At 42.9% G+C, this 72,089-nt stretch overlaps 1 protein-coding gene across 1 annotated transcript; it reads right to left on the bottom strand.

Annotated features, from left to right (window-relative positions):
- Nucleotides 1-40,496: 40,496 nt before the first annotated feature.
- Nucleotides 40,497-69,002, bottom strand: MFSD11 (major facilitator superfamily domain containing 11). The gene is made up of 14 exons (XM_066617702.1): nt 68,870-69,002; nt 68,517-68,695; nt 66,264-66,319; nt 63,920-64,027; nt 62,772-62,851; nt 61,139-61,235; nt 60,076-60,134; nt 56,134-56,278; nt 53,493-53,533; nt 52,377-52,442; nt 49,269-49,394; nt 47,031-47,205; nt 45,762-45,897; nt 40,497-44,379 (listed from the first exon to the last, which is right to left on the bottom strand). Exons 2-14 carry the CDS (start codon nt 68,610-68,612, stop codon nt 44,215-44,217), a joined length of 1,350 nt encoding a protein of 449 aa, XP_066473799.1. The 5' UTR covers nt 68,613-68,695; nt 68,870-69,002; the 3' UTR covers nt 40,497-44,214.
- Between the last annotated feature and the right edge of the window lie 3,087 nt (nt 69,003-72,089).

Genomic DNA, 72,089 nt, shown 5'->3' with positions numbered 1-72,089 from the left:
TCCAGAGCAAGCTTTGGGTCATCAATCTGATTCAGAAACGACTTCACCCAGCGAACATGTTACTAATTCAAGAGATTCTGTGTTACTCGTGGAGGCAAACTTAGCCTCATCTAGCTGTGTGTCTCATGCCCCCCTGGAAATTGAGAACCTGCTCATGAATGAAGCTTGACTGATCAACCCTTCTCCTGACTTGGTCTCTCCCTTTTTGAGAATCCTTTCTTGGAATATTGCAGGATGGAGGAGCAAGAAAAATGACACCGATTTTTTAAGTTATCTTAGAACTTTTGATGTAATTATGTTGCAAGAGACATGGGTCCAGGGTCAATTGCATCTTAATGGATATAAAGCTTTTTTGCTCCCTGCTATTAAACCTAATTCTAGTGGGCGCCCATCAGCAGGTTTAGCCATACTGGTGGCAGAGCATCTTAAACCTTGCTCCCTAGTCACAACTTCAGGGTGTTGTAAGATGCAAGCTTTAATGATATCCTGTGAAGCTATTGACTTATTATGTATTAACGTCTATATCCCCCCTATACTTAACAGTTCTCAGAGATCCCAGCTCTGGAGTGACCTCTTGACTGGTATAGATGACCTCAAGAGGAATTATCCTATAGCTGAGGTTGTTTTGCTGGGCGATCTGAATTCCAGGGTTGGAAACTCTAATCAAATCTATTCTAGAGCATGGATGGTGGATGAAGAAGATTCTTTCCCCTCATTTTGTAAGTTAGATAGATGGTCAAAGGATTCTCACTACAATGCTAATGGCTTGGCCCTTGCAAGATTTTCTGTTATTTCTAATCTGCTCTGGCTTAATGGGCTAAAGGAGTACCCCAATGCTGGTGAATTTACATACATGTCCCCCCGTGGGTCAAGCGTCGTAGACTATGCTCTCGTGTCCATGTCTTTGAAACCACATGTGAAAGAGTTTGACATTGGGGATCTTACTATTAGTGATCACTTCCCTTTAACTTTGGTGCTTGATCTACACTTGGGGAGAACACCAGCACACCCAGGGGTTGAAGTAAACACAGAGAGTAGCGGCAAAATCATAGTGAACAACACCCTTTCTCTAAATTTCCATCAGTTAATTAGGGAATCAATAAGTATAGATTCATTATCATCCATCTTGAAGGAGCCTGACCCCTTTGCCCAAATCCAGTCATTTGAATGCCTAATTGACCACATCCTTAGGACCCTGGGTCCAACCCTAAGCGGAGCACTGTACATGGTGTATCCGATAAAAAGGACTGGTTTGATAAAGAATGCAGAGAACTCAAGGCATTGATCAGAGCAACTTATTTGGCCTTCAGAAAGTCTAACGCTCCATGTGAGGCGGTTAAATATTTTTTCTACAAAAAACAATTTAATGCCTTACTGGTAGATAAAAAGCAGAAGTACACCCATGCTCAATGGATTAAGTTGTTGCAAGCGATACAGCAAAAAAATAACAAACAATTTTGGGCCGTGGTATCAGGCTCTCTTAGCTCCAAAATGGATGACCCAGTTGTAATCTCTTCTTCTGTATGGTTTAAACATTTTTCAGAACTATTTTTTGATAAGTGCAAATCCCCAGATACCCAACCCGACTTCAATTCATCTGATCTACCTACCTGGCCTCCTGTGATGCCCATGGAGATCATACAGATAATAGATCAATTGAAATCAGCGAAAGCTGCCAGACCGGATCTAATACCTCCTGAACTTTTAAAATGTGACCCTGAGTGGTGGGCTCACTTGCTTGCACCCCTCTTCACAATGATCGATAGGACTGGCTTAGTTCCCAAAGATTGGGTCTCGGCAACAATCATCCCAGTTTTTAAAAAGGGTGACCCTAAGCTCCCTGCGAATTACCGGCCTATCAGCTTGCTCTCTGTAATAGGCAAAATTTATGTGAAATACCTAAATAATAAGCTTTTTACCTGGACCAACTCCAAGGATATCCTAGGTCCTGAGCTGCTGACCAACAGCAGTAATTCTGTATTCAGAATGTATTAGATGCAGAAACTTAACTGTTTCTTGCAAGTGAACAATCCTGTGCCATTGCTGTACGTTAAATTGTGCTCTTGCCCTATTACATACTCCCTTTTGCCAGTGAGTCAAGGCATGGAGTCAGTATGGGCAGAGCTTAGAATTATGTGATTGACTGAAAGCAAATGCAGTGAACAAATCCCTGTACAGAAGTGTCTTCACAATTACCTCTTATCAGCAGTTTTCACTAGAGTTTGTGGGGTAGGGAAGAGCAGGGCTGGGCTTCACTGAATAAGAGGCCAGATGGCCCAGTTTCACCTTCCATGTCTATTAAAAGTCTGCTACCCAGGGAACCCCTTGAAATTGCCCATGACCCTGATGGTGTTGATGACGGAGGAAACATCATCGGAAGCAAAGGATGCCTCCAGTCTCTAAGCTTATTAAATAGAATTTCTCTGTCTCTCCCGCTTTCACAGAAATTGGTTCTCATAAAACTGTTCAGGAGCAGCACATCAAAGAAATTATGTTAAAAATGATTAAAAACACCTTGACAGTGTCCTTTCAAGGTAATTAAAAACCTATTTGCAGGCATGCCAAATGTTTACTAATTACACAAGCACTTTGTTCTGTGGTGCTAATGAAAAAAAATGGAGGTACTTTTCAGCAACTTCCACTTTTTAAGAAATAATTACTCAGTAGACATGAATTACTAAATCGTTCCTTTCTTTAGCAGCTCTTATAGCTCGTTTCCATTTTTGGCTAGCATTACGCAGTAGACCAAACATAAAAGTCATAAAGTCTGAATTTTTTTTGTCATATAAATGAAAAATAAAATCTTGTCATGGAGAGAATGAGGTGGAAACTGAGTTAGAATGTGATAATATGGCAGACGGTTCTGTTAAAGAGGTATTCTTAAGCTTTTTATTTTTTCCACAAATTTTATTTTTTCCCAAGGAGGAAAAATGCAGAAAGTAGCGTTATACCAAGGGCACATTTTTATAAAATTATAAATTATAATAGCTTTAAAAGTGTACTAGGTAGGTGACATAGGTGGTACAGTATAGTATCAGGAGATGCAGCCACAGTCATTACCCATGCACCCTCACAGTCCAGTCCAACCAGTATCCAGTGACCAATATGTAGAAGTGTTAGAAGACAATTTTATTTTTTCACAGATTGTGAGTTTTGTTTTTACAAAAATGAGAAGTGCAGAAAGCAGTGTTTCAGTGTTACAGTTATCAATTAAAAAATCACATCTCTACCCATACCACTCAACAAAATGTAACTTTGTGCCTTCGTTCCAATTATTTCTATTCCCTCTTGACTGAGAACTTATGAAGAGGTGAATTGAGGGTTGCTATCCCTAGCAAAATCCTGAAAATAAAACGAGACAAATTAGCCAAGAATCAACACTCACTGTACATTCCAGAGAAGCCATCACTTCTGAATTGCCCTAGTTGTGCACATGAAGTGTCCGGCTCAACTAGGTCTTCATTCATCTTTGGTGTTTGCCAGTCTCCTAATCCATCAGGGCATGCCTAGCACCTGAGAAACAGATGAGAGTTCGTCTTAGGTGGTTTGTAATTTTTCCATATGTGGAACTTTTCTCATTTCTAGCCTCACCACCACCCAATGATAGGCTGAGAATGTCACGTTTCATGGCCAGCTGGGGATTTGAACATCTGGACTCTCTCATAGATGTCATCTCCTAGAAGGCGGCTCTTGATTAAAGCAAAACAGAAGGAGGAAGTTGTTCCAGAAGAACCAAAAGTCCAAAAAGTGAAAAAGAGGATTCAGTAACATATACAGGTGTGTGCCACTTAACGACGGGGATATGTTCTCTTATCCCTGTTGTTATGCGATTAGGTCATTAAATGAACATTCAGTCCAAGCTATTGCCTTTGTTGTGTAAACAGACACTCCCTGCCAGACACTAGCTGGCTGCACAGGCTACTGAAAATAGATTGCCTCTTCTTTGCATTACGAGCATCTCTGTTGTGTAAACAGACACTCTGCTGCAGCCTATGGGAGACGTGATTGCCTCATTAAGAGCATCTTTATTGTGCTTTGTCCACCATCATATATGCAGTCCGTTGTTAAGCGGACAGTTGTTAAGCGGTGCCTATATAGTAAAATTCAAATGTAGGGGCAAAGTGCTTTTTGTTCAAGTAACCACATATATCCAGGAATGGGGAAGCTGCTTGTCTAGATTGGGCACTTGCACTACCTCAATGGCACTACCAAGACAGAAACAGTGATAAACGCTGAGAATATTAGTATTACAAAACCTTAACATGTCCATATGAAAAATACTGATTAAATTTGATTCCTACCCAGCAGCAATGAAATTGGGAAGTCCACACTGAATTCTGTGGATTCCCTGATCTAATTGCTATTTGGCAGGAATCAACTCAGCCAGACTTTTCATACAGACATTTGGTGACTTTGTCCTACGGCAGCGGTTCTCAAACTCTCTGGGAGAGTTTGAGCCGCTCTAAGTTCTTGCAGGGTGGGGAGGGCAGCGATGCAATCCCCAGGATCACATTGCTAAGGGGGGTTCAGGGACTGGCATGAACTTGTAAGTCCCTGCTGCAGCCTCCTGGGGGTGTGGGCAGCCCTGAATAACTCTCCGCAGGGCTCCCTGAAGCTTAGAAAGTGAAAGTGGAGCGATTATGCCCTACCTTCGCAAAACCAGACGTGGAGCGCGATTGCTCCACTTTCACTTTCTGAAGGCTAGGGAGCCCTGCGGAGGGTCATGCAGGGCTCCCTGCACCCCCGGGAGGCTGCTGCAGAGACTGGTAAACGCCAGTCCCTGCGCCCCCTCTTAGCAATGCAATCCTGGGGATCACATCGCTGCCTTCCCCCTGCCCCTTAAGGGGGCAGAGGCCAGGGCCCTCAGACTGGGGCGTTGCGATGCCCTAGTTTGAGAAACCCTGTCCTACGGGTATTCTGAACAATTCTGTCCTTGTATATTGTATACATTGACTCTTCTAATTCTGTACTTTACATAATCCCATCATGTTTTTAATGTATACGTATTTGCCAGAGATATATGCTTGCTATTGTAGATAGATGTGTCTATTACAGTCATACTGCAATATAGGTTCAGTCTTACAACATAAGCCTAAACTTATTCACTTAGGGCTGGGGTCAGCAACCTGTGTTTTCAGAGCCGCATGCGGCTCTTTCAGTCCTCTGATGCGGCTCCCCAGTAGGGGCTGGAAGTGGGGCGCCTTCCCCTTGGCTGCCGCCCAGCCAGCCCAGCCCCGAGGGTGCCTCACTCTGGCACGATGTGCTGTGGGCGCTGGCTGCTGGTGAGTGCAGGGCCGGGGCGCCGCTCCTCCCTGCAAAGCTGCAGCTCCTTCCCTGCAAGCTCCTTCCCTCCTTCCCTGCAAGCTCCTTCCCTGCAAAGCGTCCCCCCATGCGCACAGCAGCTCCTTCCTCAGCAGGCAGGCAAGGGCAGCGGCACTCTCCTGGACCTGCTCTCCGTGCCCCACTGTGAGCAGGCGCCCGCAGGCGCCCCACTGCGAGCAGGTGCGGGGGGAGCAGCCGGGCACCTCTTCCCTGCACTCTTCCTTCCTTTGCCCTGCAGCGGGCAGGGAGCTGAACGGAAGAGGCGAGGCTGGTCGGAGAAGTGCGGGAGACGCAGCACTTCTGAGGCAATGGGCAGGAAGGAGCGGGGTGAGCTGCACTCCTGTCCACACTTCCCTGGGAGGAAGCCCCGTTGACTCTACTGGGACTGACTTCTGAGGAGACAGGCAGAGGATGTCCCCTGGTTCTGGTGTTATGTGAGAGTGTAAAGAGCATCTCCCTATCCACTCTGTCCATTCCCTGCATGATTTTGTCCCTGCATGACATGGCTCAATCATGTCCCCCCTCAGGCACCTCTTTTCTAGGCTGAAGAGGCCCAAACATAGCCTTTCCTCATAAGGAAGGTGCCCCAGCACCTACAAGGGACCTACAAGAAGGGGCTACTTTATAAAAATGGGACCTGTAAGAGGTGAGCGCATTATAAAAGTTGCATATACAAGAGGGGAGTGCATTATAAATTGGAACATACAAGGGGGAGTAATAACTATAAATCTCTTTATTGTATTGAAAAATACTAGTCATTAGATTTTGTATTTCATTGTACCTCTTTTACATTACTGTGGAAAAGACACAAAGATGACTATTTACTGTTGGTCAGGATTTTCTGCTAGGGAGGGCACCAGCCCAAGTCTTGCCTATAGCACCAAATTGACTAGGGCAGGCCCTGGGAAATAAATTAGTATTTAATTTAAATGTATTTTATTTTAGCTCTTTCGTTTTTTATATGTAATTCTAAATTTAAGATTATGGTGATCTTATAACATTAAAATATGTTACATATTGTTTTCTCTGTAGCAGTTCATTCATTTCAAAAATGCAACACACTATAGTTTTTTTATACATAGCATAAAGGTTAAAAAAAACTATATATGCAGTGTTATCTTCATTTTAGATGTCAAAAGGGTTTTGTGGCTCCCAAGGTTTTCTTTTCTCCGGAAAACGGGTCCAAATGGCTCTTTGAATGTTTAACCCTATGCCTGAGGCGTCCTCAAAGTAAGGGCATGTTTGTTTCCTTACCTCAGTGCTGCATTGCCGTTATGTCAGTGCTGGAAAGCACTGACATAAAAGGTTAGGATTGCGCCCTCAGTTTTAGAAATAAATCCCATTAAATTCAGTGAGACTTACCCCCTGCATGCACATTTAAGATTGCAACCTTGCAAGAAAAGTTTAAAATATGGCAAAATCTAGGTATTGCACCAAGGCAGAATGATCAGTGCAGTGTCATGAAAAACACTGGAGCACTTCCTGGTTAGAGGCACATGTAGAGGGGTTCTGCAGATTCTGGTCAGTGTTCCAGAGGTTTCAAAACACAATTCTGGTCCGGGGCAGGAGGTCTGGTCTAGAGGGTAGTGCCTCCATTTGCCTGAAGATAACATCCACAAGGTCGCCAGTTCAAGGCCACCGGCACCCTGCGACCTTGAAGCAGCTGACAAGCTGAGCCGAGTTATTCCATCTGCTCCGAGCGTGGGAGGATGGAGGCCAGAATGTGAGACCAGATCAGAAAGAAACATCTGAATGTTGTGGTTCTTGAATGACAGAACCTTCTTTCAATTGTAAAAATCCCTATGGGGATTTAAATAGCCTGCCTATGTAAACTGCCTTGAATAAAGTCTTGAATAAAGACCAAGAAAGGCGGTATATAAATACCTGTATTATTATTATTATTATTATTATTATTATTATTATTATTATTATTATTATTCTGCCTTAAGTTTCAGAGTTTCTGAAAGATTCTGCAAGTTTCAATTCAAAGTTGGTTTTTAGCCATATTTGACAGCAAACCGAGTCCATATGTTTCCCCCTCATGCCTAACAGTGACTTCTGTTCCAAATCACAATGCAAATTATTTTGTTTGTAAAGCAACTGCCCCCCCCCAAGGGCAGCAAGTTGCAGCAATCATAAATAAGATGAGATGCGTGCAGAGTGCATCTGCTTCTTCTATAGGCACTCAAACTGTCTCCTGGCCAAGGGAACTGCCTCTCCTACTCTTGTGTACTGGAGTGTGCAGGGCTAAATTGTACATGGACCCAGGAACCACCTGGTATTCATTTTTCATCATAGTTGTGGTCGTGTTTGAGCCAGCTTGTGGTGCCTTTCAGGAAGCAGAGACTTTGTCTCTAAGACCAGTAACTTGATGACACTCCATCTTCATCTAGGGAAGACGAAAGCCAAGGTGAGGTAGAAATTAAGTTCCTGAACATATGGCTGGCATGTTACAGACTCTGAAGACTGACTGCCTTGCGAGGATTCCATAGGCCTTTCCAAGCAGATGGGGAGGCTGACTGCATTAGCAGATAACAGATTAGGAGGCTCATCTTTGATCTCCGCTTTCTCATGGGTTAGCCAGTGTTTCCAAGGGCTCAGTGGCAAGGAGTAAAATGAGATTTATTAAAGAGATAAGCCACAAGCAGGGAAGGAAGCTAATCACAAAATATGTGCTTGCTTCAAGAACGTGTAGAAGAATAGAGGGAGATGAAAAAGCAAGCCGTTTGGAAGAAGGAAAGCAAATTAATCTCAGAGCAATCTGCTGCTTCTGTGTGGTGTTATGTTATTTGAGAAAACAGTTAACTATATGACTTTATCAACAACATCCAATCAGCATACTGGATCCTTCATTATTTAGAACTACTGAGGCGATACATTCCAAATAATTCACTAGGGATTACCTTTGAGTAAACAAACAAAGAATGGGCTATTAGGATACAGCCAGGGCCACCCATCCATGAGGCCAACTGAAGTGATAGCCTCAGGCAGCAAATTACTGGGGGGAGGGGGTACCCATCTTTGTTGGGCTACTTGTCTCTATTGCTCCTACTTCTCCTTCCACTTCCTGGTTTGGAAAAGGGGGGGGGGCTTAGAGAAAGAGAATACTGAGTTAGCTAGGACACTGGAGGGTGGGAAGGACAGAGGTGCACACATCATCTGGTAGGGGAGGGGCAGCATATGGCAAGCTGCCTCGGGCATCAGGATGTCTTGGACCAGTCTTGGATACAGCCCATAGCTTTGAAGTCCAAGTTATTTCAGTTACAGCATCTTTTACACTAAGCACTCAAGTGGCAGTGAGTTACTAGCTAAAATACCTATTAAAATTTAGCAATTTTAATGCAGCAATTAAAAGCTTTGTATAGCAGGAAAGTTTTTACTTTTTACTGCCTACTTTAAACAGGGAGTGAAGGAAGGGAGTCCCACAGGTTTTGTACCTTCACCAAAAAAAAAATGCCCTGTCCTCAATACTTACCACCCAAATCTGCATCAGAGGCAGGCCAGAGATCAAGGCTTCAGAGGCTGATCGCAAACCCAGATAGGCTCATATGGGCAAAATCTGAACAATTACTTGCACATGAGCACATAATAAGACGTCTGTGAAATAGAATTAGATTGCACAACTTTATGGAAGGAATTACTGCATCTCCCAAATACTGTCTCTTAATACTCGTAATGTTCTATGTGCTCTTTCCAGCATACAGTGGTTTGCTCACAACCGTGTCATTGTCAGTCACCACAGTGATGAAAGCTGCAACCCAGGAGGATTTGCTTTATATCTATGCTAGCTAAGCTGCTGTTCCGGAGACTCTCAAATACCTGTGCTTGATTCACAGGTAGGCTACTGTGAAAATTCTTCCCACATTACGACTTCTGCCACAAGCATACAGATGCACTCCCATGAGTGAAAGTGTAAAGTTAAGTTTTACACTGATTGTAAGCTTATTTACAAAGAAGTAAGTGCCACTGGTTCAGCTGGGCTTACTTTAAAGCCCAAAGGTAAATATGAACAGGATTATAACCCTGTAGCCTGATCTTCTGCAACTTCACAGGGCAGTCACACTGAATACATGGTACCAGTAAGGCAGGCGTATGGAGATTATCCGCAGCCCTTCTTTTCAGACCGATTCCTTTAATTGGCAGATTGGCTCAAACAACTTGGATGCCCAGTAGTGTAAGGAGCATCTTTGGAGCAGCTGTGGTGCCAATTAAAAGGAACCATGAGGTGAGACAGACAAACTCCCCCACTGTAAAAAAAAAAAGTGAAGAGCTTTATGGCCTGCCTAGGGGCTCACTCCTTGCCTGTGGCCATGGTTCCAGGCTACAGCAATCTCTGCCCTAATGTCTACCCTATGATGTGGTTCCAACATTTGGTTCTTTCTAGTTTCTTTCTTCCTCCTCCTGCAGCTCTCTACCCTTTCTCTCCACTTCCCTCCCATAACATACAAAACCCAGTTCCTTATTCCCTGGCCCCTCTAGGTCATCCCTCTCATTTCCCTAGACACTAATGTCATAAACATCTTATCTCCCCTCATCTCTCCCTTGGTCCTCCATTTTGCATCTTTCCATGCAACCTCCTTCCAAAGATTTCTCCTTTTTCTTATTAATCTGCCGAGTAACCACTACTGTTCAGGGCTTAGCTGTGTGCATTTCATATTTTCCATATCCTTCTTGCTCCTGTTGTATATTTATATACCTAATAAAGTTGCATTGTGTTGTACCTACATCCTTGAGTCTAGGGGTGACTTGTGGCTCTGTGCCACCTGAACAGACTGCTCCTGCTTGCACATGCCCATGCATACCCCTCCAATGGAAGGAGAGCAGGTGAACAGGCCAGCATATTTCCATCCCCTTTACTTACAAAGTGCACACTATCCAGCATCTTCAGTCTGCACCTCTTCTGTTTGAAATGAACAAGTTTAGGTAAACCTGGGAGCCCATGTTTCCTCAATGAGGTGGAGTGGGAAGGCTGTGCACAGCGATCTTTGCCAATATAAGGAAGGGACAAGTGGTCAGATGGGCTCCATATCACCTGTTGACAACTTGGGGCTTACTTGGAGGCTGCTGCTACCATGATCCAACTTGCTCTCAGCAAACTGGAAGAGTATCAGAGGGCCCAGTGGAGTGACAGACTGTAGAAGAAAACAGACAAGTGGGAGACTTGTCTATTTGCTGCCCCTCCAAGGATGCCCAAGGATGCTGCTCCATGTGAACATTTCTGGTGGCCACATGCATGGCCCTGCTTCAGCCATCGCAACTTGGGTCCCTGCACAAAGTAAATTTCTCCTGTGTAAACAAGTTATATATCTCAGAGCATGCCCAGTAACATGCATTAATGAACCCTCCCAGAGTTACTGTTCCTTTAATTTTCCTCCTTGCCTCTTTCTTTTAAAGCAGGGGTAAGCAACCTATGGCCCGTGGGCCAGATCCAGCCCACAATCAAAATAATCCAGCCCATAGTCCAAAAAAGATATATCCACCCAGATTGCCAGGGTCCTAAAAAAAAACTCAAGGTTGTGATTCTATCTCGGTCAGGCTGACAGTCTAAGCAGGCCAAGGACAGAAGCTTCCATTGAGCATCATTCCCTGGTTAGGAATGCATCTTTCCACATCATGCGCACCTCTTTTTCCTTAGCTCTATGGCCTAATCGGGAGGTTCATGCTTGTTTATTAAATGTGCATGTGTTCTTACAATTGACAGACTCAATGACTGACCCCTATGCAGAAGAAGGTTGCCGACACCTGTTTTAAAGCAGCTATTTCTCAGCTTGCGCAACTTTAACTAGTTGCTTTCCTTGCCCTCATGTGGCTGGCATTTCTGAATCTGCCTCTAAATGGTCAGTTCCTATTCCCTACTGGGGAAAGGTGGGACTTTTAAATAGGATTCACATTTGCAGGCAAAACAATTTGTTGTTCATTGTACCTTTTATTTTTTTATTATCATAATTGACACAACTGTGATAATAAATTAGAAAAAATAATTAAAATTTATTCTAGGTGACAGCACCACAAATATTTCTGGAGTGCTTGGAGCAAAGCCAGCCACTTCTTCTGAAGTGACTGGACTCCTGCCAAGCAACCATGCCAAGAGTGACTGTGGGGGCTGACAGGAGAACTTCAGTGCAGGTTGCTTGGAGGGAGCAACCATTCTAAGAACATAAGAACAGCCCCACTGGATCAGGCCATAGGCCCATCTAGTCCAGCTTCCTGTATCTCACAGCGGCCCACCAAATGCCCCAGGGAGCACACCAGATAACAAGGGACCTCATCCTGGTGCCCTCCCTTGCATCTGGCATTCTGACATAATCCATTTCTAAAATCAGGAGGTTGCATATACACATCATGGCTTGTACCCCGTAATGGATTTTTCCTCCAGAAACTTGTCCAATCCCCTTTTAAAGGCGTCCAGGCCAGATGCCATCACCACATCCTGTGGCAAGGAGTTCCACAGACCGACCACACACTGAGTAAATAAATATTTTCTTTTGTCTGTTCTAACTCTCCCAACACTCAATTTTAGTGGATGTCCCCTGGTTCTGGTATTATGTGAGAGTGTCAAGAGCATCTCCCTATCCACTCTGTCCATCCCCTGCATAATTTTGTATGTCTCAATCTCAGTGCAGTTGCTTGGAGGGAGGGAGGTCACTTCAGAAGAGGCAGTCGACCTCTCTCCAAACAACTGCACCAAGAATGGCTATGAGGGGGAGCAGGTTCTTCTGTGGGAGGGAGAGCCGGGAAAGAAGCAGCAAGAGGGTCATGAGCAGCAGCTGGGAGGTTTACCAGGGTGACCTGATACTTTGCAGCCCTACTCAGAAGTAATCCCACTGCAGCCAGTCATTCAATGAGGCTTGCTCCCCCAGGTAACAATGGAGCCAAGAAGCCACAAGGTTGGAAAGCAGAATCGGGCAAAAAAAATTTTCTCCCACCTACCTAGGTTTCTGCAGCCAATTATAAGCCACAAATCCCCCTGTGCTCTGCCTCCTGCTCTCCCACAGTCAATGAAAATATCCAAATGCCCGTAGTTTGTCCAATGATCCTTCCTTCCTTCCTTCCTTCCTTCCTATCAGAGATGGGGAAAAACAGCTCACTCCCTCCTACCCCCCCCCCATCTGATTCATTATCCTTTTCCTGCCTCCCGGCTGGAAATCCCTGCTGCTTGCTGGTCAGAATGGTGGCCCCACGAGGATTTCCACATTGTGAAAACTGTAAACAAGCACCCCCAGATACAGGCAGACTCAAGTTAGCATGCATGGGGACAAGTGCCAAGTCAAGGGGGCCCTGACATGAGTCTTTTTCAGAGTCTTCCACACACACGATTCACGAGTTACCATGTCACTGAGAAACACGCATGTTTGTGACTCGAGTCCAAGTCACCTGACTTGAATTCCCAACGCTGGTCACATAACAGGTTTAGAACACTTTTTTTAAAGGATGGGGGGAAAGGAGGAGTTTGACAAGCAGTAAAAAGACTCAACAGTGGATTCTTCAAAGCATTTGGAGAACAAAAACATTTTCAGGTCCCTAAAGATGAGAAGGGAAGAAAAACAGATGAACATTGGAAGAAACGTGCTGCCATGATGTCAGATTCTCCATGGCAAAGGACACAACCACCACCACCGCTACACTGCAAAACTGTAACAAACTGTTCCTTTTCCTATACAATTATAAGTGGTACAGGACTCCTGTTCTTTCTGGTCTCTTTCTGGTCTCCTCAATGCCTTTCCCTCATATGAAGAGCCTGATTATGCCTAAAACATTTGACGTGGGAAGTAAACTCCCCTGGGGTACCACCTGAGGGAAGAATATCCCCTCCCCCAGCCTACTGAGCATCACTGTCTACTTGGCTTTTAATTGGAATAGGAGGAGTGTCTGTCTCATGGCATTACTTGACAGTGTGGGTGACAGTCAGCATAGGGGATATGCCCACACTCAAAGATTATCACATTTCCATTTGCTATGTTGTTTCCCCTGAAGGGCTTAAAGAAACCAGAGCCACAACTAGTTATTTCTCTGCACGAGGCCCAGCAAATCTGTAATTTAGTATGCAGAATTCGTTGTCACATTCTTTATCCTTTGAGCAGAAGATACAGCCAGATGGCCATCAACTTGAAAAGCATAACAAAATCTGTTCTATTTTTGCTATGATTATCTATGACTGATAAACTGTGAGCTCAAACATTTTTCTTAAAAAAAAGAAAAAAAGAACCTCAAGTATCAATTCACTTATTTCCAGATACTCTTAGAGACTAAGGGCCCAATCCTAAGGGCCCAATCCTATCCAATTTTCTGGTGCTGGTGCAACTATGTCAATGGGACGTGCACTGCATCTTCTCGTGGGGCTGCAGAGGCCTCCTCAATGTAAGGGAACATTTGTTCCCTTACCCTGGGCAGCATTGCAGCTGCACTGATGCTGGAAAGTTGGATAGGATTGGGCCCTAAGGCAGGGCCTCTGAGAGGAATTTTATCAGGGGGTACAAAGTTTCTATTGAACCCTTTGAAAAGGGGGAGGGGTGAATCAGCAGGGGAAAGTAGTGACAGGCAAGCAGAAAGGGGGCAGGGAGAGGTGAATACTGAAAAGTGGGGAAGTCTTTGGAAAACGGGAGACAGTTGGAAAAGTCTTTGGAGCCCAAGTCTACCCACCCATGTGCCTTTGGCAGCTAGATGGAAAACCAAACACACTTCTAAGACTAACACTTTTAAATATAGAAAATCATGTAGAAAATTAGCATCATCCTATTTAGGATCACACTAGAATGGAAGTGTCCTTTGAGTACCAAAACGTGCTTCTGTGGCAACTGTAGCTCCACAGCTGTGTCCCTGAGCTCCTTCACACCAAGCAGATCCACAAGCCAAAGAGCTACTGTAGCAGCCAGTTTCCTTCCAGATTTGACACTGTGTTAAGGAGTGTCATGTATGCATTTCTCAGCCCAGCATATATGGCTTGCCAGTAGCTGCAGCTACATGCTCATGGTGGTGTCCCCAGCATCCAGTGCGGGCAATAAGTCTGAGTAGACAGAAAAATGTAAGATCCAGGAAATTCCTGGGGCCCCTCCTTTGGCTCCTGGGCCCCTTTTTTGACCCTGGGCCTGGGTACAAATTGCCCCCTTTACCCCCCTATCCCAGGCCCTGCCCAAAGGGCTCAATCCTATCCAATTTTACAGTGCTGGTGCAGCCACAATACAGCCTTGAGAAAAGGAAACAAATGTTCCTTAACCTAGAGGAAGCCTCCATGATTGCCCCCTCATTGCAGGATGGCCAAGTTTGTGCTAATGGATGTGCTAAGGCTTATCACTGACCTGAGAGCAGGTCAGTGGACAAAATTTTGGAGTCCAGTGGATTTGCTTCTCTAAAGTTCAAATTTCCATTTATATCTGTGGCTCCACTGTTTCTAGCATTCAAAGGACAGCTAATTGCCACTATTTGACACATTTGCTATATTCTCTGGCTTCTAGCACGTGGCTCAAAGATTGATTCAGAGAGCCCAATGAACCACATTCCTGTTTTAAACTGCTCTCTTTGGGTCAATCTGCATGGCATCTCTGCCCTTGAATTCATAGAGAATCCAAGCCCTTTTCACAGAACTACACTTCACAGAAAGAAAGAAAGAAAGAAAGAAAGAAAGAAAGAAAGAAAGAAAGAAAGAAAGAAAGAAAGAAAGAAAGAAAGAAAGAAAGAAAGAAAGAAAGAAAGAAAGAAAGAAAGAAAGAAAGAAAGAAAGAAAGAAAGAAAATCTGTTGAACCAGTGTACTGTTCATAATGTGAGTCACTGGACAAACATTTTTGATTTGGAGATTTCAATATAGACTATGGCATGAAATACAGATTTTTTTAAAATTATTGATGTATAAGTTATTTAAAGTTATTAATTTTTTTAAGTTATTGAAATAATTCAACTCTGAATTTTTGAGCAGTTAACTATTAAGAGATGAGTTCTGAACTTAGTTTCACTCCTCTGTTCCCTCTGTCTAGGTATTGGACTTTCATAATCTATGTTAGCTGATGATATTTCACTATAAATGTCCCCCACTTATTAAACAGGCGACAGACTGGAGCACTTCCAAAAACCAAAAATCATCAAAAAGTGGAACCCAGTCTATTTTTAGCATGCAAATACATTTTGGCCACCAAAAAAATGTAATGAAGACACTATATATCTTATACATAGGGTCTATATCTTATATAGGTCTGATCTAGAGGGTAGAGCTGTTGTTAAGCCCAAAGACAAACATCTGAAAGTCGCCAGTTCAAGAACACTGGAAGCTTCCATGTGCGGCGAGACTTTGAAGCCAACAAGCTGAACTGAGCTCTTGAGTAGGAGACGAGAAGCTGACTGCAGCTGTTTCTGCAGCAACATGGCCAGAATGAAGACCAGACAGAAAAGAATCCACCTGGAAAGTAGTGTGTTCTTGAAAGACAGAACATCTTTGTTTATTGTAAAAAAAAACAACCCTCGGGGGTTTAGAGAAAGCTTGCCCATGTAAACTGCCCTAAAGAAAGCCAAAGAAGCAATCCAATGGCCAGAAAGGTGGTATATAAATACCAATACTACTACTACTACTACTACTACTACTACTACTACTACTACTATTATGAGGAAACTGAACGCTTTCCACATGTGCTGCCTCCGACGCATTCTCAGTATCACCTGGCAGGGCAAAGTTCCAAACAACACAGTCCTGGAACGTGCTGGAATCCCTAGCATGTATGCACTGCTGAAACAGAGACGCCTGCGTTGGCTCGGTCAGGTCATGAGAATGGATGATGGCCGGATCCCAAAGGATCTCCTCTATGGAGAACTCGTGCAAGGAAAGCACCCTACAGATAGACCACAGCTGCGCTACAAGGACATCTGCAAGAGGGATCTGAAGGCCTTAGGAGTGGACCTCAACAAGTGGGAAACCCTGGCCTCTGAGCGGCCTGCTTGGAGGCAGGCTGTGCAGCATGGCCTTTCCCAGTTTGAAGAGACACTTGGCCAACAGTCTGAGGTTAAGAGGCAAAGAAGGAAGGCCCACAGCCAGGGAGACAGACCAGGGACACACTACACTTGCTCCCAGTGTGGAAGGGATTGTCACTCCCGAATCGGCCTTTTTAGCCACACTAGACGCTGTGCCAGAACCACCATCCAGAGTGCGATACCATAGTCTTTCGAGACTGAAGGTTGCCAACACACAAATCATCATCATCACCACCACCACCACCACTAGCAAATGCTTGTGAAAGTTAAATAACACACTTTTCAGTGGGGCATCGGAATCTGTGGGAGATTGGTTCCAAGACCTCTCCCCCCAAGAATACCAAAATACTCATATGCTGGAGTTCCAAGGTGGGGGTAGGGTCACAGTGCCGTAATTACTCACTTTAAGGTTGTGCCGGGCCCTCCAGAGGTTGTGCCAGCCCACTCCACTCGCCTCCCCATGCCTCAGAACACCTTCCAGGCGCAATTGGAAGTGACTTCTGGTTCACATCTGCGCCTTTGGGTCATGTCCAGTGTTCTGAGGCATGGGAAGACCATGGAGCGGGCCATGGGACTCCCTACTCCTCAGAACACCTCCTGGATGAGAACCAGAAATTGCTTCTGGTCTTGTCCAAGAGGTTTTCTGAGATGCAGGATGCCATCCATTGTTGCTCTAATCTGCTGATTCCAAGAACATGAATGCCAGGGGCCCATGGTTATAATTATTAAAAAATTATAAAAAATATAATTATTATTTCAATTATAACCAGAAGTCATACATGGAATGCATGCTCCTCTCTTTCCACATATTTTGTCATGTTTCCAGGACCTTCCATGTGCTTCTGCGATCATGCACTATTTGTTCATGATACTGTACATTTGTATCATGAAGGTTGCCAGAGAGGAGCAATGACTTCTGGTTATAATTGAAATGCCTCAAAGGAGCGGGACTATCATAATGTGGGGGATACTTGTTTATGGATTCAACCATAGACACATTTTGACATGGTGAGTCTGTTGTATAAAGGCTCTTCCCTGGCCACTGGTAATGAAGTTCACTAATCAAAACCAGCCGGAGAAGTTTTACCTCCATACTATGTAAGCAGGTTGGCTAATAGAAGCCAGCATCTGTGTCTGCAACAAGCAATGTAGCCAGCAGCAAAATCCTTCCAAAAAACAGGTGCCAGCCTGAAGAGAAAAACCTCTCCTGCAACCTCAGCTAATTCTCTCCTACAGGCTGCCACTCATAGTGGAGCAGAAGAGGCCAGTTTGTTCAGCAGCATCAGGATAGATTAGAGAATGAGCTGTTCTGATGCTCGCAGAGCGCAATGCATGATGGGACTTTAATTCCAATTACAGCTGGTGGCTTAGCTATGGCCAGTGCCGCCTCTATCTGTGTCAGTCTCCAGTATATGACATTCACGGTAAAGGTTTATTCCAAATAATTTTTTATTGCTTTCAGTGGATGCTGAATCCTTAGCTATAGCCGCACATTTCTAGGGGGGGTGGAGAAAGTTCCTGGTTATCGTAAGGTTAATATGTTTTAGTCCAGGAAGGCTGACACAACATGTGACCATTCCAAGCCAAAAGTAGCTCACCAGCTCTCTGCTATACTCAGCCTGGAGCAAGACAACCATGCAATATTTGCTTTTGCAGACCAGGACAGCAGAAAACACAGGCTTTTGCCAACGCCCACCAGGGATACATTCAGTTTAGACAGGCACAAGTTATACAGGCCAGTTGTATTAGGGTCCAATCCTATGTAGAGCCTGATAGGTGTGTTTTACTATAAAGTGCCATAAAGCACTTTGCAACGGCATTAGTAGCCGGTACACCAGCAGGAAGGCTAGAGCCTTTCTGACGGTGTCAGCGACTGTCAGGATGCCTGCTGGACCAGTTACATCCAGTACAGGGGCGGGGGAGGGCAGGGAGGGGTGGAACAGGGTAGAGATGGGGCAGGGTGGACAGATCAGGCCTTGGAGGAGGGCAAGATTGGCAGCACCAGCACGTGCTGTATCCTAACCCCCTTCCTGGGCCTGAACTGCCTGCATGGATCAATGTGGACTTGCACCAGTGATATCACTGGCACTGGTCCCAGTTGACACGGGTCCCACTGCAGCTGCTGAGGCTGACTCTGGAGCAGGGGGACAAATATCCCCATACCTCAGGATGACCTCCAACAACCAAAAATTCCCCTTGGGATGGAGTGTAACCCGCACCAGTGCCACTTCATCGCTACACAGAGATTTAGTTAGGATTGGGCTGTTAGTCTATTTTTTCTTGCAACAAAAAAAATTACAGTAGTCCGGTAGTATTTGAAGATTAGTCTATTATAGCATTGTTGTTAATTACACTTGTAATCTTTCCTGGGGAAGCTAAAGCAACTTCCTTAAGTCTCCCAGACAGGCTGTAACTCAGGCTGAGTCCTGAACTGACACCTGCTTCACTTTAACCACATAACAGCATCATATGTTTCAGTGTGAGGTTCAGTAGACATTGGATTGAGACCAATGGTTGTTTTTTCTCCAGCTGCTGGAAGATGTTTTTAAAAAAGAATCACTATTTAGGATGTATACATTTATTCTTTTTCTGTCTCTGGTGCAGAGTTCTGCCAGCCTTTTGTATTGCTTCTGAACCTGCAGACCTTGGACTGAAAGTTTCCTCCATCTCCTAAGTGATTTTGGAGAATTTGATACATGGAATTATTTTCTCTGAGCCAAACTTTGCCTGTTCCCAGATTGATTCATTGTTGGAGAAAGGAAAAGGAAGCCAAGGAATAAAAAGAATCTTTTGCCGCTCATCTTCCTATTGCAGTTTGTGTAGGATTCTTGTTGTAGAACTGAATCCAGAGAGAGAGAGAGAGAGAGAGAGAGAGAGAGAGAGAGAGAGAGAGAGAGAGATGCCCATCTCACCAATGGGTGATTAGAGTACATTCTGAGTAAAATTCCCATGGATAGTGTATGCTCATTCAGTCTTCCAAATGTATCTGAGGACGCAATCCTAACCCACTTTCCAGCACTGACAAAAGGGAAATGCAGCTCAAGGGAAGGGAATAAAAATTACTTACTTTGAGGGCACTCTGTGAGTGCCACCCAACTGCAGGACGCAGCACACGTCCCATTGGCACAGCAAGGCCAGTGGTGGAAAGTTGGGCCTGATTTGGGCCTGAGCCTCTCACTACAGAATGGATGTCATGAGTAGATATGTGTAGCTGCTTCCTAAGCATTTACACTCAATGTAAAGAATGTGTAAAACCGAGGTAGCCTGATGGCATGCTACCAGGTAGGTAGGATCCCAGCGTTACTGGTTGCTACTTGAAAACCATGGTCCATTCATCACCTGGTCTTATTTATGTTATTATTTATTGCCCAATCCTATGCATGTTTGTAGAGAAAGTACTCCCACTGTGTTGAATAGGGCTTACTCCCAAGTAAGCGTACACAGGATTGCACTATTCATCCACTGTTCCTTTACACATGTGTAATCTACTTGATCACAAGGAAGGACATCATTTTAACTGATCATTAAAGCACCACGTTTACAGAGTTAATTTGGGGCATAGCTGAAAATACCATTCTATCTCCTTGTGTCTCAAGGTCTTGTGAATGTTGTCCCCTTTCAATATATCCATATAATTATCATTAAAAAGACAATCAAATGGCTTATGGAAGACAGGCTAAAATTTACATTTGACTCAAAAAAGAAAATGGCCAGAGAGAAAACAGCCAATTAAAAAAATGCACTGAATTACACCAGAAAGTTCCCTTTCCCTAGCTTCCCTAACATGCATTTAAGGAATACATCAGTTGATAACCTCCTCAATTTAGAAGGCAGGCTGCTTGTCAGAGCTGACCTGCACTGGGTTTAATTGAAAGTCTCCTGTTGGCAGTGGGAGTGAGATACTGAAAAGGGCACCTTGCTAGAAGAATGTAAGTACAAAGTGACTTGTGAAATGGAGAAGGGGGGGGGGGGAATGAACAGATAGTGAGCACCAGTGAGTGAACAGCACCTTCTGCTGGTCAGTTTCAGTAAAGCTGTGTGAAACTGGAGGCAGACAGATGCATTTTTGAAAGGAGCTGATGATCTAAGGTAGCTTGTGTTTGGGAACACAACTGTGCCAATACGTAAGAGGAAAGGGGATAGGAGGAGGTACTAGAGCCACGCAGGGATGTAAACCTTTCTCTCTAGCCAGAGTCATGCATATAAAGCCTCTAAACCAAGGGGCACCTGCATTGCTATCACCATTCTTGGTGCAATGGTCACTGTACCCCACTAGACGCTTCTAGCTTACAGGTTGCTTGCGCCCTGTCTTAGGCCTCCAGCTGCTCTTTTCTGTACATAAGCACATCTTACATCAAATTCCTCCCCCCCCCCTTACCTGGATAGGAAAGGGATGTGACTTTTCCACAAACTCTGATGCCTTTCCCCATTCCAAATATTCTGAACAGGTCTCTGTATCCAGAAGCCATCGAAACAACTCCTATAAAGAAACAAGTACAAGCCATGAAAGAACGTTAACATTCTTTCTCCAAATCTGAGACCCTGACAGAGCATTGCTTTAAGGCAGGGATCTCTAAACTTTTCAGCCAGAGGGCCACATCAAATATCTGGTGACAAGGGTCAGAAAAATAAATTTAAATAAATACATTAGAAAGCCTAAGGCCTTCAGAGAGCCAAAAAATGTCACTTCTGGTTTTTCAGAAAAACAAGGAAATGATGTTTTTAGACCTTTAGAAGGCATTCTGAGGGGAGGTATGTGGCCTCCCGGGCCCTCAGAACACTCTCCAGTGTTCTGGAGCACAGCCCTGATCACATTTGGATGAGTGGGTCAGAGGTTTACAGGGAACCAGAGGTTTGCCGCGAGCTGGATAGAAGCTTGCCGCAGGCCATATCTGGCCCCCAGGCCGAGGTTTGGAGACCCCTGCTTTAAGGCAAACCCCTAACCCCCTTCACACATTCAGTAACCATGGACAGCACCCACAGTTGCAGGGGGAGGGATGTGTGCTGGTAGCTCCCACCTTTAGCACCCTGCCCCCCCCCCCCCCGTGGAATCCCAGTATTCCAAATTAACAGGAGATTCTCTCCCCGGGTACAGCGTTTGCCTCTGCAAACAAATGTGGTCCCATGGGAGGACTGGGCTACATTCCCATCCATCCCATAGCCATGGATGCTGTCCCTGTTTAGTGCCCTGGCCATTATGGCAGTAGTGCAGAGCCCACCAAAGCCGTTGCCTCAGGCGGCAACCTCGTGGGGGCACTCTGTCCTCCTATTTGCGTCCCACTGCACCTTCTTCTCCTTCCACTCCCTGGAATGGCGATAGAAGAGGGGACAGAAAGGAAGAGGAAATGTGCGGGTGGAGGGGTGTACTGAGCTAGAACATTGGAGAGTGAAGGAGCAGAGGCTGGCATTTCACATAAGAAGGGCAGCATTTGGCATGCTGCCTCAGGGGTCAGGAGGTCTTGGTCCAGCCTTGCTGTAGTGATAGTATTCATAGTAATCCTCAGATAGCAAACCTATATCAATAGGGGTACACAATTCTCTTCAGAATCAAATACATGACGTATCAATGAACCAGGTGTCATGCCAAAAACCTTAAAAAAAGAAAAGCTTCAAAGCTGCTACTAGGCTCTGAAACATGGCCTTTTAGCTGTACTTTTATAGTGATAGGAAAAACTGTCTCATGGTGGACAAATAATGAAGTTTGTTACTATGTATTTAAACGCCACTGGTGTCTCTAAAGGGTCCTCCACCTCTTTTGTCTCACATACTGGCTAGAGCCCCAAAGTGAGAAGTGATGTTATTTCAGATTAAAGAAGGAGGTGGGGGCAAACTCACAGGTTCAAATGCCTGCTGCTCTTGGAGATTAAAAGTAAATAAAAGCAAAACATTTTTAAGAACTTTTTGGTCTTACTTTTCTGTAATTCACAATCCTCAGTGCTCCTCAGGAATTTGGACTAAAATGGCACATGGAAGGGTGACCACCCACCCAGCATTCTCTGAATAATATTCCTGTGAGGGAGAAGAATCACGTTCACCCCAACCTTACTCATATCTACTCAGAAATAAGTTCCATTGAGTTAAATGATACCTACTCCCATGTAAGTGTGTATGGGATTGCAGCCTTACAGGGCTTGGGGATATTTACTTATGTGCCTCCTTTTTCAATAGACTCAAGTTAGTTTGCATAGGCAGGATGAACATAAATTCATTTTTCAATGAGATTTTTACATTATTCCGTGAGAAATCTCATGGAAACCTTCATTTCTCCAGGTGTTTCCCTTCACAGTACAGTCACCACCCTGGTTGCTGACTCTTGTCCTTTCTAAGCCTCTTGCAAGCAGCTGCAGCCATGCTATAGACCGGCTTCTCAAGGATGTTACCCTTTTTGCCAGCTGACCTCTCCACACTCATTCACATAGATACACCAGTGGCCTCCTGGTCTCCCATCCAGCAGGCAATCCTGCTTAGCTTTTTCAGGCAAGGCAACAAGTCAACATCCAGACCACATCTCCTGCCCAAGATCATACAAGTATGATCAAGAAAGCGGGAAGGCCAAAAGGATCAGGGATAGCCTGATAGGTAGTGTCTGCAGGGTCAGGGCCAGGGAGAAATCTAGATCTGGTCTCTGTTCCACATCTCAAGGTTTTGGGGAGGCTAGGAGAAGGAGCTGCTTTCTCAATCAGGCCAGACCCATTCAGAGGCTTCATGCTGCCAGCCGGTCACAGGAGCAAATGTTCCACATGTTTCTTTCTGCTATTGGGGAGGTCTTCAAGGCCTCAGCAGAAACAGTGACTAGACAGCTTGTTCAGATTGGTTCCAACCTCAGTTTTTGAGGTTCCCAATTCAAATATCAGAGTCCCTCACATGGAAAGAGAAGTTGCGCAAATATACCAGCCCACCTTGAGCAGCAAGATCACCATCTTTATATCTGTTACTGTTCAATTTTATGGAGAACAGTGTTGTCTTGATGAATTTCAACCACATTTTACTGTAGCAGAGACTCTTGCCTCAGAAGCATGTACCACATTCTGAGGGGGAAAATGTATAATCTCTTCTTCAACTTTATTTACTCTTAATCTATTGCTTCTTCATAATGCATTTATTTCTGGTTGCCTCATCACAGTTTTATTTGATTATGGTTTATCTGCATATTCCAGCTGCTTTATATTTTTGACACCCTTCAAACTTAATCCTGTAAAAAGCAATATAAACTTGTCAACTTTTGAAAAGAGGATTAATCCTTCATGGCGCAGCATTATCATTCATGCCTTTCCAAATGAGATCGGAGCAAAGAGGCCTCTTCTACCATGTCATGAGAGCTGATTGCCATCTACCACTCTGGAGGCCAAACTACACATGCCATTCAGAACAAACTCATCTTCAGAAGGTGGGCTTAATGTGAGCATGAAGCAGAAGTGGTTCTTTTATCCCCGGTGTTATGGGATTCTTTTCAGTTTGTACAGCCTGAGGATGTGGACAGACTCCTTTGGAGTGTGAGGCCATCTGCCTGCCTGCTCGACCCTTGCCCAGCTTGGCTGATAACAGCTGCCCGGGGTGGAATGGCTGAGTGGACAGGGAGGGTGGTCAACTCTTCCTTGATGGAGGGGACGCTACTACGTGCTTTGAAACGGGCGGTGGTTGGAGGCACGGTTTTGCGGTGGTTCCACTCCTACTTGGAAGATCGGTCCCAGATGGTGGTGCTGGGGGATGCCTGTTCAACACCCTGGCCCTTGAGGTGCAGGGTGCCACAGGGTTCAATTCCGTCCCCCATGCTATTTAACATCTACATGAAACCACTGAGAGAGGTCATCCGGGGATTTGGAGTGGGGTGCCATCAATATACTGATCACACCCAGCTCTATCTCTTCTTTCCTCCTGACTCCAGGGTGGCAGTTGAGGTCCTGGAGCGCTGTCTGGAGGCAGTGAGGATCTGAATGGGGGCCAACAAGCTGAAATTAAATCCGGATAAGACACAGGCTCTCCTGGTTCGGAAATCCTCGATGCAGGTGCTGGAGTATCGGCTTGCACTGAATGGGGTTGCACTCCCCCTGAAGGAGCGGGTCTGCAGCTTGGGGGTCCACCTGGACTCGCAGCTGCTCCTGGATTCCCAGGTGGCGGCTGTGGCTAGGGGGGCCTTTGCTCAGCTTTGGCTAGTGTGCCAGCTGCGGCCGTACTTGGATCGTGCAGACCTGGCCACGGTGATCCATGCCACGGTGACATCGAGGTTAGATTATTGTAACGCGCTCTATGTGGGGCTGCCCTTGAAGACAGTTCAGAAACTGCAACTAGTGCAGAATGCGGCAGCCCGTGTAGTTACTGGAGGTAGGCGGTTTGACTCTGTCAGTCCGCTTCTCCAGGGGCTACATTGGCTGCCCATTCATTTCCGGGCCCAATTCAAGGTGCTGGTTTTGACCTTTAAAGCCCTATACTGCTCTGGGCCAGGGTATCTTAGAGATCGCCTACTCCCGTACAATCTGGTTTGTCCTCTTAGGTCATCAGAGAAGGCCTTTTTACAAGTGCCGCTGCCTAGGGATGTACGTGGAGCAGCAGCAAGAAATAGGACCTTCTCAGTAGTGGCACCAATGCTATGGAATTCCCTTCCCCTTGACTTAAGAACTGCTCCCTCTCTTGAAACTTTTCGGCGAGGCCTGAAGACCCTTCTGTTTAGACAAGCCTTCTGAGTTCCTGGTCTTTTAAACATCTTTTTAACATCTGTTAATATCTTTTTTAAAAGCTGGTTACAGGCCTGATCCTTTTATGATTTGCTGCTCTATGCTCTTTTACCTGACTACTTTTTATCTGACTACTGTTTTTATGATATGTTGTTAATATGCTTTTATCTGTTTTTTATCTGTTTTATCTGTTAATATGCTTTTATCTGTTTATCTATCTGTTTTTAAATTATATTTTTTAATTTGTTTTAACCTTTGTTGTAAGTCACCTTGAGTCCCTCCGGGGAGAAAGATGGGGTAAAAATAAAGTTAATAATAATAAATAATAAATAATAATAATAATATAATTCTAAAACTGAGCCATTGGGCGTTGACGAGGCAATTCAGCCCAGAAATGTGAAACGTGGCAAGGATCTAACATTTTCTTCCATGCCATTTTCATGGCTAAACTTCCCCTGTTTTAAGCAGCACTTTGTCCCCCAAGCAGATGTTTGCAACTAACAGCCACTTTGGCAGCAAACCACTCCTAGGGGCCAGGTATATTCAGCATTAAAATGGTGCAAACTGTTAAAACCACTGTCAGTGTGTGTAGCTGAATTGGTGACCCCTTGAAACTAATTTTTAAAGTTACAATTTCTGATCCACTTCTGCATGAAATGTGTCTTCAAAACACGGTTTTAATGTCACACGTAGTTTGGCCTGGAAAGCAGGAAAGATGATTGAATTACCTGTGGTTTTTGATTTCTTATTTTATAGTACTGTCAGGAATTAGAGTTTAGTTGAACTGGCTGACTGGAAAAGGCTGAAAACATGTCCATTCTCCTCAGTTTTTAATATGAGTGGATATTGAGTTTTACTCTGATTTTATTATGGCATACTTTGTTAGTTCTAACCAGTGATCTAACTTTTTCCTGTGATATTTTATAAGCCAGCTTGTGAATCTGTGATATACACGATGGAATACAAGTCTTTTTAATTAATAGCCATAACCAATAACCACTAATATTTTAAAGAATAGCAAAATAAAAATGACACAGCACCAATTTATCTTCAAGAGAGATGGCAAGAAATTGGAGTTTGCATTTTCTCTCACCATTAAGTTACTGGGATGGGTATGCCATTTAAAATGACTTTCATCCACTTTGTATTTTGTGTTAACATTCAGGAGCAACGTATTCTGCTTGACTAAAAGCATATCATTTGTAAAAATGCTTTTAATGTGCCATGCAGATTGTGAAAATGAATCTGGATAATGATGTGAAATAGTGCCATCTGCTGTTGTCAAGTAAGATGTCATTATGGAAAATGACTTAAAACTGCCCCTGAGATGGATAGGAGTGTGTGGTATGAATACCAGCACACAGAGTCAATGCCGGTGCTGTGGTTCCATGGTAGTTACCCACTCAGCTCCAACAAATTGCATAGGGGTAAAAAAAAATGAGATGACTTCAGACCCCATACTTTATGTACTGTGTGTTAGAACAGCATACATAAGGTTTTCTCACTGTAACATGTGAACAGACTACAGGGCTTAATATTTGCTTGTACAGAATGAAAAAGAACTGAGCTGTTCATTTGAAATCCTGCATACCAAGTGCTGACAAGTCATTTTACTGCATGCTGTTTATGCAGTTCATGCTACTCCTGATAACAAATGTTGGGTCAAAATTGAGATACCATCTCTATTTGCATTACCATCCACAGAGACTGAATTGAACAATCCAGGCCTCTTATGGATTCCAGCCCATTCCTACATTGTGCTGTGCTTCCATGTAGGCACATGGGACACATTTGAATCCTGGACCACATTGTGCAGTCCACCCAGTAGTGCAGGCAGTGCATGTCCTTTAGTCTCAATCAGGTGTGGCACCAGCCCACACCTCCCCTGCAGCTAGCACAGCCCTCCCTACAGTTTCCTGCTTTCTTTTTCCACCCAGCTTCTCCCCATTCCTCTTTCCCCTTCTCCAGTTCAATGCAGCTGCTCTATATACCCACTCTTCACCTCCTTCCTGGGATGGTGGACAGACATTTCCACCAATCCCCCCAGGCTGCTACCCCCCACCCGTGCTAGGGCTCGCAAACGTGCCTTATAGCATGTTTGCAACAGTGTGTACCGGCGGTGAGCCGGCACACTGAGCTCAGGTTTGGGTTCTAAATCAACAGGTATTCATGTTAAGGGAGTAAAAAGAGATTTCATTAGTGCAGGATTAGTGCAGGATTTCATTAGTTTTATGGATTGATAGTTGAATTTAGAATTTCTCAGAAAGGACTTGGTAACTGATAGGCATGGATAAGGAATACACGGGGACAGGCTGCTGTCATGTGAGTAATAGTAACCCATAAGCTGCTAGGTCTTGTTGCAAGGTAGAAAGAAGGCAACTCAAGTAATCTCAGTACTCAGGAGTGAAAGTTTGCAGGTTTTATTTCATTGCAAGCAATGGGCATCTCAAGGGACTCATGTCACAAAGCATTGAGAGCAATTTCTCTATATTAACTTGACTTTTTAATACCATTCTGGGTCCTTTGTTTGAAAATTTAGACTTCCCATTGGCTGACGTTTGACATCATAGATGGGGCTGACACTTAATAGGCTATAGATAACATTAGAGACACCTGATAGGCTTGTTTCAGGTTACAGTTCCCATAAAAAGTAAAATTAAACCATTAAACATATTGAATTACAAAGTTTTCAAAAACCAGTAGAGTGTGCTATAACATCATCTATCCAGTGTTGACCCTTTTACACATCCATCAATTCAGTTAAAAATTGTTTTGACAAGGTTTAGACTACCCTCATTAAAAGAGATGACACAATGCTCAAAGACAGGTGTGAAGACCAGCATTTGGCAGCTCTTCAGACCCGTTTCTTGGCAGGACTTCACACCCATCTTGTTAGTGCATCTTGATACAGTCCTCTTATCTTACATTTCTTCTGTGTTAAACATTGAACACCTGTGAAGTTTCTCTGCAAAACTAAAGCTTCTCTGTCTTTTCTTAAGACTTTTCTAAAATCAAGCAACCCTTTTGGTTCCTTAAGAACTACTTCTATGGCTAATATGTCTTAATTCTATATAACTATAGTCTATTGTGACCTTTTACTTTGGGTACATACTTTGGTTTGGTATCAAGGGTGACTTGGTCTCCATATGTATACTTTTGCTCCTAAAGCATTACAGTAAAAGCTACAGGGATACAGGCATTTAATTAGTGAGTGAATGTTTTTGCCAAGACATCTCTGTCTCTGCCAAGGTCGTCTGCACGAAACTGGTATTTGCTTATCTGAGTTACACTCCAGACTCTGAGGCCCAAACATCTTTAGTCAGACTAACCTTATTGCTATTAATAAAATCAAGCAGCTCTTTACTATTCTGTGTGTTTCCATGCTTTAGTCAGACTTTTAAAATGATTCTTTCTTTGCTTATACTGGGCTATCCAGTGACTTTACAGTCTAGGGTCAAGGGTCACTGTGCCTCAGTCTTAGTATGTGAAATAAATGTCTACATGACATTTATTGTAGAAATCCTACTATTAGAATTCAATGAACTCTGAGATTGCAGAACCCATGAAGACATTTGTTTATTATTATGATAAATAATTATAAATTTATTTATATAGTTCTTTTTATGTTAAAATATTTTATTTTTATTTAAAAATAAAGCTGTGCCCTTCATTTAAAAAAAAAAACCTAGGGTTGCTCACAAAGAAGAGCAAAATAATACAGTAACATAATTGAACACAGTGTTTAAAACGCAAAGGCAATAAAGCAGAATCAAACAAACTATACCCAGTGAAAACCACCAGTCAAAAAGAACTGATTAATGTGCTGGATAGCCTGGGTGAATAAAAAGGTTATTTACCTGATGCCGAAAAAGACACCAGGTTTGGTGCCAAGTGACCCTCCCTTGGCAGGCCATTAGGGAAGGTAGAGGAGGCTCCAAAACTTTCACTTTAAAAAGTGAGGGAGATCTAAAAGAGGGCCTCTGATTGTCATAGTTGAGTTGGAGGAAGAAGATGGACCTTAATCCAGGGGCATACCTAGGGTGTGGTAAGATGGGGCATTTGCCTGGGTGTCACTTAAAGGGGATGCCAGGTGCGAACTTACCATGGCAGCAAGCAGTGGTGGCAGTGTGCCCCCTGCCTCTGGTGCTCTGGGTGTTTCCTGGGCTGTCAACATGGGGGGTTGCTCATTTCCTGAAGTTGGGCCCACCCGTCCTCCCAAGGATCTGTTTGGCTCCAAAATGGGCCTATTTCAACAGGGGAGTTAGGGCCCAATCCTGTCCAGTTTTCCAGTGCTGGTGTAGCCGTGCCTGTGGTGGGGAGGCAGTCACAGAGGCCTCTTCAAGGTATGGGACCATTTGTTTCCTTACCTCAGGGCTGCATTATGGCTACACCAGTGCTGGAAAGTTGGATAGGATTGGGCCCTCCGTGTGCAGGTGTGGGGCAATGTGATGATGCAGGATGTCATGTTGCTGGGTCTCTGCATCACCTCACCCTGGGCACCATTAGGCCCCAGGATGTGACTGCCTTAACCCCCAAGCCATTTAAATCTTTAATTAAAGATAACGATCAGCAGTTTGAATTGTGCAGAAACTGAATGGTTGTTGAAAGACTGGTGAGATACATCTCCTGTGGCCAGTACGGAGACATGCTTTCTTCAAGCAAAGGTGAAATTACTTTGCAGCTGCCCAACCCTTGCATTTTCCACTAATCAAGAGCAACTCTAGTGTTCTCCTTGGCACAGTGGATGTAAATCATTAACAGGCAGGAACGAGCTAGCAACAAGCATCAGCATGGATTTCTGTGAACAACCATAATTTCTTCCTATTGTATTGCTAGCTTGAGCTACCGGCATCCAGAGCTTTGGCAGACAAGGCCATTTACTGGTGTCTTCTAGCACCTGAATCTTTGTTCCTTGGTAACAAAGATGGTAAATTGCAACTGCCTGCTTAGATTCTGCCCCACAGATGCCATCCTATTCTCCCATCACTGTTGGTTCATTTATGCCATTCAGACTGATCAGAGCCTACTGTTGCTTTGAGATCACTGAAATCTGAATGCGATGTGCACATGAAAAAAAATATTTCAGATAGCAGCTCCTTGCAAGGTCAGTTATAAGGATACCTGTGGGAAATGAAAAAAGCATGACAGACCAGTGCTGTAAACCTGTTTAGCACTTCCCAACAGCTGATGAGCAACCCGAGCATCCCCTAATCACAGAGCTCAGAAAGAATACACAGGATTGACTAATCACAACTTGTGATTGGTCAAATTATTACATATATGCATCAGTCTCTGCTTTTACTTTAGTTACTACACTGAACTAGAGCTTTCAGAATAATCCAATACTAGGATTATTTTATCTCTACATTTACAGCCCAATCCTATGCCTATCTACTCAGATGTAAGACCCATTATATTCAATGGGGCTTACTCCCAGGATAGTGTGTTTAGTATTGCAGCCTTAATTCCTTTGTTTGTTAAAAAAAAAAAAAAGCTTTGTTTGTAAAAAAAAAAAATGAGTCATCAACCCACTTTAGTGACATACAAAAATAAAAACTCATAAAAAAAATACAGCCTTGAAATAATAAAATCAGCAAAGAGAGCAGCCATTTCTCAATTCAATGGGTTAATATAGGAGGCAATTCAGTAACAGTCTTTTCAAATAAAAAAAACCTTTTCAACTGGCAACAAAAGACATAGCAGCAGAGAGCCAGCAAGACTTGGCAGCTGTAGCTTTTTCCTGGCATGATGGAGAAGCAGCAGCAGAAAGCTTTACCTGCTGGATTTCTTCTTTTCCTAAAGCTGGTAAAAACTGCAGGGAGAGGACTAGTTTTAAAAATTTGTCAATCCTCCTACTCATGCCCTCCTCTTCACCCCCTGTTTTCTTGAGGAACAGAGCAGCACTGGCGAGCCATTTGGTTTTCTAGCTCTGCCCTACTGAACACAGAGTGTGGCCTTAACACCTTTCAATACAATGACCCATCCCACAGTCAGTGTTGTTCTCAGCATTAAGTTAGATTGACCTAAAACTAGCAACTGTAATAACCATATGATAGGGGGCGGGAGCTTTGCAAGCAGGGGATCAAAGCCTAATCATTGCTTTTTTCATTTTGGTTTTTTTTTTAACCAGGGAATGTAGGTTCTCCATACTGGAAAGGGAATGCCTACCACAAAACTTCCTTTTTAAAAAGCAAGGTTCACAAAATGGCAGGACATGAAATAGATTTTTTAAAAAATTGAAGCTAGAAAACAGAGAGCCAAAGTTGTGTCACTGAGCACCTGTAGCGAGCAGTATCCATTAGCTGTCCATATGATAGTTTTGCAACCATATTTCCACATGACCATCACTGTAGTAACACATTTCCAGCAGGGCTAGGGAAGAATTGCATTTTCCCCAATGATAAAATATTGTGATTTGAGCACTGGGGAAATGCAATATTATTCCTCACAACACATTCTAAAAGGTATATGGATCCCATGCAACTTCTGAGTGAGTGCCCACTAGATATGTGAAAAGAAACATTGACCGTAGTTCAGAGAAAGCTAGTCACATTTAAGGTTCTGCTGAGATGTAAAACCATTTAGACTTCAAAATCAATTACTGAATTGTTGACTGTAGTTAATAAAGTAAGGAAAATGAGAACACTGTAGAGCTGCCCTGGGTGCCCCAATGTTTGGGGGGGAGGGGGGATATACAGGTTGAGACTCATTATTCACAAGGGTTCTGTTCCAAGAACTCACATGGATGGCAAAAAAACACACTATAGCAAATCAATTTAAAAAACAAAGTCTCTTTCCTCAGGTGATTTAAAAACAGCCTTGCAGTCCTTTGTAATCACACAAAGACAATCAGTCCGTCTCCAGAAGCTTCACTAGGAGGCATCGATCAATGAGGGGGAAAGAATGGAGGTGATAATCACTGCCATTTAGCCTTCTTTCACAGGCTAAGGGGGAAGGAAGGAGAGAATGATGGTCAGTTGGCTGCCCCCTCTGGCATTATTAAATGACTGTTTTCCTTTAATTTAAAGTCCCTTCTCATCAGCTTTGAGATAGAAAAATCTGTGGATACTTAGGTTATACCTGTAATCACTTGTATGACTGCAACAGTAAAAAGTAGTTTTTTAAACTGTGATTTTAAAGGGGTGCATTTTCCCCTTCTCCAGGGATCAGCACATTCCTTCTCATTAGAAGCACATTCCTTCTCATTTGCAGGGGCCATTTGCAGAGGCAAATCCGTGTATAACAAGGCTGGACCTGTAGATACTGCATATTAAATAAAATAATGGGAATTTGCTGAAGCAAGAGAAAGCACAAAATCAGGAAAGAACGGGAGGAAGGGTGGGTTGCCTAGACTTCTCAGTACCACAGTTCTGTTGGGTTGGGTTGACACCTTCCCCTGCACATAGTCTTCAAAGAATTGAGGGGGATGAGTCTGCCCCATGGTGGACTCAGCAGACATAACAGGGCTCAGAGACTGGCCCCCTCTCTCTCTCTCTCTCTCTCTCTCTCTCTCTCTGCAGTAGAGGCCCACAGCTTGTCTTCAGTCTCATCCCTCAGATGCCCATCCTCATTGCTGGCCAGCTGTGTTGCTCTTGTACCCTGCTGTCTGGCTTGCACAGCCTCCCTTTCTGGTCTCTCCTCTTTTGGTGCCCAGCTATAGTGTCCCAGTTATCATAGTGATCAGGGCACCAGCAATGCATCAGGCTGGCCCTATGACAGATCATGGACAGCTTCATCCCCAGTCTCTGGAGGCATGGCCAAAGGCCACACTGCAGGGTCAACCAACAGGCCAGGGCAGGCTTCCGTTGTCAGGGGTGTCTGTCCCTAAACACCAGGGACACCAGAGTTTTCTTTCCTTGAAAGACGTACAGCATTTCTGTAATATTTGCTTTATTTACAAATGCACATATAGAGGATAAGCCGAGGCTAGCATCACTTGCTACTGCCAGACAGCAGATTCTGTAAACTGTGTTAGGTCTCCAGAAAGCGACCCTGCCCCACAAGAGGCTTCCAGAACTCAGTGATTGTCCTCTCACTGTTCTGAGCTGCAGACCTGCTGTTTCTTTGACCGACACCATCCCTCTCACCTCACCTGGAGGAGATGGGTTATGTTATTTCTCTAGGCTTTCAGAGCTTTCCCCCTCATACAGAGATGTTGTCCCACATTTTATAAATATTTGCTTGAATTAACCCATTTCTGCCCAGTCCACAGTTGTACACATTTGATCCCTGTTGTGTATGTGTAACATTGGACAGAAACATAAACTAACCAACCTGGATATGAATTTCACAAAGGAATAGTAAACTAACTGTCCTCCCTCTGATGCAGCCATGCTACTGAAGCACATGCTGCACCCTGCAAGGGGCAGTTTTGGAAGTCTCCTCTGGGTAAGGGAATATTAAGCCTTTGCTGCCCCACTGGGTCTACTTGGATCTGTGCCAGCAATTTGGTGGCACAAATCCAAATGCACCTAGAAAAGCAGATCAAGGCCTGGAAAAGGGATAGGATATCAGTGGTGCTGATGCCTCTTCCCGGTCTCAACAGACAGCCCTCCCTGCCCTGGTTTCTGTCCCATTCCTCCACCTGCCCTGCTCCCACACCAGCTTACTGGCACTGGTGTGTCATGGCACCAGACCGGCTACACAGAATGGCATATCAGCTTTCGCAATCGCTGTCAAGCGCACTGTGCAAAACAAGTTCCAGCAGCACAGCAGGGCCTTAGGACTGAGTCTGAAGAACCACATTAGAATGAACTGTGATAACCAGCATTTTTCATAGCTACAAAAAAGTCCAGTTTGATGTTTGATACAAGCTTTTAACTTTGGTTCCATTAATTTCAAGGAGACGAGGTTCAATCCTATCCAACTTTCTAGTGCTGGTGTAGCTGCAGTGTAGCTCCAAGGCAATGGAACAAATGTTCCCTTACCTTATGGAAGCCTCCATAACTATTCTCCCACCACCAGATGCAGCACGCACCCCATCAGCAAGATTACACCAGGGCTGGAAAGTTGGATAGGATTTGGCCCCTGAGCAGGACTTTCTCCTGATTGGGACAACTGCCTGGAAGGTTACTTATGGCACTTTCTTGTATTTTATTGCTCAGAAGTAAACTCCATTTTGTTCAACTTTATTCCAAAGTAAATGACTATCAGGCTATAGCCTCAAACTCTTCAAGAGCAGCAGTAATTCAGAAGTGTAGTATTTACAGAGAGAGAGAGAGAAAGAGAGAGAAAGAATGATTGGTTGTCTCACTACCTTGTGCCATTGCACAGCACTGTAGATAGCAGCAGACACATCGCAGCAACACAATAGAAGGGATGAGACAAAACCTGCCAGCTGAGGGCAGAAACTTCTCCTCACTAATGAGCTTTAAAGGTAGCAGAATCCTTTGTCAGGAAATATCTGACAAGCCTACCAAAATCCACACTGATTATAAGGGAATACTCTCATGAAATTGAAGAGTGTGATTAGAGGCCTGCCGGCTAGTAAGCATTAAATAAGAAGTTGTCTTTACTGTATTTTATTTCTAAGATATCAACAGTATGAGATAGTTGAAAAAGAAAAAAAAAAACACTCACCAATTCCAGCCTGCCCTTTTTCTCCTCAGTGGTGTGCTTCACACTGACCATTTTGCTACATGATCTAACAAGCACAAAAGGAATGTCAGGTTCATCCCCCACTCAGATGTTTCAGAATACTGATGAAGATTGGAGACTAACCAAGTCCCACAACAGCTGCCGAGGGCCTAGTCTTGTCAGGTTTTGAGTGAGAAAAACTGGCATGCACACACTGATAGAAGGATGAAAGTCATGAGGCAGGGTACCCTACTCTGTATCAGTTAAATGTGGTCAGGGGAGACTTGTGGTAGAATGCAGTTTCCTACTGTGTTCTTGTTAAAGAAAAGACGCTTGTGTGTATGGCAAAGAACATGACAAAATCCTAAGAACCCACAACAATGGTTCCTTTATTTCAACATCTGTTTGGAAGGAATGACAAAAGTAACCTACAGTCCACTTCAGAAAGAGTGCCTTGTTTCTCAACCTCTTAAAGAACATTCAGTCTATTTGTGATAAGAGTTCTTCAGCTTGCAAAGGAGACGGACTGGTATAGAGAAAGGTTGGGACCGTTCATGTGAAATTGTGAGTGATTTGCAAAACAACATTAGGGGAACAGGTATTTACATAATCCTGTAAACTGAAGGAACTAGCAGCAGCACAGCAGGTTAAAATAAATAAGGTTTTGTTTTGGCCATACAGTGCACAACCGTGGAACTCATTGCTGTAGTGATGGCTAGCATTATACCTAGGTAAATAGTTTTCCAATTCATGGGGAATTGACCTATTTCGTGTCCAGTCTTTCTAGAACTTTATACTGGATATATTACAAGTAGAAATGTTGGCAATCAAATTGGTGGGTGCAAGGCATGTGTTCTGCTTTGTGCTGGAAGTTATGAACATTTCTTCATCCATATGCTTAGTTAAGCCATTTTTGCCCAACGTTGCATATCTGTAACAGAGATCCAATATGCGCACCTGTGAGCAGGGCAAAAATGGATTAATAAGAAGTTTTCTTTTTATGTTTCCTTCAAACTATCCTTCGAACAGGAATCTTCCCTATCTATCCACTGAATTGTACAGGGTGACCCAAAAAAAACAGAACCCACAAATCTTTGAATAAAACTGTTAACTTTAATTTTTCTTTGGAAAGAACATGACTTTTATGCAAAGCGACCAAGATAACTGAAACTTTGGGGAATAATCGTACACAGATTGAAGTTTGAGTCCAGTAAGTTTCTTGAAATTTACTGGACCTTTGTAAGATTTAATAAAATTTTTATGGGTTCCGTTTTTTTTGGGTCACCCTGTATTACCGGATAACCCAAAAAGATTATCTGCCTTTCTTTCTCTACAGAGTGGCAAGACTCCTTTGCTTGACCTGTCTGACTTGGTTTACATTAAATGCCTTCCTGGTTCAGAAGATATTTCTGGTCCTTTGCTCCTCCTGCTCTCCTCCTGTTCATGGCATACTGTGTTCTATATACCTTATGTGGGCTTATCTATTAGTATTCAGTACTAGGTTAGAGGGATTATTGGCTTGAATCTCTGCTGAGTGGTGGCCTCTGATGTTCTTCATATTGCCTTGTGACTGCTCTGTTGGTAGACATAGAAAGATCTGTAGGGGTCTGTACTGGACTAAGCCAGAGGCAATGCACTCCCATTTGCCATGGATGTGCAAGAAATGTGTGTTCTGCTGCAATCAGGTGGAGGAAGAAAGTTATGAAGCAGGAAGGGACATCATTAAGCAGGTAATGGCCAGGAACAAGCACTTTGTTTTCACATAGAATGAAAGTCATTAGCTGCAAATGACAGAAGAGAAAATGTGCAAATCTTGATACCATTTCCAAAATATGGGAGTCCAATTATCATGTGGGCTGCCCATTCAGCAGTGCTGCTTCTGCCATTGTCACTCTGCATCTCAGCAACTGAGAGGTGCTCTGTGAAGTGACACCTTTGCAGAAGCAGTGCTGTTGACAGAACAGCCTAAGAACGTAAGAAAATAAGAACAGCCCCACTGGATCAGGCCATAGGCCCATCTAGTCCAGCTTCCTGTATCTCACAGCAGCCCACCAAATGCCCCAAGGAGCACGCCAGATAACAAGAGACCTGCATCCTGGTGCTCTCCCTTGCATCTGGCATTCTGACATAACCCATTTCTAAAATCAGGAGGTTGTGCATACACATCATGGCTTGTAGACCGTAATGGATTTTTCCTCCAGAAACTTGTCCAACCCCCTTTTAAAGGCGTCCAGGCCAGTCGCCATCACCACATCCTGTGGCAAAGAGTTCCACAGACCAACCACATACTGAGTAAAGAAATATTTTCTTTTGTCTGTTCTAACTCTCCCAACACTCAATTTTAGTGGATGTCCCCTGGAGAGCCTGCATGATAATTGGGCTCTCCCAATGTTTCTGCAGCATCTCTCTTTTTCCCCTCTTGGTCTGCACCTTCCCCCATAGCATTCCTTGCCTTCTGAGGCCTTCTTCTTCTTCTCTCTCTCTCTCTCTCTCTCTCTCTCTCTCTCTCTCTCTCTCTCTCCCCCTACCACAGCCTTGGCAGAAATTGCATTGCTGATAGCGTGACTCTGAGAGAGCCCAGTTATCATATGGGCCATATAAAGAGCTTCCGTGGGCTATATCTGGCCCACGGGATTTTGACACCCCTGGCCCAGACTGTCGTGAAGGGCAGCACAGGTCTTCCACTATCATATGAGGTCACTTCTAAAATATGGAACAATCTAAAATTAATTATTCAAGAAAGTAAAAAACCCATTTAAGGATCTCTTGTTGTAAGACAAATGGCCCTGCCAGTGGTTAAAGACCATCACATAGGATATGGTGGCCTAATTGAAGTTAATTTTAACAAATGACCTTCATAAATGACAATTTCCTTTTAATATGACAGCATGAGTAATTTCTTATTTCAAGCAGTAACCTCCTTTCTATTTATTTCCTCTTTCATGAGAATGCTGAAGATTAAATGTCCTTTGTGAAGAGAGAATGAATTGGCCATGCTTTCCATTTAACTTTTTTGGGTGCATGGGTGTGTGTGTGTGGTGGTGGTGTTTTAAGGAGAAAATCATTAATTTTGAATAACGAGGCAACACATCAAGAAATTTGAATGTTAGAAGCAGAAGAAAATGAACAGCACAGCAAACCTGCATTCAGACTTTGCTGGATCTACACAAAGTTTAATTTATTTACCTTCTCAGCATCTTTGGTTTCACAAGTGTTGTACAGGACACCGACCCAATTTCATCAATAGGCTTGTTAGATCACACAGTCCAAAAGGTTCTTGCTTGTGTCTTTAAACATGACCGAATATAACTGTGATACTTCACCTGGTTCTTGTTTTCTGTGAAGTGATTTTTTTTTCCTCTCACTGGTTATGTTCTATTAACTTTGTAAATTGCTAGCTGTTCCTTTCATGGAACATACGCCCCACTGTCAACATATTTTTACCTCACAGGCCTTTTGTGCCCACCTGTGCATTTCTTCCAGTTTTATTTTTTTAAACATGCAATTGTTTGTTTCACTGAATATATTCTATTAACTTCCTAAATTGCTAGCTGGTTCATTTGCGCTGTTGTCACCAGCTTTTCTTTTTCCCTCCCTCACAACCAGTCAAACACACCCACTCATAGCCTTGTTTCTTCAGCCAGGGCACTCTCCTATTGCCAAAGCAATCTTAGCTTTGGCTAAGCGCATGCCAACTGTAAATAAAATTACTTGGCAAGTCCCTCATTCACCAGTTTTGTCCATTGCTGTTTTGGCCTCTGCCTTCTCTGAATTCTTCATATCATTCTGTCCCACACTCCACTGAAGAAGGAATAAAAAGAAAAGGGTGGAGTCACACTGCTTCACTGACTATACCAGCCATTTTCAACCACTGTGCCGTGGCACTCTCGTGTGCCGCAGATGGTCTGCAGGTGTGCCGTGCAAACTTGGGGAAAGATCATTTGTTAATAGGGCCACTGAGGGATGGGAGCCTCTGTGGCCAGTGGGGTGTGCCTTGTCAATTGTCAAAAAACTGATGGTGTGCCTTGACTATTTGAGTGCCTTGCCAGCGTGCCATGAGATGAAAAAGGTTGAAAAATCACTGGACTATACCAAACAACCTTTTAATCAATTTGGGATGGGCAATGTAATAACAAAAACTTTCTCTAACAAATTGTGTCAAAGACATGGGTCATTCTGGACTTGCCAGTCAGGATATTGGAGAGGAATGGCTCACAGAGAGAAGACTGAGAGCCCAATCCTATCAAGCATGGGGGAGGAGAGTTCGGTAGGATCGGATTGTGAGTTACTGACAGCCCAATCCTATGTTTCTCTGCCATCAATGCAGCAACATCAAAAAGGTTTGTGCTGCATCTGTGGGGGGGGGGGTCATAGAGGGTCTTCTCTGGGTAAACATTCATTCCTTTACCTGAGGGTAAGTCTCCACAGTGTGGAGGGGTCTACTCAGATCTGCACCAGCAAAATTGCTGGTGCAGGTCTGAATGGATCAGGGCTATGGGATCATGTATGGGATAGGGGCTAGGATTCAGCAGCTGCTTCTGCCACGGAACTCATCCTTTTCTGTAGATGGCTTGCCCTTCCCCCACCCCATCACCACCCACTCTCCCTATTCTGCCCTCCCTTCCACTCCCCTGCCATTTACCTGTGTTGATGGGTTCACAACAAACCTCCAGTGTGCAGGAGAAGCCTCCAGTCTTCCTATCAGCACTCATGCAGAATGCGTCTCTGCATGCTGTTGGAAGGGCTTTTAAAACTGCCACTTATACACTTGCTCTGCCAGTGTTGGGCTTTAACAATACAATCTTATTCACATCTTCTCAGATGTAAGCCTTACTGAGTTTAGTGGAACTTGCTCCTTAGTGTGTATAAGATTGCAGTCTAAACATAGTCTGTTTGCACTATGCTTGCAAAGTAGCTTGCTTGAATAAATTACTGCTGTTTAAGGGTAAAACAGATGAGCAAGAACAGGAATCAAGAAAAGTTGGCAACCCTTCTCTTACCATGCATTTACTCTCTTCTCAAACACCAGTAGTCTACTCCAACAGTGGCGTACTTCATCATGAATTACTTTACTGGAGTGTTTTGTGAGTGTAGGGGCACATGCATCTAGAGTAGAATGGAACAAGTGTGCAGTAAGTGTAGGGTCGCCCTCTTTTTCCCCTGAAAAAAGGCTACCTCAAGATGCACCTCCATGCTGGGAATGTGGCAACTGTTGACTTTCTGCTTCTCATGCAGCTATTAAAAGCACAGCACCTTTGTCAAGAAAACAAGTTGTCAATCCTAGGTGGAGTAATCAAGTGAGACTTGCAGAGTCACACAGATGTTGAATTAAAAACAATTCCATCCCTTATAAGCACACATTATATTCAATGTGTGTGCTGGCCCATTGTTATTTTATTTTTTCATTTTTTACAATTAGTACTGGGGGGCACCTGAAATGGAAGAAAAATGTGACAGGGGTAAAGGACCTTTAACATTTTGCCCTCAGCATGGATCCAATCCCAATCATGCTCCCCATGTGCTATTTTAATGAGGATTGACTTTCAATGGAAGATTTTTCTCTCTGAAATATCACATAGTGGTGTTCAGTTGGGATCAGAACTGCAATGAGGACAAAGTGTTTTGGGTACCCTTCATAGTGCTATGTGTGGGGGGAGGAGAGAACAAAAATAAATGGGGCAAAACATACATTTAATGTGCTTGGACCCAAGAGATATGCTGTAATTTCAATAAGAAAAAAGCACTGTGCCACTTAACTTTAAATACTTCTCTCAACAATGTAAACTTTTATAAAACAGTCTTGCAACAAGTGCAAAAACACACATCAACAGTGATCTACTAGACAGTGATCTACTATTGCCAAAATGGATTACTGGCATGACACAAATCATAACTGTTATCCAGAGTAATCTCATATAGGAAGAGCAAAGCATCCTTCAGATAATCCATCCCAAACATCTAACCCAGTCCGAAGCAATTCCAAAACATATTTATTTGTCATAATGCACTCTTATCTGGATGGCCCTAATCACAGTAAGAAAAGAAATATGATGTTGTCCAGCCATCTTAAGTGAGAATACTTTTCATCTTACATAAATAAAGAGGTCCTAACATGATCAATGATAACACAAAACATGATCAAAAACAAAACCAGAAAGTCTTATTTGCAAGATTACTTCATGTCTAGAAATAAGGCAAACATATTACAAATGTTGTGGCAAGAACAATGAATTGCTCAAACAAATTCCCCAACAATGAATAGCCCAAGCTACTAATTGATTATAAGAAGGTGCCCTTCCCTCCTGAACATTTTTGAAAGACGTCCTGGGTTCTAGTTGTGAGCAGCTGTGTCTCTCCCTTGGAGAGATGCAATCAATGATGGGAGCAATCCTCTATATTTCCATTCCCTGCCCCTTGGCTTCCTTTCTGCCCAGTAAATCAAAAATCACTCTCATTTTGAATTAGGCAAACACTTGGGAGGCTCAGGTAGTTTCCCATGAAACAGAAGGAACCCGTCTTTTAATGATTTAACCCTCACCTTCACTCCATCAAGAGGATGAAGTTAGCTCTCTTGTCCATAAACATGGTGGTGGAGCGTGATATTCCTTACACAGACAGGGTGAATTGCCTCTGGAGTATTCCGTTTTAACTGGCCCTATAAATGAATATCATTCAGGAATCATCACTGCCTCTGTTTGTTATATATCTGTTAAGATGCTATACACTGAATTTTGAAAGAGTGATTTCTACCAAGTGATTTTATCCTCATACAATAAAGGCATTTTATGCAGAACATTCCCTTCTTATGCAAATCTAGTATAAAATGCTCAACAAGATTAAAAAACCAATAAAGATAATGCAATAAGAAAACTTTTTGAAGCCTACCAATTTAAAGAATAATACCTTTCCAAATACACATTTTTCAACATCAAAGCATAAGGCCACAATCCTATGCACACTTATTAGGAAGACCATCCCGTTGGGATCAACAGGACTTACTTCTGAGAAACATGCTTAGGATTGCACTGCACATCTCTCACTGAACATGGAGCTGTTTTGTGAGCACGATGCCTGAAATAACATTTTCCGATTTTCAAGAACTGATTACAAAGCTGTTTTAAATGTATCAATTCATTAGTTTAAAGTTTTATAAGCCATTTCTGCCCGATGTTGCATATACGCAACAGGGACCAAATGTGTACACCTATGGGCTGGGCAGAAATGAGTAATCTTTTATTCCAACTGCCTAAACACTGCAGCCATGACAAGAATACAGTCTGCTGCATAATTTAGCACATGACTGGATTTCTATGATACAGAGTCATGGCCTGAGGATATCTGTCTCCAAGTTAAAATAAGGACACCAGGGTGCAGTGACTAATGAGCCCAAGTCAGAAGCTGGTGGGCCAAGTAAAGTTTTCTTCTGAGCCATGTTTTTCCATTCACTGAGTACTACTAAGATCTTCTAATATGAATTGGCCTACCTTGGAGTAAGTTGAAAAGTACAGTCTTATAGCCCAATCCTAAAGATGTTTACTTGGAACTAAGCCCACTGAGCTGAATATAACTTACTTTCTGGTAAGACAACATGCAACTGAATCTTAAAGTTGACTCAGGAGTAAACTCCACTTAATTCAATAAGACATTCTGGAGCAACTGTACAAAGTTGTGCAGCTGTTGTCATGTATCACTTTCTATTGCTCTTTATACATACAGTAAAACTGAGATTGCTCTTAACAACATAAAATCACAAACAACAAAGAAGACACCCTTGAAAAACTCCAAAGGAGTAGCTGTGTTGTTGTATTGTAGCAACTAAGCGTCTTGTGGCACCTTAGTAATCACATGCACACATCTGATGAAGTGGATTTCAGTCCTCCAACACTTATGTGACAGTAACCACGTCCATCTATAAAGTGCCACAAAACTCTTCACCATTTAAGAACCTGATATTGTAAATTGAAAACCATCTTTCCAAGACCATGCACACAAACTGAATACTACAGCACCAGTTTAAAGAAGGAAGTTCACAAAAAGCGCAAAATTCCAATATATCTTTAAAAGGCACTGCCTTTCAGCCTGCACTCTTGAAGTCACATTTTCTAAGACAATCTCACTGAATTTAAGGTTATTTGCAGAACACATCATAGTACAGTACCCAGCACACCATCTACATAACCCCCACTGAAAATAATTTATTCAGTTCAGTTAGGCTTGCGCATGGGAGGTTTCAAATGGATTGAGCTCATGCCTCTCACTAATTTTTCAACACAATTGCTTTCTGTGAATATTCTCTCTCTTTCAACAAAGCACTTGGAAAATTCTTCCTTGGAAGAGATGGTGATCCTCCAATTATTTATTCTATAATCATCCCAAGAACATCAATGGAATTATTCTGGAACAATTAAATTTCAGGATTCCAACCCAACGTCTCACCTGAAATACACTGTGTATAATACAATGTAAGCAACTGTATACATGCAACAAATCTGATTGTTAACACTTGGTTTTCACACATGTTCCCACATAGGAAATCCCAACCATTTATAGTGGCTGTAAAGTTTTCCTACCATTGCTATTTAGTGGTGTTCTTCCCTAGATGCTGCAAATGTTAAATATACCATCTAGTGTCTTTTAGAGTCTAGGTGTGCATTTTAAAAGAATCAGCAAAGGGAGACATTTCAAAATGCTGTTGCCAATAAATTAGTAGAAGCTAAAAATATGGCTAAAACCCAGCATGGCACGTTCTTTAAACTTGCTCCCATTCATGTACGCAAGTAATTTTATGCATGTGATAAATCATAGTGAATTCACTGAGACCACCAACATATCTGAATATTTGTGTGATCATTGTGGCCTCTGGGATGCACTTCCTTGACAGCCTCATAGCAGCAAACATTATAGACTTGATCCTGAGATAAGATAAAATATTCTCAAAGCATACAGGGAAAGATATGGGGACTCCAAGGGGAACGTAATCATTCTTTGCCTCTAATTAGACTTCACATAAAATTAGCAAAATAACTTGTGCCAATGCATTTAATTCCCTTATGCTATTATCTCATAATATATATTCTCTTTTTAAAAATTGATGCCATCTCACATTCTAAAGTATTAGAGTCAGCAGAAAAAAATTGGGACTGGAAAATTAAAAATAAAAGCATTAGAACCACTCTATGGATTTCCAAATAAAGCCATAAAGTGAACTAGTCTTCCAGAAATACACTTGTGTTGAGGTGAGCTGCATCTTATAGAAAAATATGAACTCATGCACAGGAAAAATCAAGACCATCATATGCAATGCTTCTGACAGAGAAAAGTAAAAAAACCCAGAAATGTAATTAAGGATGGTAGAATATTCACAACAGATTATCATAAACCTGAATGTAGGCACTCAGCAAGTGAAAATGATAAAAAAGAATGTCTCAGTGCCCGGATTGCCACATTCTTCTTCCACACTGTAGTATGTGGTTTCCATCATCACTGGTTGATTCAAATAAAAATAACAAACCTTTGGTGTTTAGTAATTCCATGTAGCGTTATGGCTGTTCTCCATGATGCTAAGAGGTCAACAAGATTTTCTTCATTCATGCTTCTGCAATTGAAAATGCTATTGAGTCAAAATGCTATTGAAGAAATGTGTGTGTGAGAGGTCGCACGTAAATGTTGTCCCAGATGAAAATTCCTTCATCAAATGCTGCTGTACTCTGTGTTCTTGGCAACAAAGGCTGGAGCGTCCCACTCCACAGTGAAGAAAGAAATTGTCCCAAAGAACCCAACCACAACCATAATCAGAAGCTGCCACTGAAGAAGAAGATAGTTGCTGTAGAAAAAGGCTACAGCTGCACAGACAGACTGAAAAGGAAAACAGAGAGATGGTGAGTGCAACTCGAGGGACACTCCAGTTCAGCTTTAGTAGCATTTAGCTTTGAGGACATTTTAACTTTCTTCTAAATTCCAGAGCATAAAACTATCAGTTGAAAACAGTTGATATTACTTGTCTAATTAATCTACAGCTTGTAGAACCTCCCACTTTGGAATTAAATACTTAAGCACAAAGTCTCACTCTACACCAAACTGGACTTCAGTTGATCCACAGCCATTCCCCAAAACCAGTTTGCTAGAGCATCTTCACTGCTTGGTCACCACATCACACCAAACCTAACAAGCTTCTTACCTCGGAGGCTGTGTGACAATCTTCTAATCCCCAGCAAACTGGGGAAAGAAGCACCTTTAAAACAGTGGTTCTCTTATATCTAGCAGAAAAAGAGCAACTATCCCTATCCATCAGAGCACAGACTTTTTTTTTTTCAGTTACTGCTGCTGGTGCCCTAATGCCTCTTTGTAATTGTGAGCCCTTTTGGGACAGGAAAACATTTTGTAGTTTCCTTTGATATGTAAACCACTGTGAACTTTTTTAAAATTGAAAAGCAGTATATAAATATTCTTAATTCTAATTCTAACTCAGTGACTTTTGCAAAGATAAATTCTTTTACTCTTGTAAATCTCAGACATTTAATGCTATTCTTCCTTATATTTATTAAAATACTAGTCAGTCTTTCCCATATATAGCACTCCCAGCAATGCGTTTAACCCCATTCATGGCTGGCAGCTTACCAGATGTTTGTTATCCCTCTAGTAGCACTTTTTCCACCCTGCACCAGCAACAGAAACTTTTTCATGTTGGTTACCTAAACACCCTATATAAGTGTGAAGGCTTCTGTGTGGTCTTAGCCAAAACTAAACAGTAATCTTGTAACATTCTAATTTTATTACACAATCACAAGAAAGGCTTGATACACTACTATCTTTTCTGATAACTATGAATTATATACCGTGGGCCCACCTTAGCCATGGGCTCAGCATCCACAGATTTGAATATCCACAGATGCCGAGCCCGCAGCTGGAAGGCCTCAGAGGACCACCCAGGAACAACTAGAAGTGCCTTCCAATCACATCTAGAGGTGTTCCAAGGCTCACACAAACTGGAAGTGCCTTCCAGTTGCACCCAGGAGGCTCCTGAGTAGACCAGGAGGCCTCATGCAACCTCTAGTGGGCCAGGTGTGGCTCCCAGGTAAGTAACTGCGGCACCACACAGTTCGTCCGTCCCCTTTGGATTTCATTATCCACAGAACTCGATATCCATGGGGGTTTCTTGGAACAGATCCCCCATGGATACTGAGGGTCAGCTGTACAAGAAAATAAATCTAGCTTTGCTATGTAGAAACAGGAATTACCTGGATGAATTTAAAGACTGCAAAAGCAGGTGCACTGTCTTCTGAATACAGGTACCCCAAAATACTGAGGAGCTGAGTATTGAAGCAGCTATCACCGAAGCCCAGTAAGAAACTGCAAAAAATAGCCACTTCTTTGCTGAAAGGGAAAAGGCACCCATATTAGCCACAACAAAACTGCATTTTTGTCAGGCTTAAGAAAGAGATAATGGGGAAAAGTTACAGGGTTCACATAGTTACAGAACTGAACAGCCACTCCATTCTGAGAATGTGCATCTCTTATAGTTTAATCCTAGGCAAGGTAACAAAAATGTACATCCCTAATGTACTCCACTTTCAAAATGTCATTATTTCCAATGCAGTTCATGACAATGAACATTTTAAGCTAGCAAGATCGAGTCTCTCGGTCAGTCCAGTGGCCTTTCATTCGCCTAGTGAATGGGAAATTTCCAGTGTCCAAGAAGGGATCAAAGATGAAATATTTCACAGGCAGTGTGTTAGAGATATGTATAGAAAATGTGTCCCTGGAGATTTAAATAAAGTGATCTCAACTTCAAAAGAAATGTGACATTGTCTGTATTCAATAATGTTTCAACAGAAGCCCTAATCAGCTGGTCATTTCTGAACCCAGTATGAGAACTAAGTTTTAGGCTCATGCACATTCTCCCTCACCCCTCTTCCCCCAATGGCATTGATCTTCCCAGCTAAATCTAATGCCTGACTCATGGTCACAATGACCCTGAGTCTCTGATTCCTGGCATCACTAATGAAAATCACTATCATACCTCTTGAACAGCATAGGGGCCTTCTCAATATCATGTTTAAGCCTTAAAACACAGTTCAGAAAAACCTGAAAGGGTCAGCTGAAATGTTCATCTAGCTATTTTAAATATGAACATACTTTTGGAAACGTCCTGTAACTAAGACCTATTCAGAATACTGATGGAAATCCATGATGCTCCACAACTCCCAAATAGGGCATTCAACTGGAATGAGTTTCTTTTAAACGTCTGTACTGGAAACTATTCCACTATAGAATAATAGGATTTTTTTTTTCCAAAACAAGAGTGACAAAAAGGAAATTATATTAAACAGATTTTGACCTTCTTGGCAGAGAAGAGATGATCAAAAACACAAGATAAGCATGTAACACAATATGGTCAAACTCAGAGGTGGTGGGATTCAGAGGTTCTGTTCACCAGCCATATCTTTGGTTCAGTTTAGCTCCTCAAACACAACTAGTAAGAAGGAGCAGAAAAAAAGAGCTTGTACCTTGGTTCCATGTACGCAATGCTGTCTGTCCCACTCATGGAGGCAATGGGGGCATCATTTGGCAAGTTGAAGAAAATCAAATAGAAGGCTATGAAATGGACCCCAATGCCCAGCATCACCACTGGGTTCCTGCCAAATCGGTTGTTTTTACTAAGGAGACCAAAGATTCCTCCACCTGTGACAGAGGAAGTAAATGAATGGAACAAAGGCAGAAGCATTAAATGCATCATTTCAAGGAAACCAAATATTCATAATATAAAGTAGGGAATAAGTTTTCAAGTTATGACAGCAAGTTCTAAAAAGATAAGTTACACTGAAGACTTGTCTGTGCTACAACAAGGAGAAGGAAACAAGCAAAATGAAACTTTGCTTGGGCATTGAATTTTTAGCCTTACTTCTGTTAAAGGAAGGACCTGTCATTTGACGTGTCCCAGAAAACTCAAATAATTACTGAACCAGTAATTGTGTAGTAAGTAAATCCAATTGTGAATTTTGGAAAGGCAGGATAGTAAGAGCCATTATTTAATAAGGGGTTCGATTCTTTTGAGCATAAAAGACCATTTTCTCTCCCTGACAGGCAAATCAAAGATTTCTCATGTTCCCTATATCTCATAACAACTAGATGGCTGATACATGCTACAGCTATGGGGACCCATTGTTTGGCATGCGCACTTCAAGTCAAATTCAAAAGGATGAAATAGTGCTGCTATAATACCTGCTATAATACACAGTGGTTCCCAAACTGTGGGTCAAGACCCACTGATGATAGCAACCTGATTTTTGGTGGGTTGCCAATGGTGATGGAAAGATCAGTTAGCGAATAGCCTCAAGCTCTGAGGCTATTCAAAAATCAGATACTGCAGCTGCTAATTATCCTGCAAAGAGTTGAGTTCCCGCACTTTGCAAGATATCTGCTACGTGCCCTGCAAGGAGCACAGCTCCTTCGGTTTGCAAGCATGTGTAAATATAGGGAGAAATCTTTGAGGGTTTTTTCTGGTTATTATTACTTATAAATAAAATATTTCTTTCTAGATCTTTTTAAAAAACTGATAAACCTGGGTAGGTCCCAATAGAGTGTCATTTTAAAGAGGTGGGTCCTGGTGCTAAAATGTTTGGGAACGATCGCACTTGCAGCTTCTTGTGCCTCAGGGTTCCCACACTAAACCATTGCCTGTTCACTGGCCAGAGGCCGAGACATAGTTCTCACAACTGCAGATGAGTTGGATAAATGTATGCCATCACAGTGCATAGAACATTAGAATGTCAGGGGGAAGATGTCAGAATTCTCTTCTGGAAACCGAGCTTTCTATGTGTGGGGATGGTCTTATGGTGTAGCATTGAGTTCCAACATGTAGTTTGAAATGGTAAAGTTCAAATAGCACATTTGCCATTTCACCTTTGTGTGAACCAGAGTGCCAGAAACCTTGTTGCCCAAAAGCCAAAGAAGGCAATCCAAATTTTATTCTGAACAACCACTTATCTTGGCCGTCTTAAGTCCCATGTCACAGCTTGCATGCTCAATTGTGTACCCAAAACACTATCTCAATACTAGCACTGCAGGACAAGTACACCTAAAGATAGGTGCCAGCTATCTTACTAGATGTGCCAGCTCTTACTAGAGCAGTGGTTCTCAAACTTTGAGGGAGCTTTACTCCCTCAGTAAGTTCTTGCAGGGGAGGGGCTGGGGCTATGGGGGGATGCTTGTGACGTAGGCAGGGCTGCAGCAGGAGGTGTGGGGAGCCCTGCGCAGCCCTCTGCAGCACTCCCCCATGCTTGGAACATTCGGAAACAGCAGGAGCAAAGCGTCTTCTGCAAAACAGAAGTGCTTTGCGCCCGCTTTTTCCAAATGTTCCAAGCCTCGGGGAGTGCTGCGGAGGGCTGCGCAGGGTTCCCCGCACCTCCTGCAGCCCTGCCTACATAACATTAGTCACAAGCACCCCCCTCACCCCCCATACAGACACGATCTTGGGGATCGCTTCCCTGCCTCTCCCCTTCCCCTTCCCCTTTCGGGACAGGAGGAACCTTTACACAAACCGGTGGGTCACGACCCACCAGTTTGGGAACCACTGTACTAAAGGGTAAAACAAATGGTGGTTATAGTAAATGCATTACATGCCATACTAAACAGCTCCCTCTTATTTCTTTGCTATGTTATTTTAGTTGTATGCTTAAATGTATGCATGCTAGAAACCATGGGCAAAACATTATTTTCTATTTCAAATCCAATTTTGGTCTCACCTAATATTTCTCCAATACCAATGAAAATACCAGATAATCCAATAAGACTTTTTTCTTCAGTACCAAATTTATTTACAGCACCTATGCAGGTCCCATACACTCCAGTGAAGAATGTCAATTCCAGACCTTAAAAGAAACAACATTATTTCAGACACGGTTATGCACAATTGCTTCTTACGAAGGCTAACATGCAGTAGCAGAGGCTAGAACAACAATCAGATTAATTTAACAGAATTCTAGTCCAACAGCAAGATCCCCAAAAGTCATTATTCAAAAGCCCCAGAGAAGCCCTGAACAGCAAACCATATCACTGCACAGATGGATTACAGGAGTTGAAGCTCCCAAATAACACTGCACTTCATATCCCGTGTCAGACAACCATATGAGAAAGTACCATGGCAGGGAAATGACATTGCATCAGAAAATCCCAATAGGAAACAACACCTCTTCTTCTAAATCAGGGATGGGCCAACTGGGCCAAGTCTGACCCCTAAAGCATCTTCCTAGGCTACGGTGGCTGTGCCAAATTTCAATCATAGTTCGTTAAAAGAAAAAATGCTCACAGAGAAAAAGTCTTGAGACTGTGTGCTTATTTCACATGAACACTGCTGAAATATTGTCATTCACTGTCATTCTGCCTCCCGTTTGTCCCTCAACCCCCTCCCCAGTGGGTAGCCTCCTGCCATCAGGGTACATATGCTCAGTCTGTACATAATGCCACTATAGCAGCAGTCATTGCATAAGAGAGTCATGCATAAGAGCGTCATGCTAGGACTGTTCTAGCTCCTGGGCTTCTCTCCTGAGAGCAGAGTAGGCTCCCAAGAACACAGCAGCTAGCCGTCTCTGTTCTAAAGTACTGCATCTTGTACTTGGTTAACAGCTGCCATGTGCAAGTAGCCGCATTTCTACCTTTGGGAAATCGCTCATGTGCCCAGCTCGATATTTAATCAACAGATAACACTGCTGACATCACTGTTACCAAACAGAATTGGTGTAGTTCTCAGATGAAGTGATCTTTTAATTCTTTTAAACCTAAAAGTGTCCCCGCCCCCCTGAAATTAGGAGTTGCTGGATAAAGCAGTATTGCAATCAACAGTTTTAAGGCAAAATTGCAGAACAGCCAAATGGTGTCAGCAGCACTTTATAAAAATTGGACAACATAATGACTTCTTTAAGAAAGCTTTCCACAAACAGAAGTCCCAAGCAAGGAGGAAGCAGCCTGTAGCAAGAAGGGGGGGAGGTGCTGCTAGGAATGTTAAGTGTGTCTGCATAGAAGCCAACTCCATCAACAACCAAGGTGCTCCAGCACCAATTTAGCACCATCAATCCTAAATTAAGCAGCAGTGTTTCTAAAAGGTCCTGAGACGTATCCCTGAAATTTTTACTTTAGAGAGCAGTTCGGTTCTGCAGAATGATACTGAAGAGGGGAGAAGAGAAGAATCATGGACAAAAAGAGTGGATGAAAAATGGAATATAAACTAAATAAATGAACTAATTAAACTTCACCAGGTTAAATGAGGCGTTTAAGTACTAAGTACTGCCCACTAGCTCTGTCTCCCACAGGAGCCTGGTTATTAGCATACATAAATGGCTGTGGGTTAGACAACTTTTTCCAGCTTATGGGACTATATGGTGCTTGTGGACAAAAACAAGAGAGGGGCTTCCAATTCAGAAGTAAAAAAATATTGAGACGACAAAGATAGCCAAGTAATTTATTTGTGCACCTTACAATTCTTAGTGTCTTATCTGTCTCTCTCTTCGCGCTCTCTCACATACAGAGAGAGAGAGAGAGAGAGAGGGAGATTATATATATATATATATATATATATATATATATATATATATATATATATATATATATATATATATATATATATATATATATATATATATATATATATGTGTGTGTGTGTGTGTGTGTGTGTGTGTGTGTGTGTGTGTGTGTGTGTGTGTGTGTAAGTTCTTATTTACAAGCTACTAGCCTTTGTGACTGAAACTCAAAAATGTTATTGCAGCCTAAGGCACTAAAGATACTCCCAAATGTAGCCACCAGATGGCAGTCCCACCACACAGTCCCACCAGAGCAGGCACCAAGCAGCTGAACCACTGGAAGAGGACTGAAAGGTGCTGAAAAGGACACTGAAACATGCTGGAAAGAAATCGCTTAAGGAGGCGAGGGCCACATTCCAAGAGGATCTACAAATGCATACAGGGAAACAACACAAGCAGCAAGGGCTTTCAATGCTGCTTGCCCAGAGCAGTTCTGACAACCAAGACATAAAAAACAGAGTGGGTTACAGACAGACCTTTTGGACTATAAACAGGCCAGACTGAAAGGTGGGCAGACTGCTCTACTCATCCTGTTTATCTTAAACAGGTTGGGTGCTGAGGAAGGAAGAGGCACAGGAGTTCAGGGTAAAGGGGCCAGGCTTTCTTCTCCTTGCCTTCCTAAAAACAGCCCCACTGGATCAGGCCATAGGCCCATCTAGTCCAGCTTCCTGTATCTCACAGTGGCCCACCAAATGCCCCAGGGTGCACACCAGATAACAAGAGACCTCATCCTGGTGCCCTCCCTTACATCTGGCATTCTGACATAGCCCATTTCTAAAATCAGGAGGTTGCACATACACATCACAGCTTGTAACCCGTAATGGAGTTTTCCTCCAGAAACTTGTCCTCTCCTTGCCCACACTCAGCTTCTTTGCTAACAAGGAGGCGGAAGTGGGCAACAGCTTTTTCCTTCTCCAGTGATCCTGCCACTGCCCTGATCTTCTTGGAAAAGCAGTATAAGAATCAGATAGCCTACTTGGTAGCTTGATAGGCAGCAGGTCAGACGGTAATGGTGGGCAGATGTGGGAGGCACCTATGCCCCCAAATCACTGCTCAAAACAAGCCTTTCAGTCAGGATTGTGGGGATGGCTGGCCCTGGCTACAAATGTCAAAGAAAGTCTCAAATCCATGCAGAGTTCCTTCTCACATACATAAGCAGGTCCATGGGGTTGAAATATGAAATGCTGAGTACTAAAATCAGGGCAGAATGAAGAACTGACAAAAACAATAGCAAAAATGATGAGCACTAAAAAAGCAATTGTGCCTTTGTTCCGTTACCTGTATAGGCTGTTGTGATGCTAAGTAGTAGAATCTCTTTTGTCAAACACAAGCTGATAGATCTTTCTGCAATGGGGGCACAGCATAAACAAATATAGAAATTATGAGAAACCTTGTTTTAAGATCAAACACAAGAACCCCTCCCCCCAACCATATTTCTTTATTGTAAAATTATATCCCATGCCTTCCCCACTAGTTCAGGGAGGCACTCAAGGTGGCTAACAGCACAAAGTTTAAAAGCAATAATAAAAATAATGCCAAAAAAGCAGATCAGAAGCAGCCAATAAAACCCCTAAACCAGCATCACAATCAAGAGGGGAAGACCAACTGAAATCCAAAGGTTTTTAGCTGGCACTGAAACAGAATTTATCTTATCTATGACCTCTCCTCTATTAGCACTGATGCAGCTGTATACAGGAACACAGAATTACAGTTCTTAAGATATGAAGGTTGCCATTTCCAACACTGTGAACGAAGAACTAAGATAGAACAAGACAGTGGCAGATCTGGGGTGGGGCAGGGGGCAAATGTCCTGGGCACTGCACTTGCTGCACCCCCACCGCTACCACCTCTGGTCACTGCCCCACCCCGCCTGCCAGTCTGAGCTGTTCCATGGGCAGCGCTTGGCAGTGGGCAAGAAGCCTTCTGAGGCTTTTCCTGCTGTTTTAAGCAATACTTCCAGTTTTGCTGGGAAACTGGGAGTATTGTTTAAGGCAGCAGAAGAAACCTTAGAAGGCTTCTCGGCTGCTGAGCATTGCACAAGGCTCCATTATGCCTTGGTGAGTATCCTGTGGCAGCCTGTCATGGACCTGCTGCAAGTCGTAATGAGGACAGGTTCGCTACTGGGGCAAGATACTCTAACATGGCTTCATTCCATGAACACAGTCATTCTGCTACCAACATTAGGCAAGCCATGTTTCAACTTCTTATGCCATTGGGATAATGGCCATTGTTCCCCTGATAAGTAGGGAAACTGAATCGTTGGAGGCGATCCTTTGTCAAAGACATCTGCAAGCAAGTTTCTAATATGAATAATTTATATCTGACTATGGTTGAGCAGGCTGGAATATCTAAAAACGTCACTCTTCCTGGGGTCATTTGTTGGAATTTACTTACTAAATGCATCCACTGCCCTTGTTATTAGGCTCCGGCCAGACCTGGTGAAATCAAATATTCATATGAAATGAAAACATAAATCACCACTGTACTGTATTCACTGAACTCTAACATACACACGTCATCTCTCTATATTCTTCGCTACACTGCACTGTTTATCATTGGAAGTTTTACATCAATATGGGAAATCATTTACAGAAATTAACAGCGCAATCCTATACATGTTTACTTAGAAGCAAGTCTCACTATGTTCAGTGGTGCTTACTCCCAAAGTAAGTGGGCACATGACTGCTAATCAAGTCACATAGCTGGATACAAATAAATTCAGTCTCGTCTTCAGAATTTTCCAAAAGCTTTTTCCTCTGTGACTTTAGCTCTGCCCACCATCTTTAGCCTTCATTAAAAAATACTAAGTGAACTAATAAATTATTCATCTGTGCACTATAAATGCATACCTTCGTGTTACTTAGAAAGTTGCATGGTAACTTACTGCGTGCTATAATTAAACTGTTCCAAATAATTAACGAGGCTCTATGGGATATGAAATTCTCAGCAGCAATATTAGAAACCAAGCTTGCCTGCCATAGTAGAATTCAAAACACAGTTGTCTAGAACACATTCCAAGATCCTGTGGATTCCACCTGTCTTTCAACACAGATGCTTTCAGAAGGTTCAAGGAGTATCCACAGAGGGGTAAAAATACTCTATTGCCCTCTTAATTAGAGAAGTAATGATGGAGGCCTTTGAAAATCCACTAGGCTTGGCTACCAGATACAAATTCCAGTTTGGAATTAATAAGGGCAGCTTCCAAGTGCCAAGGGAATTCATTTTTCTACGGCGGTTTCGAGGACACCCACCACACCCACCCCCCAAAATGGTGCCACACAGGTTTGCTACTTGCTTCTAGATGCAAAATGATAATCAGTGTTATGCCCCTTGCATTCCCAAGTGTCAATCTGAATGTAATGCTGAATTTAATGTCAATGTAAATGCTATGGGATCCGATCCTTTTCTTTCAGCTTTCCATCTTCCAATAATCCAAAAATCACCACTGTTCTCACCAGTCGGAGGCTTGTTTTCTGATGAAAGTTAGTGGGAACAATTAGGAATGGAGTACTTGTATAATGGCCCAATACCATTGTGCATCGGCAACAATTTTAGGACCACCACTCCAAACAGCAGTAGCAACACACTGCCAACCTGCTCTGATGAGATAAGTCGGGAGTTGGACACAGGTGTTTGGGGGGACTCCCAAATGAGGCGGGCAATGGGTGGAACAAGAGATGGCTGGAGATGAATCAGGGGAGGGAGAAGGTGGTTCCTCACAGAACCAGCATGCACAGGATTCCATCCCCATTTGCTCTCCTTTACCCATCCCAGTCATGCCAGCAAAATAGCTGACATAGATCCAAGGAGACCCATTCAGGAAATGGAAGGTTATCCCAAGGTAATGGAACAAAAGTTCACCCTACCCCCCACTGCAGGATGCAGCACACACTGTGTTGGCGCGGCTGCATCAGTTCTGAGAGGGATAGGTAGGAGGGTCTCCTAAAGGAGGAAAGGCAGAGCTATGAGAACAAGACATGCACTTCCTACCAGAGATCCTGGTCTCATTCTCACTGCATCAGTGAACTTGTGTTTGAACTTCAGAATAGAGGTGAGAGTTCATATAATAGAATGCTACTCCCAACAAAAAAAATCCCCTCCAGGTTGAAAACTCGCTACTAGGGAGAAGGGTGCTAGCCTTGTCTTTTCTCTGATATTCTAGTTTTCTATAAGGAAAAACCCTACCTGAATGCTCCTATATATCAATTATGTGAGCCTCATCTGCAGTCCAAACTGGTATAGCTCACAGTGGTAGACACTTACTCTACCAGAAAGGTTTGACTCTTTAATTTAGAGCCCAATCCTATTCATCCCCACCCCACCACTGATGCAACTGTGCCAAAAAGGCTTGTGCTGCATCCTGCGGGGGAGGGGGCAGATTAGGAGGCTTGGGGGAGGTAAAAGCATTTATTTCCCTTTACCTCTCCATACGCCTCCCACTTGCCAGTGGGTCTTCTCAAAACCGCACCAGCTCTGTAGCTGGAGCAAATCTAATGAGGGAAAGGGGGCATGCTGGGAACCTAAAAAGGAGATAGCATCCAGCACTGTGCCTAGTAACACCCCCTCCTCTCACCTTTCTCATTCTGGCCCCTTCCACTCTCCCCTGCTTCTGCAGCTGACTCACCATCATTGGGAAGTGCTCTATCACTCTCAGATGTGCAATGAGTCTCTGCAGCTTCCCTGCCGATGCGCTGGCAGTATGTGACTTTGTGAGCTGCCAAAGTGACTTTTATGACTGCCATAAGACAGTCTCCCCTGGTGAAATGCTAATCCTACCAGCAGATCAGCCCTTTAAAATTGGGCTATAAGCCACACATTTCCCCCTGACAAATTAGGAAGAGTTGACCGGAGTCTTTTCAGCAACTCTCTCTCCCACCTCATTAATGGAAAGTCCCAAATTGCTTGTGTGATATAACATCCATGTGGGGACAATAGGCAAAGCTTTCTCTTTGTAATAATTATGTGCCATCTTTCTTATTCACATAGGAGTAGAAATGGTTAAACTATGAACAAAAGGATGACTGTAAGCACCTACGTGTGTTCTACAGGATCATCAACAGAGGCTGAGACTTCTACTTCTTCTGAATTTGATTCATCAGGGGTCCTAATGAGAAAAAACAGAACAGTGCCCACAAGACTGATCACTGTCAGGGCGATGAAGACAGTTCTGCGGTCACTCTCTGAGGGGGGAAAAGAAATAGCATGTTGCAGTTTTGTAAACCATCAAACAGCACACTCATTAAGGGCCCATTCCTATCCAACTTTCCTGCACCAATGCAGCCGCAACAAATGTTCCCTTACCTTGGTGAGTTCTCCATGACTGCCCCCCCCACCTCAGGATGTAGCGCACATCCTGTTGGCATGACTGCACAGCACTGGAAAGTTGATAGGATTGGGCCCTAAAATAGCCAAAACAACTAGGCCACATGGGCTGAAACAAAATTCAAAATATAGAAGAAAATCTGTGGCATGCATCAGCCATGTTTGAACAAACTTTCCACCATTAACCCCAAATCTGCTGTTCTAATTATATTATTGACATAAAGTGAATTATTTCCTTAGATGGCAATGACTTAGAAAGAGATGGATGAGAGGAAATCCAAAGCAAAGCCAGGATTTCATGATTATTGATATACTACTAAATGGCTACAAAGTGCTTTCACAAAATAATGCAACACTGTTGTGAAGCCAAACTATTTTGAACAGGATGAATAACTGCAGGCAACACTAAGCACACTATAAAACAATATAGTTTAGTGGTCCCCAAACTAGTGGGTTGCAGCTAGCCATCTGCAAAAGTGGTCTCTGATGCTTCGTACCATCCCTTCAGCATAATTATATTTGTGGTGCAGTTCATGAAAATTTAGCTTAGTGCAAAGGCCTTCCTTTATCAGGAACAGTCAGAAAAATTGCTAAGTAAGGGATTGCTGTTGAGAGAGAAAACACCTCTTGGACCATTGGACTCTGGAATTTAGCCCCAAAGGCCAGTCAAGCATTTGTTTATGTTTCTCCAGTCTTAAAGAGTGACCAGTTTATTCAAATCATCTATATCCTATATTTCCCTCCAAATAAACAGAGTGCTCAAATACACACACAACCCACAAATGACACATCTGATATCTGGCGCCTACGGTAACTGAAAATGCCTCACTAAGACTTCAGAGGGTATCTGCTTAGTCACTTCCAAAGGGCTTCTGAAGATAATGTAACATCCTAGTTGATTTTAATCAAAACATGTCTCATTTTAATTTCAGGACTTTGCCAAACAATTAAAAATCCACTTATTAGGAGATTAGCACAAGCCTTGATCCTGCACCAATATATGTATTCCAGTATATGGATGTCATACTGTTCCTTTTAGATGGTCCAAAGGGAGATTTTCAGTTCTATACAAACGCCCCCCCCCCCCATTAAGAACTGTTGTAAGTTGCTACCCTCACTCCAACCCAGCCTATTTCAAAAATGGAAATAAAGTTTTCCATTCCGGCTAGAATTACTTTCTGCTGTACAGTATTTGGATTTAAGGTGCTTCCACTTCACTCAAATTCAGTACAGTATCCCATGGTTAAGAAGGAAAGTTGCTGCCATGATGGATGGCTATATTAGACATTCTGGTCTCCCTACTGCTATTTTCTAACTCATAGAAATACATACGAAAGCACTGGAGATGGAGGAATCACATATGAAAAAGGGAAAGAACGGGGGGGGGGGAAATCTTATGATGTAGGAGGACAAAGATAAAGCAGAGGAAAGATCTTACTAGGGTTTGAGCTAGTAAGTTTTAAAGGTGTAAACTCCCCTCTGCAGTGGAACTCGGCAAGGTACCCAGCCTGCAAAGATTTGTTAATTTTTTTAAAAAATTCACTGAAGAACACAAAGCAGTACAAGCACAGGCGAAGAGTGAGAGAGGAGTTGTGTTGCTATTCACAGTGACCACATGAATACTAGTGTCATAGCAATAGGTTCCTGTGACACTGAATGCAATCCTATTCTACACACTGAACTCACACTCACAATGTCTCTGCCACCGTGGTAAAAAAAACAAACTATGACTCAAAACTATCATCTGATGGAAATGTGCAATTCCCTATCAGAAAAGAAAAAAATCTGGAAAAGTCCCATAATTTCAGTCTAGCAAATTATCACTAATACAGTCATGGTCTACAATACTTCAAATTTCTGTTATGATCTAGTTTTGTAGTTCATCTATACCTCTAATGGAATTCTTAATACAGTTTCACACTACGCTGTCAAAGCAGCCACCATTTTAGAGAGAAGGTAATTAACAGTGCAAGCCTATGCAAGTCTAAAAAAGAACAAGGCTCACTGAATTCAATCAGACTTACTCCCAGGTAAGTTTGCATAACATGGGCAATGTAGGATTGGGCAGCCGGCACTCTGCTGTTGCAAAACAGCCACCAACAGCACACAGAGTGCTCTGTCAATGGTCAATCTGGAAGAGCTGCTGCAAGAAGCGGCAGTGCTCCCCAGATGTTACTAGACCCCTCCACGGCCTCCTGGAGCAAATAAGGCAGTGGTGGGGGCAGGGAGGGGTAAAACTGGGCATGGAGAGGGTGGGAAGGGGTGAATGGGCAGGGAGGGCAAGGAGGATGAAGGAGGCGGTAGATCCGCAGAGCTGGTGCAGATTCAAGGAGATCCTTTGTGGAGCAGGAGGTTTACAGTGGGGTAAAAGGATTTAAATCTGTCTGAATCCGAAACGGATTTAAATCTCTTTCCCTCAAAGCCTTTTGATCCACCCCTTCCCCGCTGGATACAGCTCGCTCCTTTTTGGTGCAGCTACACCAGTGGGGGTGGAGAAAGAATAGGATTGGGCTGAGTGTTTTCTCCTCCAAAAACAACCTTATACTGGGCAAAGAAACAGGCTATGAGAGAAGGAAGAAGGAATATTAAGATTAAAAACAAATATGTGTATTTCAGTCACTCTCACCATATCTTATCTTGTTTAGTCTGGGATATATTCATTGCAAAGGACTGTTAATTGAGAAATGAACCATTTTATCATCAAAGGTACATTCTAGCCAAGGTATCTTTTGGGTCTGAATTACACAGGTAGTGTTGATTTTAGCCTCACTTGTGAAAACAGACTTTAACTTGGCTGCAGAGTATGGGAACAAGGGTGAGAAGGGTCAAGTTCAAAGAAGAAGAGAAATTGAAGGGGAAGACAAAAGATAGTAGAGGAATGTGGAGGGAGATAAGAGCCAGAAAGACAAGTCAAGGCAAGGTTAGGAAGAGAGGATGCTAAGTAGCATCTAAATATTTGCAAATCTACTCTTGTCAGTAACAAATGTTAAAGGCTTTTAGCACAACACAGAGAGCAAAAGGCATGCACATATTCAGAAAGTGGTGGAAATACAGAGAACAGAGGGAAATATTTAGGTTTTACCATTGCATGATATAATAAATAGTTCCCAAGGAGTTTTTAAAAAACTGTTTAAAATGAGCTTTTGCCATGGGCAGCACAACCTGGGATACCACCCAATGCTGCAGCCACCATGCGCTGGGGAGAAAATCCTTTCCACACTCTTTACAAGGTTTCATAGACTCGAAAGTGCAGGACTTCCAGTTTTATTTAAAAGGACCACTCAAATGAAGTAGCCCCTTTGTTTGCACAATCCCTGCACATAAAACCAGAAGTCCCACACTCCCAAGTTTGCCAAAGCTGTGCAAAGAGCACAGTAAGGAGACAGATAATATGTTTCCTGCTAAAGTAAGTGGGAGGTAGATCAATATAGCCTCATGTCCACAGCAGGCTGGAGGGAGACGGCCAGCCACAGACCCCTTGCCCTCAGTAACTGCCATCGACACACATCAAGTTGCCTCATAGCTAGATTAATAGTGGCTGTAGTCATCTCCATCAATTATTTTATTTCTCTTTGTCTCCAGCAAAGCAATTTCCTGTTAGCATTTCACTTCCAACCTTACTGCCTTAAAAGAATATTTTACGAACACCACAAACCTGATATGTAGGTTTTCCCCTGCCACGCAAAATATATATAGAGATTTCCAAAAAACAAGCTGTGAAAAGAAGAAAGCAAATTATTGGTTAGACAAAGCTGTTTGTAACACCAAACAGTAAACAGAAATTTACAAAACTGGCTACAGATAGCCTGCACACAAGCCAAATATTTCCCTGTAAAAATACAAGATTTCGATGCACCTAAGCAGGCAATTGAGAACAATAGCAACTGTCCAGTCTTGGACTCCCCATGCAAGAAAGTGGTTGTGAAGTGGAGAGATGTTGATTCTTCTTCTCTCTCCCCCCCCCCCTTTTTTTTTCACAAACTATAAAAGACCAGTGGCTACCATATGTACACAAGGGCTGGAAAACACTTTTGTGGCCAGTACCTTGAAAGACTTAATTGCAAGCATGCATTAAAAAGCATGCATTAAAAAAGGGATACTATGTAGTCATGCTCTAGTTTCTGCCTACTTGCCTTACAGTTCCAGGACAGTTGCTAAAGTCATGGGAAATTTTGAATGTTTGCCCCCATGTGCAGAGGAGATCTTTCCTCATGATACTGAAGTGATGCTGACTCAGAACAGCCTTACAGTGCAATCCTAGGTATGTCTACTCAGAAGTAATTTCCATCATGTTCAATGAGGCTTACTCCCATGAAAGTGTTTTACAGAATGCAGCCTTAGAACAACCAAAAAAACAACAACACCCTCCATATAAAAGACTGTCACATGGCAACCATTCTAGAACCCAGAACCTGCTGGAAGCTGTTACTCTAGTAAGCACATATCCATTGTATGTAAGAATCAAGAAAGCAGTGTCTTATTCATATTTACTTAGCAGTAAGTAAGAAGTGTCTTTGCCCAAGAAAGTGTACACAAGATTGCAGACTGAATACAGTTTTTAATTATGGGTATATTAGAAGAGGCAGCACTCTTAAACTGACCATTTGGTGTGAAAGTGCACAAGTGCAATATTCTCTAATAAGGAATGTTAGCTCTGTTGCTATATGGATGTCCAGTACCAGGAGTATGTAATCAAAGGAGATAGTTTTATTTCTTACCTGAATTGCAATAATGCCCAGAAGATGCCACTGTTTCTCCCAATTGTATCTGCATTGGAATTTATTGTCAGGCAGTTACCCTGGGCAGTCCATAGTACTGAAATTGAAATCAGAACACTGGTGAACAAAGAAAGAAATTCTTTGGGCGTGCTCAAACCACTTATTAATTGCACAACTTCTGCAATACATATACTATCTATGAAAATTTAGTGTATGCTTAAGAACACAGGGATAGTTAATGCACATTGGTATTCTTAGGACACATTTTAGGGCCACCACATAGTATATTTTCTAGGTGTACATCTCAAGTGTGTTCTTTATAAAGTGGACTGCAAAATATGAATGTGACAAAGATATTGGAAGACACACATACTATACTGGTATGCTTGTTAGAGAGCCAGGATTGTTTGCAATTCTTTGTGGACCATACACTTGAGAGAAAAGCTAAATTTGTTACCATGAAGTGTGCTACCATGAAACAACATTTGTCCTGCAACTCAAAGCATGAATTAATCTACAAGCATGAAGTAATCTACAAGCATCTAAAAGTTCACAGATGTAAAACACAAGGATTTCATTGCTAAAAGGCACGCGTTCACTTACTACATTTGCAAACAATCTCTTCAGCACTAAGGTCATTTTGGAATTTATTACAGGCTGAAGATGATAGCATATTTGTATTACATGCGCTCTATAGTATGCATAAAATATGACAGTTTGGGACCATGAGTGCCATTTCAGCTATATGTTGTTTTTGTAATTTGAAATGCATTTCCAAATAGCAATTCAACACATCCCCAGATAACACTGCAAAAGGACATTCATACACGGTGTTGTCTAGTTCATCTAGATAAATAAGGTCCCATAAGTTCAACAGGACTCACTTCCTTGTTAATGTGTTTAGAATTGTAGCTTAAACAAAACGAAAACCTCATTCCCACTGGAGTTTTTCCCAATGAGCCATTTCCATGTATCTGACCAGTGTGCCTGGTCTAACATTTCATTTTCAAATGAAATTCTCAACTTGCACCATAAAAAAGTGACAAATGTATTCTCACCTACCTAGGCTTCCAGACAACTAGAGTCCAAGAGTTGCAAACTTCATAGAAGTTGCATAAAAGCATAAAAGAGTTGAAAAAATTAGAGATGGGCTTAAAAATCACAAAGTTTGCCAACAGAACAAGGTGGGAATCTTTTTCATGTAATGAAATTTTGAACCTAGTTTGCTCTGTCTGCTGGTTTCACTTTCTGAACACAGATATGTCAACATTCATGTCTCTTTACCATCACCACTGCTTGAAACTTACTTTTTCAAAAATGAAAACATTAAAGCCTGGAACCAAAATACAGCACAATTAGTTCTACATGCCCAAAGGAGGCCTGAACTGGACTGTCTCAAACCAGTCCCCCCCCCCCCCCGATACAAGCTGAACACCTCTTGAGCTAGCAAGGCATGATGGCATGAGAGTAGGGGTGCCTTTAGGTGTATCCAAAGGAGCTTTTGGGATCCTGGTCTAAGTCTCAAAGTCCCAAAAAGAGTCTACAGAAAGCCTAAAAGTGCTTCCAGAACCTCTATCTAACTGCTTGAATTCCAAGAGTGCTTGGAAAGATACAGAATGAAGAAAAAACTTACTAGCAGCTGCTATTCCAAGGAAAACAGAAGCTGCGTAGAACGTCCCCGTAGAAGGCTGAATAAACATGCCAATATATATGCTGAAAGAGAAAACCATTTATGCCATTCAATTTATACAGGGATGACATCATGATACATTCCTTTTTGCAGTTTGATCAGGATTAAGGAATGGATTTAGATTGCTCAGCTGTATAGCTACTATGATAGAAAGTAAGTCAATTGATTTGAAACAATGGTTTTCACATTACATCCAGACACATAGTTCCAATTATTCAACCAAGCAATTATTTTGTTTCAATTAAGCAATGTTATATTTTACATATGGACCCTATCCATCCTCCAAGTTCTAAATTATTCAGCCCAATCCTGTACCCAGCATGAGATTGGAGCTGCCAGTGGCTCTGCTCAGGGCAAGGGGAATTGATTTCCCTTATTCTGGGTAACACGGCAGCAGCCGCAATAGGCCTACTTGGATCTGTGCCACCTAAAGAGGCAGTGCTCCAAGTTGCCTGGCAGTGGGATCAGGATCTGGCTAAGTGCTGGATCCTGGTCCCACCCATTTGGCCCTGGCACATCCAAAGGCCTGCACACCACCCAATCTCCCCCCGCCCTGCCCTCCCCAAGCTCCAGTGCCAGCCTGACTCAGCTGGTGCCCACCGGTGAGCTGGCTCCACAGGGCCTGGCTGCCCTCCTCTCCCAGTGGCATGACACTTTCGCGACACCTCCTGGCCAGTGCAAGAACTTGTGCCAGCCCAAGGGCCAATTAGGATACGGCGCTTTGCCTTACAGCTACCCTGAGAAGCAAATGTAAGCTGAGAGCAAATGACTTGGCCCAGGGCTCTCAGTGAGTTACACGGCTGTGGAAGAATTTGAACCTGCAATCTCCATGTCTAAAGTCAACATTCTAACTACTACTCCATGTTGTCTTCCCTCCCCCACTGTCTCAAAAAACTGAAATAAATGATACTTTAATTCCAAGGTCAACTACTGGAGAAACATTCTGTCTTTTAGAGGATGAAATACTTTGTATTCTGGAACTGACAAGCAGGAAAGCAACAGATTTTCTTACTCTGCAGACATCCTATATTTCTCAGATAATCATACTATGCGCACAAGGACAGCAAACATTCAGTACAGAATCCACTTACCTATAAAAGATGCCACCAAAAAACATGGAGAACTGCGGCCCTACCACGGCAACCACCGAAGGTGAAATAAGATTTGATGCTGAGAACACACCATAAATAACAGCCATGCTGCAGAAAGCAACAATAATTATGAATAAACATGTAAAATAAAACCCAAGATCTTGTTTGTTATTAATTTTAATTTGGGTCATTGCCACATATTTAAAAACATCTGGCTTATAACAATATGCCATTACTCTTGCCTTAGCTGCCTTCAGCATGATTAACCTTATGCAGGGCTGTGGTTCTTGTGTGCATTATCAAGATGGCAAAGCAACGTGGAATCTGTGATGAGGCATTATGTTGGGCACAAACAACACTTTATCTTTTTTTTTTTTAAGCAAGTTTCTAATTCTCTTGCTTTTGGAAAACAAATCATTTGAAAAATAAGTTTCAGAAAGCAAAACTGTGCTTAAAATGACTTCAGTAATACATTCTTATCCTGGCTTTTACTAATTAGTGCCAAGGCAGCTTAGTGATGCCAGACGGTGGTCCATCCTTATTACACCTTTCCCCCCGATGAGTCTGGTCATCTCTCTCATTACCTTCCTCACCGCATTCCTTTTCAAATCATTCCAAACCTTTGGAAAATACCATCAAAATTAAAAGCAGAGTGCATCTGGTAAAATAATCTCACACACACTTATATATGTTGGGGTCAGTATATTTCATCAGGATCATCATCAACACAGCAATCCTAATGCAGATTTACTCAGAAGAAAATCTCTGTTCAGTGGAATTTATTCCCTGTAAGTATGCACAGGATTGCTGCAACAGTGAGGTAAAAATAATGACTATATCATTTTTTTTTATAGTGTCACGGATGCAATGAACATGAATTTGGACAAACTCCAGAAGTTAGTGGTAGATGGGGGGCCTGGCATGCTGTGGTCCACGGCGTCACGAGGAGTCGGACACGAATTAACAACTGAACAAAAACATTTTTGCCTCATACTGAAATACATTGAGCATATAGTGCTGACTGACACTTCCTGTCTTACTGGTTCTCCATTCCCTGCATTTTTTTTATTTCTGTGAGGGCCTTCACTTTTGAACAGGCAGCCTGACAAAGTCAAAGTTTGCCTCACAAATGTATGTGTTAAGACCACGGATGAAGAAAAAAAGTGAAAGGGACTCAAATAGAACTGATTTATGCAGTGGTTTGGCCCATCTTCTGTCCTGTGAGATAGACATGCCCCTAACATAGAAGGAACTTCTTCTTTCTATAAGACAATTTTCTATTTGTGGGCATAGGCCTAGTCAGTGCATCTGTCATAATTCATTTTATGACCATGGTCCTCTTTTTAGGCTCACAGTCCTACTGTATTGCTTTGTACATATGGGGTGGTCTGTCATCTTGTTCTAGAATGTATACTCGATGTTGCCTACCACCAGTCCTCAGATGTAGAGGCTTGTCCTATTTGCTCTGGTCCATCAAATAAAAGAAGATGGAAACAGAGCCATTGTATAATCAAGTTAAACTGTCATGTGCAATTGTAAAAGTATAATTTATTGAATTGAACAGCTAAAATGCTCAATCTTTTCTCCATTCAGTATCCCATACATGCATTCCACAACCTCAACTATCACACCAATCAAGAGTTGTCTCACAGACTTCAGTTGGATTACTTAGTGGCATTACAACCAAATATTCTCAATGGAACTACATCAATATAAATAATCTGCTGGGCCAGGGATTTTCAAACTGGGGCGTCACGACGCCCCAGCCTGTGAGCCCTGGCCTCTGCCCCCTTTAGGGATGGGGGCAGCCTGGAGGCAGGGAGGAGGCAGTGGCGCGATCCCCAGGATCATGCAGCTCAGGGGGCTGCAGGGGCTTGGGAGCACTTACCCAAGCCTCCTGCAGCCTCCCCGGGGTGAGGGGAGCCCAGTGCGACCTTTGACAGGGCTCCCCACAGCAGTGAAAGTGAAAGCGGAGCGATTGCGCTCCACTTCCACCCACCACTTCCACTTCCGCTTCCGCTGCCGCTGCCGCTGCCGCTGCCTTCCACCTGCCCCTGCTGCCTCCCCCACCCCCCGCCCCTGCAAGCACTTACAGTGGCTCAAACTCTCCGTGAGAGTTTGAAAACTGATCCCAATGTAATGATCACAAACTGTTAAAGAGAGTTTGAAACTCTCCGTGAGAGTTTGAAAACCACTGTGCTGGGGTATTGTAGTCTTAGAGGCTCAACATACAGTAGAACAGTACTATTCCTATGCTGCAGAGTTTAGGTCATGGCCTGTTTTTAGTAATATACATGGTGAAGCTCAAAATTAACACAAGGATAATAATAACAGTGTAAAGTACCTTGTATAGCCACTGCCATGAAAGTCAGTGTGGTTTAAATTTGTGATAACAGTTTGCTGTGTGGAAAGAATTGTTAAAAATCAGTGATGTGAAAAGCTTTCCAAAGACTTCCCCCCAAGATAAAAATTCCAGTACAGAATAGAACTAGAAATCAAAATGAATACAGTTTAACTACAATTCAAACAAGATTATTTATACTAATTAAACAAGGAATCACTCGAGTTAGGCAGTAGGGATTGTTATACATCTTTTCCATAGATAAGAGGGCTGACTCACAGATAGGACCTACACAAAAGATTTCAAAATCATGATGAAGGCAGAGGCAGTGGGAGTAATGATCACACAGGAACAAGAGGGCAGGTTCTGTTATGGATTAGAAACTGTTTAAAGAAGAAGAAACACAGAATGGGTGTAAAGGGGCAATTTTTACAACTAAGAAAGGGGAAAAACAGTACGCCCCAAGAATCGTTCTTGGGACCTGTGCTTTTCAATTCATTCATAAATGACCTGGAATTGAGGATAAGCAGTGAAGTGGCCAAATTTGTGGATGACACTAAATTTTTCTTGCAGTGCAGTCCAGAAGGGATTGTGAAGAGCTCTAGAAGGATCTCTCTAAACTGGTGGGGAATGGGTGACAAAATAGCCAATGTGCCTCAATATAAGTGTAAAGTAATGCAACCTAACCTTTAATGACCTTTGCACTGGCCCGCTGGTCTCTAAGCCCAGAAGCGATTGGCAATAGCGTCATCACCAGTCACTTCTGGGAGCTGCACAGTGCATTTGCAGCACGCAGAGGCAACACCGGATGCCAAAGTTTAGGTATCGCTGGACGAGTGTAATGCACTCTATGGGACTACCCTTGAAGACCCTCCAGAACCTACAGCTCACATAGAATACAGTTGCATGCATGGTAACAAGGGCCAAATGGTGTGACTCTGTCACACCATTGCTTTCCCAACTGCACTGGCTCACACTAAGTTCACGGGTACAATTCAAGGTTCTGTTAATGACCTTTAAAGGTGTGTATGGCTTGGGACCAAGGTACCTGAAGGAAATCCTCTCTCCATATGAAATGGTCCACCTATTGAGATCAGCTGGAGGATTCCCCTTTGTGAGTACCACCACTGTTTGAGATTGGCTGGCAGTGACACCTTCTTCACAGTGACATCATGGTTGTGGAAATCTCTCCTGCTTGAAGCAAGACTGTCTCCATTGCTTCTGGCTTTCCAGTAGCATTTTAAAGCTTTTCTGTTATGTCTGACTTTCCACGATTTTGTGTAAATTTATGTTGTGTAATTGCTGGTGGGAGTTGCAGAGTTTTGTTTTAGGGTTTTTTAAATGGTTTTTTTCTATGTCTATGTCACCTTGGTTGCCTCTATTTCTATTTCTATTCTCTATGTCTATTTCTCTATTGCCTCTAGAAATATTCTCTATTTCTATTTTCTATGTCTATGTCACCTTGGTTGCCTCTATTTAGAGGAGAAAGGCAGGATAAACATGTTTTTAAATAAATAATACACTTGTTGGGAATGGGTAGTGACATATAACAGAATTTCACCAAGGGATGCCCTATTGCTGTGGTTCCCAACCTGGGTACATGTACCCCCAGGGGCACTTGCCAAGATCTTTATGGGTACTTGAAAAAGAATTGAATAATTGTGGGGAAAGGCAGGTCTGTATTAGAATGTCTTGCAGGGCTGACATACGAATGCCGTGAGGGGCTAATATGAAGGGTACAATTTAGGGAAATGGGCTACCAAGGGGTACGCAAGTGAAAAAAATGTTGGGAACCACTGCCCTATTGGAACAGAGAGAAAAGAGAGGCAGAAACGTTGTCAGTTAATAGCATCAAATTTTACAAAAGCATCAGAATGCTACATAAGAAAGTGACAAAACAAAATAAAATTTTGAAACTAAAATTGAAAGCAGTTATCTATTTGCATTTTCTTAAAGCTTTGTTTGCAACTCTCTAAAGACATTGTATAACTACATACAAATACAAAAATATAAAATAAAAATAATTGCCTATTTCAATTTGCAGCTGTGCTCCATGCAACTATTTTTATGTCACTACCATTAAGAAGTAGTGTCTTATTTCAGCAACTGCCCTAAAACAAGAGAGATAAAAATAAATAGAACAATGTACTATATTATCTACACTCTGCAAAATAAATCAGTGTCAGACTGAAGCGTGGAGGAAGAGAGGAGAAAAATTCACAGAGGGGAAAAGGGGATGCTCAAAATTGCACTTACTGCAATATTCCCACATGTTTGGAAGGCAGTGAATAAAAACATAAAGGCTATTCCTAAAATGAAGATGTTTAACTTCTTTATTGTTTCAGAATTCATTTTCGCTTTTCTCAGGATGCTGTCAGGCTGAGGTGAGAGGGGTGGAGCAGGATATCTACCGTTGAAACGCCTTTTTAAAATTTCTGTACAGACAACAAGAAATCACAATAAACAAAAGTTTTAAATGACTACATTAACAACAATTTTCTGATAAATCAAGTCAACTTAAGTACAGCTATAGCCTAGTACAACATTCTGCCATTCACCCAATGCAGTCTTGACAGTGGCTTTTACTCTACTGTTTCTTTTGCGCCTACCTTTTTCCACAAAGAAGAAACATTCTACACCAGCTGCTCTACTCGAACAACAACTTCCTTAGCATATCTCTGAATCAGTCTTCTGGCCAAAAGACATAAATCATCTGACCAGAAAAGCAACTCCAGCGTGCAAATTATTTCCATTTACTCTAGACAGGAAATAAAGAACAGGTCATAAGACAGATCAGCTGATTAAAGGGGAGAGAAAGATCCTATGAATTCTGGGAACTGTAGTTCTACATACTCCTTTAATGCTCTCTCTGAACCTGGAGATGGCATGAAGCCATCATGACTGCTGGACACTAACAGACTTGTCTACTATGAAACTGTCCAATACCTGTTTTAAAGCCATTCAAGTTAATGGTCATCACCACATCTATTGGCAGCTATGTGATAAATTTATTATATACGGTGTGAAATAACACCTCCTTTTCCCCTTCTAAATCTCCTGCCAACCAATTTCAATAGATGTCCTCCAATTCTTGTACTGTAAGAGGAGAAATCTGTGTGTGTGTGTGTGTGTGTGTGTGTGTGTGTGTGTGAAGCATAATTTTGTAAGGTTTGGCCATGTCCCCACTTAGGCAGTAATCCTATACTGTACACCAGAGTTTCTCAAACTGTGGGTTGCGAGCCAATTTCAGGTGGGTCCCCATTCATTTCAATATTTTATTTTTAATATATTAGTCTTGATGCTACCATGGTATATGACTGCACTTGGGGAAATGTTGCAGATCTGTACTTTTAACAGGCTACTATGCATATGCTTTTAACAATGATAGTAAACGGGACTTGCTCCTGGGTAAGTTTGGGTAGGTTTGCAGCTAGGATTGTTAAAAATGTTCCTGCTTGATGATGTCACTTCTGGTCATAACATCACTTCCAGTGGGTCCTGACAGATTCTCCTTCTGAAAAATAGGTCTCAGTGCTGAAAGTTTGAGAACCACAGCTGTTCCACACTTATATGGAAGTAAGTCCCCTTGAACTCAGTGGGCCTATTTCTGAGAAAATATACCTAGGACTACACTGTTGTCATCTGTGAGATGACAAGTTGCTCCTGCTGAAACTTCATCTTCTACACAATTGTTAAAGCTCCAGAAGTCCTAATGTTGACAAGTTGGTCACCCATTTTAAACTAAAAAGTCCCCCAAGGTTGTATCCTTTCTTTGAAAGGAAACTAATCCAATTCCTTGATCATTAGTCACTCTCTTGTCAACTGCATCCATAACAAATATCCTCTGAATTGAGATGCATATTTGGTATTTGTGAGAGAGAGTGGGACCACTACAATTTACATTCAATGGTGCCCTGTTGGAAGCAAGACAATGGTGACTGAGAACATTATCTTTCCCTCTCCTGGGTGGGACGTCCAATGCAATTCTGTGGAATATGACTGTTCCATCCCATGTAGCAATGGTGCAGTCCTGAAAATTTTGGTGAGTGTTTGGCTGGCAGTAGCAATGGTTGGAGTCCCTGGCACTGGCGTCGCTAGAGGGGTGCAGGGGTTGTGGGCCGCACCGGGTGACACGCTGGGGGGTGACGCACCCTGGGGGAAGGACGCGCTAACTTTGCGGCGTTAGGAAGTACCGCATCATGCCATACACCGTTGGATGCGGAATGGCCAGCGGAGTGCAATGCAATACACAGAAAAGAAATAATTCCTTTTGTTCAAAAGTTATGGCCAAAAAACCGGAAGGAAAAATGCATGGAGCCCTATGGAAAGTGAAAGTGAGCTGTAGCGCGTGTTTACTCGCGAGTAGGCGTACTTGTCATAGTCCGTCGGAAAGGGCAGGCTGAGAGGAATCCATGACACCAGAATGGTCCCGATCCAATGAATGCAGCCCCCAAAAAGCACCCGAGAAGCTCCCCCCTCCCAGCTGCGAGTCTGAGCCTGAAAGGAAGCCACATGGTCGCGTTTCCTCACAACTTGCCTTAGTCAAGGGAGGCTGAGAGGCAAGCTGAGAGGCTCCAAGGACATCAGAATGGTCCTTATCCAATGAATGCAGCCCCCCAAAATATGGAGAAGGAGGTCCCCCCTCCCAGCTGCGAGTCTTTGGAGCTCTACGGAAAGTGAAGCAGCCTCATAAGAACATAAGAACAGCCCCACTGGATCAGGCCATAGGCCCATCTAGTCCAGTTTCCTGTATCTCGCAGCGGCCCCACCAAATGCCCCAGGGAGCACACCAGATAACAAGATACCTCATCCTGGTGCCCTCCCTTGCATCTGACATAGCCCATTTCTAAAATCAGGAGGTTGCACATACGCATCATGGCTTGTAACCCATAATGGATTTTTCCTCCAGAAACTTGTCCAATCCCCTTTTAAAGGCATCCAGGCCAGATGCCATCACCACATCCTGTGGCAAGGAGTTCCACAGACCAACCACATGCTGAGTAAAGAAATATTTTCTTTTGTCTGTTCTAACTCTCCCAACACTCAATTTTAGTGGATGTCCCCTGGTTCTGGTGTTATGTGAGAGTGTAAAGAGCATCTCTCTATCCACTCTGTCCATCCCCTGCATAATTTTGTATGTCTCAATCATGTCCCCCCTCAGGTGCCTCTTTTCTAGGCTGAAGAGGCCCAAACACCATAGCCTTTCCTCATAAGGAAGGTGCCCCAGCCCAGTAATCATCTTAGTCGCTCTCTTTTGCACCTTTTCCATTTCCACTATGTCTTTTTGAGATGCGGCGAACAGAACTTGACACAATACTCCAGGTGTGACCTTACCATCGATTTGTACAACAGCATTATAATATTAGCCATTTTGTTCTCAATATCTTTTCTAATGATCCCAAGCATAGAATTGGCCTTCTTTACTGCCGCCGCACATTGGGTCGACACTTTCATTGAGCTGTCAACCATCACCCCAAGATCTCTCTCCTGATCTGTCACAGACAGCTCAGAACCCATCAGCCTATATGTGAAGTTTTGATTTTTTGCCCCAATGTGCATGACTTTACACTTACTGACATTGAAGCGCATCTGCCATTTTGTTGCCCATTCTGCCAGTCTGGAGAGATCCTTCTGGAGCTCCTCACAATCACTTCTGGTCTCCACCACTCGGAAAAGTTTGGTGTCGTCTGCAAACTTAGCCACCTCACTGCTCAACCCTGTCTCCAGGTCATTTATGAAGACGTTGAAAAGCACTGGTCCCAGGACAGATCCTTGGGGCACACCGCTTTTCACTTCTCTCCATTGTGAAAATTGCCCATTGACACCCAC

Source organism: Tiliqua scincoides, chromosome 2, assembly GCF_035046505.1.
Source record: "Tiliqua scincoides isolate rTilSci1 chromosome 2, rTilSci1.hap2, whole genome shotgun sequence".
NCBI classification, from domain to species: domain Eukaryota; kingdom Metazoa; phylum Chordata; class Lepidosauria; order Squamata; family Scincidae; genus Tiliqua; species Tiliqua scincoides.
This window is presented reverse-complemented; position numbering and strand designations above follow the sequence as displayed.

Coding starts and splice junctions, on each gene's coding strand:
- MFSD11 (XM_066617702.1), bottom strand. CDS start 68,612: ATGAATTCTGAAACAATAAAGAAGTTAAACATCTTCATTTTAGGAATA. Junction 66,320..68,516: donor AAACATGTGGGAATATTGCA/GTAAGTGCAATT, acceptor CTTTCCACACAG/CAAACTGTTATCACAAATTT. Junction 56,279..60,075: donor GGGGAAAACCTACATATCAG/GTTTGTGGTGTT, acceptor TTCCCCCCTCAG/AGAGTGACCGCAGAACTGTC.